Source organism: Sinohyriopsis cumingii, chromosome 8, assembly GCF_028554795.1.
Source record: "Sinohyriopsis cumingii isolate HCF-2022 chromosome 8, ASM2855479v2, whole genome shotgun sequence".
Taxonomy (NCBI): Eukaryota; Metazoa; Mollusca; class Bivalvia; order Unionida; family Unionidae; genus Sinohyriopsis; species Sinohyriopsis cumingii.
Genome location: NC_142968.1, coordinates 81165094 through 81237182, shown reverse-complemented (window position 1 = coordinate 81237182; position 72089 = coordinate 81165094). Strand labels below are relative to the sequence as shown.

General features: G+C 34.4%; 2 protein-coding genes and 1 long non-coding RNA gene across 6 annotated transcripts; 1 reads left to right on the top strand and 2 right to left on the bottom strand.

Moving 5' to 3' along the window:
* Positions 1-11852: 11852 nt before the first annotated feature.
* Positions 11853-39705, bottom strand: LOC149793973 (uncharacterized). Of its 2 annotated transcripts, XM_089967909.1 has the most exons (9): positions 39405-39705; positions 37296-37349; positions 36732-36785; positions 36384-36479; positions 31873-31903; positions 28071-28198; positions 27219-27255; positions 15384-15509; positions 11853-13715 (listed from the first exon to the last, which is right to left on the bottom strand). In XM_089967909.1, the coding sequence occupies exons 1-8, from the start codon at positions 39679-39681 to the stop codon at positions 15428-15430; spliced, it is 759 nt and encodes a 252-aa protein (XP_089824035.1). In that variant the 5' UTR covers positions 39682-39705; the 3' UTR covers positions 11853-13715; positions 15384-15427. The 2 variants fall into 2 exon arrangements, with proteins under 2 accessions (XP_089824035.1, XP_089824034.1); XM_089967908.1 differs by having other exon boundaries at positions 11853-15509.
* On the bottom strand, positions 18359-27186 carry LOC149793974 (uncharacterized). 2 transcript variants are annotated; one of them, XR_016422915.1, is made up of 5 exons: positions 26155-27186; positions 25139-25310; positions 22651-22698; positions 20273-20548; positions 18359-18562 (listed from the first exon to the last, which is right to left on the bottom strand). It is a non-coding gene; the product is annotated as an uncharacterized LOC149793974 (long non-coding RNA). The 2 variants fall into 2 exon arrangements; XR_016422914.1 differs by lacking the exon at positions 18359-18562 and having other exon boundaries at positions 18650-20548.
* Positions 39706-44548: 4843 nt separating the features above from the next.
* On the top strand, positions 44549-61573 carry LOC149793972 (uncharacterized). Of its 2 annotated transcripts, XR_016422913.1 has the most exons (7): positions 44549-47432; positions 49509-49820; positions 52411-52719; positions 54776-54829; positions 55081-55176; positions 55645-56342; positions 57405-61572. XR_016422913.1 is itself a non-coding variant. In XM_089967907.1 (6 exons), the coding sequence occupies exons 1-6, from the start codon at positions 47372-47374 to the stop codon at positions 56190-56192; spliced, it is 1380 nt and encodes a 459-aa protein (XP_089824033.1). In that variant the 5' UTR covers positions 44549-47371; the 3' UTR covers positions 56193-61573. The 2 variants fall into 2 exon arrangements, 1 of the variants encoding a protein (XP_089824033.1); XM_089967907.1 differs by having other exon boundaries at positions 55645-61573.
* The last annotated feature ends 10516 nt before the right edge of the window (positions 61574-72089 follow it).

Sequence of the window (72089 nt, the reverse complement as noted above, 5' to 3'; positions counted from 1 at the left end):
TTAGGGTATGAACAGCTTGATAAAGCCCTTTCCATCCATTGTTTCGTACGTACGTACGTTGGTTCATCTTTATGTTTGTCCATGTGATCGTCTTGAGCTAATTAGTTGGATTGCACAAAGACGGCCAACGAAAATGATCGTGAAACAAATAAGGTGGATTCACCGTTAGATTGTAAGAACTATGCTCTGTAAATGCTTAAAATGAGGTAAACTTTGATGGTGTCGCAGCCAGATTTCTGTCCAACAAACCCCTCGCCTACCTTCTTGCTTCTCCTAAACAAAATACCACAAAAAAAGAAATATACTTAGTACTGGAATGTATATCGTTCTCACTTCACATTCCTTTTGTTTTGGTACCAACCACTTCTATAATTTCTAGGTGTATTGAGATGGTATAAAAGTATATCTTGCTATTCTTTCTCTATTTATAGAACTTAGGGAAAATTTATTAGAATTTTTCATTGGAGTCTCTCTCTCTCTTTCTTTCTCTCTGTCTCTCACACACACACATAGACACACATCTTTGATTACCCTTACTGACATCAGCATACGGATTAGTGATTTGTGGTAGAAGCTTTTAATTTCATTCGAACGTTCGAACCTATTATAATATCTTTAGTCTGAATGAAATACAAATATGATTCTATTTGTATCTGATAAATCGTATAGGGGCTAGTCTTCTTTGCTACTTCATTTTGTCTGGCGCAATATTCGATATAGTAGTACGGAGGTCAAGTTACCTAACTAATTCATAACCCCTATTTAACCTGACTAGCATATTTCATTGTTCATTGGTTCATCGAAGACGAATCTTAAATCTGTTTCGCTGCATCATGACAATGTTTTGCCATCCATTCCATTTGGTTATGCAGTCCCTATGAAGGATATCCATGAAAGCATGAAACAATGTTTGAGGTGCATAAACTATGACCAACATCATTGGCAGCTTTGTGGTGATATGAAGGTTCTTTCTGTCTTGGTAGGTCGCCGGATTGAATACACAAAGTACTGCTGTTTTCTCTGCAAATGGGATAGTCGTACGAGAAATTCCTACTACATCAAGATCGATTGACCATTTTGACAGTCTTTGTAGCCTGGGATGAAAGGTATTCACCATCCACCAATTGATGAATCCAGGAAGATTGTGTTACCACCCTTGCACATCCAGCTGGGCCTGATGAAGAACTTTGTAAAGGCCATAGACAAAACACAAGCAGCTTTAATTTGCCCCCGTGGAAACTTTCCAAGGTTAAGTGAAGCTAAGATAAAGTAAGCTGTCTTTGTTGGTCCTCAGTTTCATGAAGTTCTTTGAGATGATTCATATGACCTTGCACTGAGTGGCAAGGAAAAGATGGCATAGAAAGCTTTCCAGCTAGTGGCAACTAATTTTTGGTAAGTATATATTGAACAGCCTTCATCAAGTCCAGTCCTCTTAGGGACAGTTACTTAGTCATATGATGACAGTCCGGTTGTGATAACTGGATTCGTTACATTTTTGCAGGAAAATGTCCCAAAGAGGAAAAAATACCTTGTTAAGATTAATTGAACATATATCGGGCTATACTATGATATTTGTTTGCACATTCATTTCAATGTCCTTATTTCAAATGATATGATGATATGAAATCATTTAGGTGCAAATGATTTAGTAGTAAATAGGACAGCCTTTAGTGTACATTTATGGACTTTTGAGAACGCCTTTTATTTCATTCCCATTTAATCTTATGTGGCTGATCTGGTGATCTGTGATTTAATATCGCACAATTTTCCAATCATCCACTTAGCCTTAACTACTTTTTTGACTTAAAATATTCAATAATAGGCACTTATAAATCTCGGAAATGATTTACTGATGTACATTTTAACTTATAAGACTATCACGTTTGTAATTTTAAGTGATACAGTCATTTTGGGTGATAATGGTCGCTTTTTACGCTGGGAATAATGAGAGATTACCGTTAAGTATCGACCAGCTGTGAATGTGCATTTCATGGTATCTATTTCTTACAACATATGCTTAAATTATCATTTTAAGTTCAATGCGTGAATAATTCATGTATTAAATGATTTTGAAATTATTGTATATGAATTAGCTTTCCACCTGAGAAAATAAGGAAAACTCCACTTGCTAGTGACTGGAAATTAAACCCAGGCGCCACATACATTTTATAAAATTAGGAGCTACAGAGTAAATCAATAACTGCAATGCAGCCAGACTAATGACGCAACTGCACGGTACATATATAGGCTTAGCCACTTCTACGAACGTGAGGGTTATTCGATATATTTCAAAACACGCCAAGTGTCTAATTAATTTGTTTGCAAAGGATACATTACATATTTGTTTAAAGAATGTGAAAATTAAAAGGTTTTTTAAATACATTCACATGGTAACATTCACATAACCATGAATGTATTCGTCAATATATTGCAGGAAAGAGACCCATAGAGGAATAACTATCTTGGTAAGATTCATTAAACATGTATCAGAATACACTGGACAACAAATTTTTACAAAAGTCATGTTACTGAAATAAAATTAGTCAATTCTTATCAATTTTTATGTGCTGAACACGAATATGACAGTCAAATTGCAAAATTGGCTCTAGTTTTTTTGTAATCTGCAAGAAATTAATGTTTACATAACGAAATGCATTCCAATAGTAAAAGGTCAACAGTAATAGCCTACCTATAAAAAATCAAGTCATTGACTACATCTTAGATTTCTTCGCCTGTTTCTTGTACAGCTGTTCGGGAGCATCTCTGAGGAGTGTCCAGCAGTAGTCAGCCAGCATTGTAGTGGACCATTTTCCCTGGTATCTTTGTTCCATTGTTGCGATATCTTGATGAAAACGTTCGCCGTGTTCATCACTAACAATACCACAGTTGCTAGGAAAGAAATCCAAATGGGAATGAAGGAAGTGAATCTTCAGAGACATATTGCAGCCAAGTTTCTTATACTTCATCAACATGTCTTCTACTAGTTCCTTATAGTTTTCTGCCCTAACATTTCCGAGGAAGTTTGTAGAAACTAGGCGAAAAGCATTCCATGCTTGTTTCGCGTCACCTTCCAGCAAGTTGTTGAACCGGTCATCTTTGAAAAGCTCTCGAATCTGAGGACCCACAAAAACTCCCTCTTTAATCTTTGCTTCGCTGAGTCGAGGGAATTTTTCATGCAGGTATCGGAATGCTGGCAAAGTCCGGTCAATGGCTTTCACGAAGTTCTTCATCAAACCTAGTTTGATGTGAAGGGGTGGTAGCAAGATTTTCTGAGCCTCAACCAGAGCTGGGTGTTGGATATTCTTCTCTCCAATGGCTACATTCTGCCTGTGAGTCCATTCCTTCCTCATGTAGTGCATTTCCCTTGCTCGGCTATCCCACTCGCATAAGAAACACATGTATTTTGTATATCCTTGCTGCAGTCCCATTAAAAGGGCAACTACCTTCAAATCACCACAGAGGTGCCAGCTGTACTTGTTATACTCAATGGAATTCAGTAGCTGCCTTAAGTTATCGTATGTCTCTTTCATGTGGACAGCATACGCTACTGGAATAGATGGAAGAATGTTTCCATTGTGCAAAAGCACAGCCTTGAGACTCAGTTTCGAAGAGTCCACATAGAAGAGTTCGATATGCAGTAATTGTGACATCTTCTTCTAGAAGATTCCATTGTTGGAGTCTTGATCCTAGCAATTCTGCCTTGTTCTTTGATAAGTCCAAATCACGAATCAGGTCATTTAGTTCTTCCTGTGTTATTCTGTGTGGGGTTGATGATGCACCACAGTGAAAATCTGGATCACTGCATGCTGATGGACCAGGAGAAGAACAGGTCGACTCACCTTTGTCTTCGTCAGATGAATCAAGAGAATATTCTGCTGGAGGTTCTGGAATAGGAAGTCCCTCACCATGTGGAACTGGTCTCAATGCAGACGGAATGTTTGGGTAGACTATTCTCGACTTCTTTCGCTTCGTTATTCCGCCGGAAAGAGGAGGAACCAAGCAGAAGTAACAGTCATTTAGGTGGTTGCTTGGCTCTCTCCACACCATTGGGACTGCAAACGGCATTGATGACCTTTTGCAATTCAACCACTGTGAAAGCTGTGTTGTACATGTAGCACAGCATATATGCGGAGCCCAAGGCTTGTCTTGGTCACCAACCTTGCATCCGAAGTAAAGATGATATGCCTTCTTCACTTGAGAATTGATACTTTTCTTCTGGTTGGCAAATGTCACTTCCCCACAAATATAGCAAAAATTGTCCGCGGTATTAACACACTTTCGAGGCATTACTGTTCTTTATTGTACGTAAATGGATAAAATAATAAGTTTTATGTAACAGTAGCTTGAACTGTCTCGCACAACGTCTAAAATATTTTAAATGCTGAACCTATCTGATTGGGCTTTATATAGTACACTGCTTACGTCAGCTTCAGCAGCCGCCTGGCATTAGTATAATAGGCCTACACATGTATAGTACACTGCTGACGTCAACTTACTTCAGCAGCCGCATGGCATTAGTATTGCATTGCATCAGAAAATGATGCAATCAACTGTGGATGATGTGAGCATGATGGTATTATGCAATGTTACATCATTATTCCGGATGTTGCTGCAGTCCTACTGGAGAAATTTACACAGTGAAACATAGAAAATGAGGTATATGAATATCTTCAAAACGAGAGCCAATACAAATTTTTCACGGTTATATTCGTGTTCGGCACACCAAAATACTACAGATTAGGGCCTTTTCAAGTCAGTAATGATTTCACTGTTGACCAGTGATATCAGAACTTCCAATAGGCCTATTTATCAAAGGTAAAGAAAAATATGAAATCACTTGGTAAGATTAATGAACAAATATATCGGAATATATCATGATGATATCTGTCTGTGTAAGCAGTACATTTTTTGGGTATCAAATTATACGCCCGATATTAAAACGCTTGGGTGGAGATATCTGACGGATACAAATTTAAACACTTTGAGAAAGCCTATGATATAACTGATAAGAAACTTATGGTATAATCCGATTATTTGTGGCACGAGAACGAAGCTACTAAAATGTTATAAGCAATATACATTATTTCTTGTAGAAAAACTTCGAGTTTATTATGTGATGTCTTTCAGTGTCTAGCAGGTTGCTGAACAGGGCTATATGTTGCTACACCTGATCCTTTATCACTTTTTTCTAAATGACATCTAAAGTACACTTTCTGAGGGTAGCAATGTTATTGATATAGAAAATATGCTTTAGCTGTTTATACTGGCTGATACAGCAATTGAAATACAAGTGGTTTAGCTAGGCGTACCGAATACTGGGACTATTTGAAACTTAAGGTAAATCTTGATAAAACGGAGGTAATGTTTGTCAGCAAGGACAGATACTTCAGGTCAGCTCGTATTATACGAAATTGGTAGTTTTATTTTGATCAACATGAGTTTGGAACACATGTTAAACGATATAGATTTTTAAAACTTTGAGCACTAAACGACTTCTCATTTTGTTTTATGCCTCAAACGTGTGTGGTGTTAGTGAAGTCCATGATGCAGAAAGAGTGCATGATAATATTTGCAAGTATGTTTTATAATTAGGTAGATCAAGTCCTAACTGGGAATTTGACTTTGTGTCTTGTAAATATATATGTCAGATCTATCACATATATTCGCACAAAATTTTACTGTCCGGCTTGCAAGTTACAATAAATTAAAAATTGTTTAGATTTAAATGGTGTGCATTAGGACTAGAAGTCTTAATCAGAAGTCAGACGCTTCTAATATATGATTTTCTATTATGATACTGTTGTCAAATCGTAAATACCAGCCTTAATAGGAATCCAAGTAGTGCTCCCTTATGGAGGTATCATAAAAGAAAGTTTACTATTTTCATATTCCAATTTCAAGATTGAAATCAACTGACATAGAGTTGAATTTTATTTGTTAAATAGGACGTATAACTGGTACCTTGTTGTGTTTTCTTTGATCAATGTTAGTTCTGGTCAAAGGTAAGAATGTGCACAGTTCTAACAATGCTGTCAAAAATAATAATGTTGACGAAATGGTATGTGAGGAACGCGAAAACAATACGATTGAAGTCAGCGCATACATAGAAGCTACTGGTAAATGTAACTCTCTTTTCACTTATACAAAATTATATAGAACTAATTCCTACTTGTCTGTATTCATGAATTCGCAAATTGCATAAACATAGCTCTTCCCTGCTAAGATATTTTCGTAATACATTCTGGTCCGTTTAATATAGAATATAATAGTGACAATTCAGCTAAGTAAAAAGCAAGAAAACAATACAAAGAAGAAAAAAAAAAAACAAAAAGAAAACGAAAATCAAACAAAAACAAAAACATAAAGCAAAAACAAACAACAAAACGATCCGAATTATTAAGGTACTAATAGATAGTTTAGACTTTAACTTGGTCATGATATTACACCTAATGGGATTACCGAAAACTATACAATGTAATCTATATCTTAATTAACAACGTTTCAATAGAAAGTTAGATCAATAATGCATTTATGTATTGAGTACCCACTGATACGGATGTTGGATCTTTCTTTCCATAATGCACACACAGACTAGTACTATTTTGAAGTTTCATCGACACGCGATTGACACTCTTGTCAACATTATTTAATCTACTGTCTTAAACTTAATTATACATGTCCCGATTCTTTTGAATACTATCCACGCTATGTTTTGAGTCAAGAAAAAATAATTCGTTTTATATGGCGTTTAAATACATATCAATATGATGGCATCTGCATATCTATACGCCATATGAAACAAGTTCTTTCCACGGTCTTGGCAAAATACAAGCACGTAAGTGTGTGCATGAATTGCAGTTTTGTTGTTCCTTATTACATGTTCTGTTTGATATTTGTTAACCCATTAGGGTTTTATACTCTATGACAAATTTGCACATTTTGAAAGACGAATTTTGAATGCAAAATCCGTTAGAAAAAGTGCTCAGTAACCTATGATACTTTTTATATTTGAATGGAGTTGACAATGCTATAAATGGTTTTTTTTTCCTGTTCATGATGTTAAAATATGTTCTGATATTGTGTGCTATATAATATTATTATATTCATCTGATAATCTAACTCGTGTTAAAATAATCTTTGACAACATACAGTTTGAACACATATAGTATGATGTTTTGTTTAAATGATGACGACAAGCAAGAGCAGATAATCCCCAGTAACACCTGCAAAATGTTATATGAGACGTGAATGGTGATAATTCGGAACATAGACTAATTTACTACCTGTATATCTTGCTTCTAAGAACACTTCTGAAGAGAAAATATTCTTATTTTATATATATTGGACATAATGAGGTGTTCAATCTGCAATGCTAAGTAAGAGCTGAATTATAACAAACTTAATTTCTTCAGTGGTTTTGGAGACAAGTTCTAAAAATGACGAAAGATAACTACATGACATATTTAATAAACGATCGTTGTAAAGATATTGCAGAAACATCGATAAAAATGAATGTTATATCTGAGAAAAAACAAAGACTTATCAGCTCTGAAATTAGCAGGCTTACATGATAAAGATATGCCTAGTTTAAAAACGAACAAAACATATTCTAATTAGAGCACCATCAACATTGCATATGTTGCTCTCGATCCGAAATCCTAGAATAAATATTAACTGTATCAACACATCTTTTTTAACTAGTACTTTCATCGAAATTATTTTGGTGAGAATAGACGTGAAGGTATTTATCATCTGGAAAATTTAGTCGTCGAAACAGGGGATCTACACGACTGATTTGAGGGTATCTTTTAACTAATAACGTGGGATGGTCACACCTTGAATTATCTGATTTCAGGAAATATACACTCGGTCTCGTTTGAAATTTCTGCTTGTACCAAAATTATGTCTTTACCACTTTGTTCTTTGGCTGTGTCCATTTTCTAACGATCTACCATAATAGTTTTCATTCTGGTGTATCAATTTTCTATGCATCAGCTCCAGACAACACGATGGCGTTGTCCTTAATTTGATGATACTTGTTTCAGTAGACTGGATGTGACCCACTACAAAAATTGCGTTTTCGGATGCCTGAGGGAGTTGTAACGTCGACGATATTAAGCGTGGCTTTCTACCGGTCTTGTCAAACTTGTCTTTGGATTGTTCGACGTCCTGAATTTAGTTTGATATCTTGGAAGAAGCTAATTCTAGATGTGTATACCATATTTGATACGAAGAGGAAATTTCAAACTCTCGTGCTATATGAACGGTTTCAAACTATCAGGGGCTATCGAACGACCTTTTTCTAAGCCAATTATGAAACTCTATGCCTTCATGAGGTAGATGGTGTTGTATGAGTACTATTTTGTCAACACTTCTCTCAGAGTATAGGAAACAAAGAACTTCATCGTTTTTAAGCTCATAGTTGCTGCTTGGAAGTCGTGATCTTTTCATGACAACTTCAATTTGATTTGACATGGGTATATTATCCCCGTAGATATATAGATCCTCACTTTACCAAAGAGAAAACATTCATTTCAATCTGTGAAGATGAATAATACACATCATATCACAATTCTGTTGAAATATTTACTGAAAATCATTCGAAAGTACGCTTCCAAAATAACTTCTGGATAAACTCCAGACTATTTCGCTTGAGATAAAAGTAAAGATAGTAGTTATGTATGTTGAGAGAAAGACAACGTCATGTCCAGAACGACAAATGAAAAGATGTTATAATGAAGGACTAGAAGCACGAGGAAAAGAAAATGGCATTGGTCTTCAGAGTGTCCCAAGGGAATGGAATAGGAGAAATTGGTGAAATTGCAGAAGCAAATAAAACGGAAGATGAACCATTACAGTGAAGAAATTGAAATAATAAAACAAGATACCAAAAGATCAAGTTTATGACTGCCTTAGTTTGCTATTTGAGCATTGATAAGGCATTCAAATACGGTTATTATGTAATTTGTTTTGCTTGATTTGAGATTCAGTTGAGTATAATATCTTTCCTAAAAGAACTGGGCGGCCACGAAAACGATGGTTGAATTAATAACAACAATTGTAACTGCCTTAAACCTTTATCACGCGTTTTAGTCGCTTTCGTTGATGCAGTCATGGAAGTTTTAATTTCTTGCTTTGTGAAGGTCTCTTTATATTTGGTTATATTTCTGGCATGTGTTTTTATGTAGTTAAACTATCCTGTTACAAATTGACAACTTTGTTTGCACTCTTTCTTTTCTGTTTTCTATTCAAATGTGTCATCTCATCTTGTTTGCTTTTTATTTTCCTCTTTCTCTTACTTTTGAAGAAATGTATGTTTTTTGTTTTGGAGTTGTGAAAAGTGTCTAACTCTTCGTCTTGGTACAAGCACCAATGTTTTTGAAAGATACAAATAGCCAAAAATATCCCACTTTAGGTCATTCTCTTGTCGAGTAATACTCACTACATTAGCAGCAGTGGGAGGTATCCAGTACAGGCGGAGATAGATAGATAGATAGATAGATAGATAGATTAGATAGATAGATTATATAGATAGATAGATAGATAGATAGGGATGTTGAAGGTTGCCCTCTTTTGCTGATTGGAAGATAGAATACAGGCCTTGACTGAATCTTGAAGACGCAATTTGATTGGTGTAACGTCCAAATCATATTTGATCCGCCCGTACAGGTTTCCATCATGTGTCAGCTAGTCTCGAAAGAAACCAGTATTTGGACTAACGCAGAATAATCGACTATCATTTTAAGCATCCTGATTAATCCTGACTGGCCAAGGTCGAAGCAACCACATATAAGCGCACTTGATGATTCTGACTACCTTATGCATGAAAAGGCATGATGGACCATTACTAAGATTACATACATGGTTATCGGCAAGAGAGGTAGGTACTTTAAAAGGCAAGGGTGCCTCAAGCAAGTATTGGTTTATGTACCTGCACTGTAATACATACATAGGAAGCACAATTGTATTAACTTTAATCACCTTAGAGTCAACGGATTCAAAAGTTTATAAATCCGAACAGGAGTCAAACAGTTTATTAAGCCAAACGGGAGTCAAAAGTGTATAGAGCCGAACGGGAAAGTAACATTAGGCCAAGAATTTGAAATGTATGTAGCAACCATTTAAAATTATGTATATGTCTACTAACAAACTGAAATACAATATTACATCATACGTGTCGCAGGTAGAGTCGGATGTGTTTTGGCTGGAAATACAATATATTCGAGTTTGTTAGGCCTCTATTTAATTTGAATATATGTTTATTATGCATGTAATTTTCTGGCCGATAACAAGAATTGTAATGATAGAAACACACTTATTTTTTTTAGTAAGACGATGAACGATGAAAGTGGTATCAACGTTCTTACATAACTGATATTGTTGCAACAGTGTGGGTTAATATCCACCCAGAAAAAATCACACAGAGTACAAGAGCAACTAAATATCGTTTTATTTCCTCCGTGAATCACGCTACTGTTTGAAAGTGATAAAATAAAGGTTCTTAAATATACCGTCTCTTGGGAACATTCAAAGTCATGAAAGAGAAACCTCCACACTATAAATTAATTCTCTTCAATGATACTTACATCGTATTTATGAGATGAGATACGAGGTTACAAGGACTGGATTTCTATACTGTGTTAAGCTAATAGAGTACACATTTTCTTGATAAATTTCAATTTGGGTTCATGGCAGAACATATACAGAGCAGTTTAAATTCTTGCAACTGCTAACCCATCCCTGCAAGTCATTCTAAGGTTGGTTTTATCATGTGGAACTTGTTATTGACAGCACGATACCTTGATGACTTCCACGTACTAAATACGTTTAAAATTAGTGTAAGTTGTTTTAAAATCAGATGGTTGTAGATTTAGGGGTACTTCAGTTGCGATATTTTATTACTGTCAATATCGATATGGCGTGGTAACCAACATTGTACTTTATCATATACGCATTTTGTTTCTCTGTTAACTTTACATTGTCAGAATCGTGCTGTAGTTTTCCATACAACACAGCTTCATACTGCACGACACGAGTTATCTAAAACTGACATTGTGTATCAGGAAAACTACTTTGTAAACAAGCAATGTCTGCTCATGCAGTTGAGTCTTTAGCTTTTGATTTTTTAGATTTGTTTATGGATGATCTAAACAAGCTGTTTCGTCCGTTTTAAAGTAGAGATGATAAAGTTAACGATGTGAACGAGTTCACTAAGTCAAAAATCAAACTTTCAAACAAGCAAACGAATGAACGTGATATTCACATATGAAAATGATAGTCACAGTAATTGAAAGTACAATTCTGATAATTTAAACAGTTATTTAGGAACACTATTCGTAACTTGTCTCATATAGAATCTTTCAGGCTATGACCAGTGCTCTCTCGGTTCTACAAAATAGCATACAAAACCATACTGAGGCTAAATGCTATAGCATATTTATCAGAGACGTGCCATTTTAAAAGTTACCTAAAGCAATAAATTCGAGAAAAATGCAACTGAAGGTTTTGGTAGGAAACAAAGGCCAAGTAGATTTAATTCAGTTCGCTAGATAGACTGTCACATACAAGCTGCTTTGCTATTATCATAGGAAAATGAAGAATCCCTCCCGATCAAGAAATTCAGACCGAAGGAAGAAAGTGACAACGAGGAAGAACCCCTGTCATTAAGAATTGATTCCAATCTACAGTAAAGTCTATTTTTATAGTAAAACATTATCGCACAATGTTAATAAAAATAGTACGTTGAGCACACTATGTTCGTCACTGTACTAACACCGTTACGGAAATGATGTAACAAAGGATCCCAAACAAAGGCAGCTATTGAGATGCCATATAACTTCTAACAAACAGTAATTGGATAAATAAAACATTTATTTCATTATATTATAAACAATACAAATCACATTTTTTTATATACTAGAGATCAATAATCATGTTTGTTAAAAGAAACCATACAAAATAGCAAACAAAACAATTAAGCTGCTGAACCGAAGCAAAGGAATCCTACTCGCCAATTACAATCTTTCTTTCACTACTTGCACCTTTTCGCTTCAGGAGTTAAAAAAGTATTAATGAACCTTGCATTAGAGGATGAGGATAAATATGTCTTTTTGAGGTTTGTTTTGTTTAGAGTTAGAGCTAAGCGAGAGTACTCATCAAGGTCCACATTTAAATCTAAGCCAGTTTACCAATAAAAGTTCACAGTTAAAGCTAAAAATCTAAAAGGTCAGTTAAATTGCTACATTTATGGACACTGCGTTTGAAGGTGTGCCCACACGTTCATGTAAACTAATACCAAAACCAGAGATGTAAAAATTAATTAATCGCACGCTATTAATCTTTCCTCCTCTTTCACAAATAGACATAAAAATACGAAATCTTAAAACAGAGTAATTAAAGATGTACAAGAAAATCATTACGAGAGGAACTCTGCTATTTACATACACAAATAAAAAAGTAATTGTACAATCAACTAAATCATACAATGCAACAATGTTAAAACCATGTCTCAAAAGAAAGCAAATAAGAAAATGAAACACATGATGAAAAATGAAAACTAATATGTGTTCTTGCTTGACATAAGTAAGATTCAAAAGAATGTATTTGTGCTGAATTTTCAAGTGACTGTTACATGACGTTTAAAAATACTGATGAAGTTTCCGCAGTTTTAACTTCTTCAGAACACATTCCTGCTCTATATAGCAAGAGACGTACATGGTAAATTTATGTTGGTGTCTCTAATAATCATGCATCCTTCGCGATTTATATAACATTTTGTACGTATCATTTTAGAACTAATTCCTCTTCTTTGAATGTGAAACATTATCATATTGTTTCCTTACCATTTATTAAAGATATATTCTACTATTTCAAACTAATTGTCTGATATCCAGGAAGAAAATGTTTCTGGATAAAAGTTATTTTTTAGTAATCACTGACTCAGCAGTTCTGGTAAGAATTCAGAACACTTATTTATTTCCTGCAAACATAGTAAATGCTTATAGCAAATAGACTTTTGTATACCTGATAATAAGCTAACATAATGTGGGCAGATGAACCTTTCTGAATTCTTCTTAATACTAGAACAATACTTTAGATTTTGCATAAGCAGACATTCTTGCAAGCATCATTGTTTACATTAAATTAAATGAACGTTTTGTAAATGTGATAGCCTAGTTTACAGCATAATTACTAGTTTTCGAGGTGCTCCGAGTGGCCAAGTGGTCTAAAGCGTTCGCCGTTACGGATCACTGCCATCTCACCTCTGTCTGCGCCGGTTCGAGTGTCAGATTCAGCCAATGTAGATATGTGAGAAAGCATGCCAGTAGCTTCTCGTGGGTCAGTGGTTCTTTCCGGGGTTTTCCCGGGTTCTTCCTCCACCATTAATTCTGGCCGCCATATATAGCCTATCGTGTGCTGAAAAATGGCGTTAAACCCCATAACAACAACAACAACAACTAGTTTTTGAAATATCAAAAGCAAAATGTCGTGTAAACCTGTTACTTTTGAGATGTCCATGAAGCGGGTTTCTAGCAGAAGCTACCAGAAACTTCAGTCTTTAACCCGGATGACACATGTTGAAAACGAGTCAACGTGTTGTAGATTCACATATAAAATCTATCTTGAATTCGAAAGCACTGGTAATCTTCATTTTCTCTTTGAAAATTCGAACAAAGTTTCACATCGATTCATAGCACGCTTTCTTCTTTATATTTCTGGAAATATTAAGAAATATGATTGAAACAAAGTGTTATATTTACATAAAACGGCATTGATGAAAGTGATTTTATTAAAATGGTACTTTTAAATTTCGATGTTGGAACTACTTGGTACTTTGGCAAGTAAATGGTCACTATTATCATAACATTTGATGGGATAAATATTTTTAAGGTATTCATTCATTCAAGGTGAGACATATTAAAATGGTAGGTTGTTAACTGTGTCACATCGTGCTGGAATACTACACTCACCATTCAGGACTTAAAAATACAGCGCTTTGATCAAATCATGTTTATAAGCATTTAAACTTGCAAGTCAACAGTTAACTCGTGAAACATTTATGACGAATGAATCCTGCAAAGAGGGTTATACAATAAACATTTGTACTTTTTGTATGTAATATGGACAAATGCACATGTTTGAGAAAGGTCTAATCCGGCTAAGAAGAACTCGAGCGGAGCGCTGTAATTGATTTCTTATTATTTGAAGTTCTTATCGAACAAAACCGGTAAAAAGGTAAAATAAATATGCGATACATACACGCCGCTGTATAGTTTTCTTCCGGTAAGGTGGAAATAAATAATTTCATATGACGTAGGGATACACAATGACCTTTAGATAGAAACGTATTCGCCATCTCAAACGAGTTCTTTTCTTTGACTCAGAAGAGTGCACGTTTGGGATTTTGTAATTAATGATACACATTCCTCTTTCGTTTTGGAAATAGTTTAGCAAGATAGTGTGGATGAACTTCAACGCGATAGATATATAAGTATATATCTACAAGTTCTGCTCAGAGACTTTGAGAATATTGAAATGAAAAAGAATAGTTCCAGTGAGGTGGGCATTATAAAAAACACTGATTAAACTATCCTATCGAAATTTAGATTAAATGGCTATGTCCATTAAAATGAGCAGAGTGTATGAAAGCATTTTAGCATTACAAATCTGTTCTGAGCAAATCACAAGTAACTGAATATAGGTGAGTACGAATAGACTCTATAGGATTTCCAGGACCACTTTTCCAAACGATTGTGACAACATTTGATTATCGTATATCAATTTAAATATTCCAATTTAGTTCGTTATAATTCCTCTCTTTGTATTAAAACTGTATGGCACAAGGTATGATTCACGGTTTTTGTACTTATCTTAAAGTCCTCATAGGCCAGGTTAAGAACTTAAATAGTTAAGAATCTCCACTATTTAGATATTAAATGCATACTTCAGTACGTCTGGCGCGGCTAGCCGAATTATATAACTATTTTCTTTTCAAAGCTCCAAAATCATACACCAGTTCATCACATTTTAAATATTTATCTGTCCTTTGAAGTATGAAAGACTAGAAAGGAAAATGCTGTTCTGATAAAAAGGTTTAAGACAGGATGACGTCGATTATCCAAATCTTCATTCAAGCACAAGGCCCAGCAAACTACTTCTAATAATAGAAAACACCACAATGAAATTCCAGATATCGTCTGTCATATTGCATCCTTAATATATCTGTACCATCGGCTAGTCATTTATTATACGACTATCTACATGAAAATATGTCATAAAAAAGGAAAATTGAGAGATAGGTCTAAGTAATTGTTTTTCTTGATAGATTTTATGAAAAATACTGGCTATGTTTTAATATTATGGACTCGAACACTTCAGTTTACCGATTCAGTCATATAGTAGATCTATTGCATATTTCAATGATGTGCTATGGATTTAAAGAAGTGTAAAGCGTGTTTCCTTGATTGTCGTAGTAATGAAGCTTTTCGTAGACGTTGCTACAGTACGCACTGAAAAGAAAGGTAACGCCATTAAAAGAAACTACAGTAAATCCATATATCTCTTTCTCAGTATATACAAATAAGAGGATTTTATTTGCGTGCACAGAAGTATAAAGTTTGAATAACTAAATGTTAAAGGCACAATAGTGCAGAGTGTTTGTAATTTTGTGAATGTTACAGATCATGTAACTAGTGAATAAGCTGAAATAATTCAAAATAACTAGAGTTTGAGAAGATTAAATTGGGCAATTGATACATAAACGAGAGAAAATGAATTTTTGTGGGGGCCCGCTTTAATTGAAACTTGTAGGTCACGAGCTGTTACGGAAGCCTCACGTGACCACAAAAACGTATACGTCATCTTCGTCCAGTGGGCGGGTTATGAGTCACGTGGTTGTAATTTAAATATCTACTATAAACAAAAATGGCGGATACACGTGAGAGTCAAAAACGTAAAGGTCGCCCGCGCTTGTCGCTTTCCGAGAAGAAACGTCGAAACACTGTCTGAGAAACCGAACGGGACTTATCAAGGATTCGTCTTGGCGACCAGTTTGTTCGATGGAGAGCATTGATGTAAGAGTTAGGACTAGCATCAGGCACTGAAATGGCGAAGTTGTTGTTGGACAGGTAAGCCAATGTCTCTGTTATATGGTGATACACATTAGTTTCCCCAGAATCAAGTGACTGTGATGTCTATGTATAAGTGTTCTCCATTTTTCACTATCTTGTTCCTACTGTATGTTTGAAACCACACTGTTTTATTAATACAATGTTTGCACAAGGACTTGCTTTGTGATATGCCAAAAATAGATGTGATCGGCTGATCACTATTTCACTCGGTTACTGCATTGTGTGTATTGTATGTTGGGGTGGAATATATTATTTATTTTTTATAACAGCTTGCTCATAAAGGTCATTTTGTACACCTGTCAATTATCTTCGTGAGACAGGTGTTTTTTAAAAAAATTCGGCTAGGGAACTTAGATACATTTACAAGAGTTATCATTATTTATGTCATATCTATCCACCCCTCTCTCTCTCTCTCACACACACACACACACACCTTGGGTTAATGCGACATGCACATTACTTGCATAAAAGTTTAATAACCTTATCATGTAAACGTGATTGAACAAATAGTAAGATTTTATTGTATATCTTTCAACTACTAGTAAATCTATTATAAAGCACTGTATTGACTACAGTTACAAAAGGATCTCTAGTCATGATAGGAAAGGATATTGTAGTGCTACCAGAATATATGGCTGGCAGATTGTTATCAGTTAAAGTTTTGAGCTGCAGTCAAGTTAGTTTTATTAATGTGAATTTTTTAGATCTATTATTATGTATTCTTGCTTAAATGAAGTATTTCAGTTCTAAGTGTTTAACACAGTGCACAAAGAAACAGATTTAAAGCATAACTTATAATACAAATGAATATTTAATTCATATTTTAAATTACAAAGAATATAGCAAAAGATGAACCCAAGCATACAGAACCGATGGCCAGTACATTCTCATCCTTCACATCAACACCTGGCCAAGTGCTTTTGCAACATACTGAGAGAATGAAGACGCCTTCAGTATCTAAAGTATTTGCTATTGAATCAGGAAGGTAAAAATGACAAATTTCTTGCAGATTTTTTTGTGCGTGGGTGGGGGTTGTCTTACAATTGTCATTCTGCTGAAAACAATGATGTAACAAATGCAATGCTGATAAAGGACATTATTATAACTGCCAGCAGGTTGAGTTCCCACTTCATGCTTTTCTTAGTTTGAGTTATAAAAAAGCCTTGAGTTTCGCTTTCTCAGAAGTGGGGTTAGGTATTTCAACTGTGCCACTTGATGCATAGAAAAAGGCATAATTTGAACTGTATTGTTTTGGTTATGCAAAAATGTTCCGGTATACTGCATCTTTTCCCCCACTCAGTACTTAGAGGACCAGTGACTGTATATTGAAATTGTGTCTACATGCCTCATATGCTTTCTTTATGCCGTTTCCCATTTATACATGTATCTATGTCCCACATGCAGTTCTTGCTAACACCCTCTTCCCATCTATCCACTTAGCTCATGATGAATGCACATAAGACATATTTAATTTAAAAGCAAAATACTGAGATAACAGTTGAAGTTTGTTTTTGGAAACCACTGGCAGTTCGTTAGAACTTTATTCATTAGGAATGGTGATAAAACTTATTTAGGATTTAATTTACAATACTGTAAATTCTTTTTAAATTTCATTTTTTATTCTTGGGAATTAAATGACTTGTTGGTTTTCACTCTTTACTGTTCTAAAACTTTTGAAATTAAAAAGCTGTTACTGTTTTGATGATTGCTCTTCATGCATTTTTAACTTTATTTTATCTACCTACTTTTCAAGGTTGCCAAACAAATGGATAATATGGCTTTATTACAATGGTCCCAAGACATGAACCAGTTTTGGTTTTTCATGCAAGACTGCTAGCAGCTATGGACAATTTTTTGTGAGTTTTCAGTCCTTTTATTTGAAACATATATGTAAACATTTGCTATTGTATACTTTTGTATGAAACCAAAATTACAGTGCATAATCCTTATCTTCTGATTTCTTTTAATGTATTTTTATCCATATATATTCATCACCAAATTTTCTAGGTATGTAGTTTATTAAAAGTAATTTATTTGAAATGTCATAGTAATGTGGAATATTGAAGGAACAATGATCTGAGGAAAATTTGAATCCTGCTACGCTATTAGCCAGTTCTACAATGTAGCTTTCACTTTATGATATAAATCAAGTTGTCTTATCAGTATGTGGTCACCATGACAAAAGAGACCAGTTTTAGGTGCTAAAGGTATTGATTGTGACATTCTTTCAGAGTATCTTGAGGAGTGTCCTAAATCATATCACCAATACACATGAGTAGATCCTCTCACATGGCCAAGGCATTAATAAATGTCTTCATGAACCTTACCTGGAGAATGAAGAGCTGTCAAAGCCTTGGCTTGATGAAGATGATCCCAAGAAGAAAGCCAAAGTGCTGAAAACCTCGGCACAGGTGCTCTTGGACAAAAGGTTCCTAAACAGTGGAGTATTACTTAAATTTCAGGTATTCCATTTCAGGATTGCAACAATTGCATGGTATTTAAAAGAAAAATGTTAAGACCACTTTAAATATTTTTATTCTCCACTAAATAATAAATTACTGTATATATTTACCATTTGAAGATCTGAATAAGTTAGAATTCATAAGATGTTTGCACATGATACATGTATAGTGACTCTCCTTCTCAAGTCTTTGGTAATTTCAGGTATAATACATGCACATCAGGTATAAACAATTCCATGACTCTCTATCAATAAACACTTTAGTAAAGATTTTATGTATGCAAAAATTACCAACAGTAATGATTATTTAATATATTAATCTGTTAGCAGATTACAAATAACACATGTTACAAGATACATGTTTTTGATAATTGCAAAAGCACTGCTGAGCTTGAAGTTTCTCATAAGCAGATCATGATGTACAGTGCCAAAAGATTTTCATACATCCCTCCTGTGTACAGGATTAGGAATGAGCTAGCTACTTTGGATCACAATATACATAGTGGCTGAGGTGTAATGAGAAACAAAGAAAGGGAGATAGTGTAAACTTGTTTCACTACAGGGCATTAGAAATAATTTTAAATATTGATTGTGCATTATGATCCCTGCATGGAGATCAGACGAATGGAGTATTATTCACATGTACAAGTCATGAAAACTTTGTATTAGATACAAGTCATTTTGCAACAATCGGCACACATTTATATTTGTGGTAAGGAATCTAAATATTTTCATGCATACAGATCTTGTAATTAGTATTGTTACCATTCTAGTGAATATTTATTTTTTATTTGAGCAATGCAAGTCTAGTAATTAGATCCAGTGACATGTATATCGCTTTCCCAGGGGACTGACACACTTTATTAAGGATATATGGACGTTTGGGGTAGATGCTGTCATCATGATGATTACTAGCTAATACCTGTTCATGAAAACATGTTGCTTTCTGAAGGAATGGGCAAAAATGCATGCAGTCTCACATAGTATTTTGTGGATAGAACAAATAAGAATTAAAACAAACCCTCAACAGCTCCTTCTTAGGAACTGATCATGAGGCTCTAATATTGGGGAAAAGTTAATATGGGTTAGCATGGGGATGCTTGTCACACATGTTAAGAAAATAAAATTTTCTTTAAAACAGGCATTGATGTTACAGCAAAAAAAGTGGCAGATGGTCCGTCTACCCTTGCAAGGAAAAGAAAACATCCCCACATCAGGGAGCTTATAAAGAAAGCCCTCATCTGTCAACTTGAAGGAAAGCAGGGTATGCAGAGGAGAAGAGAACTAAAGGAAGATGATCCCAGGAGAATTTGTAGAAACCTGGCACCTCAAGAACCACCATCAACTCTAGTTTTGGTGTGGTGAAGGAGATCTCTCGATTTTAGTTATGTAAAATATAAAACAGTGTCTGATATATGGAGGTGTCAGCTAAGGCAGGTTACACTTTATATAATATCCTGAAATATCAGTCGTTGAAAATAAAATAATGTATAATAGTGTATCTGCAGTTGCTGAAAACATTTTATATTGATTATTTATGATCGTGCCCACATTGTTTATAGGCATAAATAGACTGGTGTTAAAAAAATCTGAAAGCATTATTGTTTGATGCAATATTATGTGCATTTATAAGAAAACAATGAATAAAATCAATTGTATTCATTTATATACAAACTCATACATGCAAGAAAGGGTTTAAGTTCACGCAAGCCTAGAGGGGATGAAGCCAGTGTATTGTCCATCGGGATATTTGTCGTGTATCTGCCAGAAACAGCAAGAGGGAATTACATGTCTGTCCAGACCCCAACCTTCCATGTTGCCGTAGTATGAACTGTCTATAGGTGGCATGACTGTTTGCACTCATCAAGTCAACTGTATCATTGAGGACAAGAACATTTCGTCTGTACATCCTGGACAAGGCATATACAGCCTCATCAAGGATTAGATCTTGAAAAATCTGAAAAATTATTCCAATTGTAGTATGCTTTTTCTAAAATGTAAAAAAATATATTTTAAGAAATAATAGGAGCATGCGCTTATTCAAATGTTATTCATCTTCGATCAGCAAATTCCACTGTGAAATACACGTGGATCAAAACTGCACATGGTTTTTATTTTGACATGAACACTGAGAGTTCCATTGCAATGACAGCTAAAAGTTTTTGGGGAGCATTTCTAGAAGTCAGAGACTCCTACATTGGGATCAAATAGGAATGGCTGATTGCAGCTTAGATTTGTTTAGTATAGTGAGGTACCCACATTGAAATCAGGTAATGAAAAGAATCTACTCAATGAGTATCATTTGTAAATTAAAACAAAGTCCTTATCATTTGCATATGTATGCATGTCTGCTTTTGGACGGCTTACAATTTTAAAATTCTTTCACAGTGGTTGCAAAGAAATAACATTTACAACAATCATGTATGTACATCAATTATCAATCTTTGAGAGTCCACCTTGGAAATGGAATTCATTGTTAATGTTGTATTGTAAGAGTAATTATCAATGTTTTAATTCTGTTTGTAAATTGATGTAGTATTTTGATTTTATTGGTACAAAGTGCAAGTTGTACATTCATAGGCATGTGCTACACATATCCTGTATACAGAAAGAGGTTTTCTGTAATGTAGCCAACATACCTGTCATGTTATTCATACCTTTGTGATATACATTTTGTACATACAAATTTTAAGCTTTGGCAATAACACGCTTAAGGAATATATAAAAGTTATTGAAAGAATTAAAGAAATTTCAAAATTGCCATTGAATCGAGTAAATTTGTTATACAGAAATCATTTGCAGTAATCACCAGTTCAAAGGTGGAAACATTGAATGCCAAGCAGACTGGGCAATTAAAATTCTTACCCAAAAATGTTAGATCAGATATGAAGACAAAAAATGTTTCTTGCAAGCCTTCATGTCAGTCTTAATTCTGGATAAATAAAACAATTTAGGATTATTAAGTCCTTATGTTTATCATGATATTGCATATATAGTAATAACTTAACATCTTTTGGGGCTTTAGAAATACACATTAAGGCATGCATCATATTTAAAACAGAAGAATAAAAGTGTAGTATTTATTTCACAAGACTTAAACGGCTATATGAATTCTGTACATACCTAATTTTATTTAAAAAACAACTGCAATCTAGTCAGATCTAATTGCTGAACTCCAAAATAAGATTGCATAGACTTTTTGTTCCCATTTTGTATTTTTTAAAAATAAAACTAATAAATGTATTACTTAAATTGGTTTATTAATTAAATTGAAAAAAGAGCAAGTTGACCTTAATAGTATTGAATGTTTGTTGTATGCCACTAGCGTAGATCACTAATACCTATATATGAAATGATTTTAGCTAATCTACCTTTAGGCCCTCATAGAAATGAATTTATCTATTTTAAGTGTATCTCTGAAGCCGCTGTATATATTGGTTTGGAAGAAGGAAATAGAGTTGGCATTTCTAAAGTCAACTGGAATACTATTCCAGACCAAAGTTCCAGAGTACTGGAAACATTTTTTGAATAATTCCTTATTTGGTTTGGCAATTTTATTCTGTTTGGTAGACATGGATCACAGTTGTGGAGTATTACCAGGTAGCCTATACTGGAATAGTGATTGTAAATATTCCGGAGCACTATTATTGGATATCATGTACATTACTTTGGCTTTTCTTAACCGGATTCAGTCTTTAATAGGTAATAATTTTAACTTACCAGCTAAACTTTTCCTTGCTTACTTTCTGGATTGATATAGCCTGAATGCACTTGTTTTAAGATGTGCCAGCTTTGCTATGATGTTATCATTTGAATTACTCCACACTGTGTTACAGTAGTCTAAATAGGGTTGTATGTAACTGTTATAAAATAGTTTTCTGTACCTTATCCTACTGAAAAGCCATAAGCTTGAATTAACTTTTTTACTGACAAGATCAGTCCATGATAGGTTATTATCTACCAAAACATCCTTCCATGTCAGACATAGTTCATCACTACCAAGATTTGTTCTTTTTGCCAAGTTGAGATAAGTAATATTTTAGTTCTTCCAGTACTTACCACTATGCCATTGCATGTGCACCAGTTGTCCAGTTTGTTTAGGGCATCCTGTAAATAAATTTATAGTTTGTGCTTGTGTTTTGGATGTCTGACAATGTTGTGTCATCTGCATAGAGATCTGACATCTGTAGATGAAATTGAGTCCCTTAGTAAAAAGTGGTACGCCATTAATAAATAGTATCAATAGTAATGGACCTAAAATTGAACCTTGTGGTACTCCATATCTAATTGTTCCAGGTTCCTACAGAACATTATTTGTATAAACATGTTGTGTTCTCTCACTTAACTTTGAAGTAAACTATCTAATTGTGCTTCATCACATCGGTTGATTTTCAGTTTCTTAAAAGAATTTCATGTACACCAACCCTTAAACTTTCCTGAAATCTACAAATAGAGATCCTATTATTAAACTTTGATCAAGTGGTTGAAGACATTTATCAGTTAGAGAGATCAAGTCAGTCTCACATGAATGTTTCTGTCTAAAGCCTGACTGAATAGGGTGTAACAGCAACTGTTTCGTTAAAAATGACATGAACGAGTCATGGACATATTTTTCAATCAATTTTGACAAGTTTTGGTTGTATTGAAATTGGCTGGTAGTTATCAGCATATTCTTAGAACCAGATTTGTGCATAGGCATTACTTTTGCAGTTTTCCATATTTTGGGGACAGATGAGGTTGCAATATTTAAATTGATTATGAATGTTATGCTATCTGAAATAGCTGAGGCAGAAGTTTTAATGAGTGGTGGACCAATCTGATCAAGTCCTGTAGCTTTCTTGATATCAAGTTTACTGAGACATTTTTAGCAGTTTTTTTTATACCTGTGGGATAGAGAAACATCCCACCTTAGGCATTTTTCAGTTCATTATAGTTGTTTTCTATCACTGGTTCTTTTAACATAGTGGTAATGTTAGTGAAAAAAAAATCACTCAAAATATTTGCAATGTCAGTGTCATCAATGGCTTTTGTGTCATTTACCAGAAGTGAGCGAATTTTCTTTGTCTGATCTTTGTGTTACCCCAATGAGTTCACTGAAGACTTTCCAAATGGAGGTTGTGTTGCTCTTTGTGTTTTCAAGCATTGATTGATAATCAGTTGTCTTTTTAGCCTTTTCAATCATACTTGTTATGTTATTTCCCCATACTTGATATTGTGCATGGTTTCCCATAGCCTTCAATTGGTCTCGTGTCTTCATAGTATCTAGAATTTCAGTAGTAAATCAGTTAAGTTGGATTTCATACTTTACTCAATGTACATTTAGTGGTGCATGCTTAGAGACTACATTCATAAATCAGTCCAAACTTTTAGAGCTTCACATATGTCATCAAAATTTTGGATAATATTCAATGGAACTTTATATAGGTCATCTTGAAATTGTTATTTACTTCAATTTTGGAAAGATCTGTAAGTGATAGTTTTGTGTGTATTGTTCCTATTTATGTTGCATTTAACCTTTCTTGTCAAAAAAGTAGGATAGTGGTCACTAAGACCAACATTTGGTACATTAACATAAGCCACATTGTTTGGTAGGATGGTATAAATGTGATCAATAAGAGAGCTTGATATTTCTGTTACACTTATGGGCTCATTTACGAGCTGGACTAGGCCTAATGATTCAAACAATTCCATCCAGTTACTCCTTATTTGAGTATTGAGTAGGTCCTTACTTACACTGCTGAGTATATATGTTTCTTTCTCCTGTGCATGAACATTTTCTATTTGTTTCAGAGAGTTATCATTCCAAATTGCTTTGGAGGAAGGTGACCTATAAATGAAACCAACTAGGAATGATTCTGCATTATTTTGAGAAATTTCCACCCAAATACTCTCAATTTCATGTGACCCCAAGTCAGGTCGCCTTTCTGCATTTACATCTTGTAATGTATACAAGACCCCCCACCCTCAGCTGTCTCCCTGTCCTTGCATAATGGTTTATTGTAGCCTTGGCTGTGAACTAGATTATCATTAAGGCTAGCATTTAATTTGGTTTCAGTGGGTCCTAAAACATGCATACTATTTTCCTTAGAAGACAACATTACCTTAATCTGTTCTATTTTTTCCACTATACCTTGTACATTTAAGTGACCCATGTTAAAACCTTTTGTATTTAGTTTCATATCAATTATATGTATTTCATCGTGCAATGGGGTCCTCTATGAGATTGTTTCCATAATACTTTTACCATTTTGGTATTATATAAGGTGGCCATATAAATGAGGTGGCCTCTGTATTTTCTATGGTATCTGTGCATAGTCTTCCTTTATCAAATCATATTGGGGTGGGGTGTTGAGTAGCAACAAAAAGTAAAGCAGTTTAAACATACATTGTTTGGTAAAATAACTAATCCTTTAATACAAGTATGCGTTTTCTAAGTTGTGCAAAACACTACTGACATATATATTAGAGTCTTTGCCAACTTACTTAGTACCAAACATTTTTCAATATCTATCAATACTAGTTTTGCAAGATATAAATAAACAATTACCCGCATTCTTGTCTGCCTTGTCTGAAGTATGTGTAGAGCTTGGTCAGCTCAGGTTTTAGGCTGCACAGCATGTCTTTCTCCTCTCCCCCATCTGGTTTTTCAACTTCTTGTTCCATGCCTCATCCTCCCTCTTCCTTTTAAAGGTCGCTCCAGAATTGAGCTTGAAAGTGAGCTGATTTAAGTATATCTAATGAATTTCAATATGTAAATGTATTTCATAATTTGACAACTAATATATTCATGATTACTTATTAAACCTATAGGAATATAGTGCTAACTTTGGATCAGAAATTAATACATGAGAGGTTGTGATTTGATAGAAGTTTTTTTGGGCTGGATCAGGTCAAGTGCTGGGTGGGGTGGGGATCCAAAATTTAAAATGGGCCCCTACTTTCCTCGAATGGGCGCCAAAACAAAGTCTATGTGTCTATTTACTCAGTGTGCACAATACCCAATAAACATGTTCAAGAATAAAGCTGTGGTCAAACTTTAGCTGACAAGAGACTGTACGTTTGTGTGTGTACTTTTTTATGATCTGGCCCCGAGTTTTGAACCTAGATTCCATATTCTAGTAGCAGATTTTTTAAAAAAAAAAAAAAATCTTGTGTATGTAAAGTATTAACTTGGAGAAATTCTTTTCCGCTTTGTTTGAAACGTCAGAAAGATGGGTGTTAGGGGTCCACTGGTGACAATCTGGTTAGAATTTATAAATTGATTAATGAAATTACTCAATTTTGAGCATTTTTAAATATCCTTGATGCTTATAATTTATAAAATTGAGTGGTGGGGACGTGAGGGAGTACGAATTCTACTGGGCAAGAAATAGAGTGAGTACCTGTGGGTTTTTGCAATACTGTACAGAGCACGTCGATTTAAATTATTCTCGTACCACAAAAACTTTGAAATATAACTATAAAAGTAGTTCTACATACATTTCATTGTTTCCTCTCAAAATTAAAATTAGAAAGGAAAAGGATAAGAAGAAAAGAACGAGATCAGAAGAAGATCGTACTCACCGTTGTTGACATTTTGGGCGGTCTCGTAGCGTGGTTGTGTTTTACGTCATCATCTTCAGTGTTTACAATGTGGCCTATAATTATGCAAATTTCGGTCACCGGAATTATTTGTGTTATTCATTGGGGATCTGCCGATCACTGCCGAGCGGGATTTCAACATGGAGACGATATATTCGTTATTCTACGTACGAAGATTTCAGAGAGCTCGTATTTGATAACGAGAACCCCTGCGTACTTGATATTACCCTAGAAATGCCTTTTAAATAGTATTTAATCAGTTGATATACATAAATGTCCCAACATTTTTGCAAGAAAATTCACCGTCAGCTGCACTATTGTGCCTTTAACTCTTGCTTTGTTCATCAAAAATAATCTATTAAAGCATGAATATGATGATGATTTATATAAATTTGTTTATGCCACGGTTAGATAGAATAAACCTTTGTCAAATTATGCCATGATCCAAAGGAAAACCTAAATAAAGGAACACACAGGAGCAGTCTTTGAATCTCCGAATTATTTCATCATTTAAATATAGCAGATGAATGGATAATCAATTTGGAAATGACCCCCATCAGAAAAAGAAGAAAGATTCTGCAAATATCGCAATGATATTGTAAAACACTCTAACGTATATGCAGATATGTCATTGAAGAATTAACAGAAATGATCTTTATTTCTCTTTTTAAGATTACGAAACAGTAGAATAGTATTTTACCTAATATTTAATTTAAATATATATTTTCTGACTCATTTTGATACTGTATACTATTGCAATTGCACGCAGCAAGTGAAACTACTTATAATATTATAATTGTATCTTCTTGTCAGGAAGTTGCTATTGCAAAAGAAAACCAATCAATAATTAAACTTATATTAATGAACAGATAAAGTCAATGTCGACCCGTCAATTGTTTTGCATTATATAGATCAAATTAGTTGATAAACAGACTAATGCACCATCATTTATTGAAATCATTGATTAAACGGGTCATTAATCCATTTAAAAGCCAACCATTTATCTTTCTGTCTTTCTATTTAACTATTTATCTAAGCAGATTTACCCGGGATTGTGGTATTCTATGTTTTCTGTTACGATGCCTGTAAATAATAATAATAATAATAATAATAATAATAATAATAATAATAATAATAATATTGCTATTAATAATAAAATTAATAATATTACTATTAATGCTAATAAATATATACAAACATAAACATGAAATAATAAACATGAAATAATAATAGTGATAATAATAATAATATCAATATTAATAATAAAAACATAATACTACTGTAAATATTACTATTAATAATAAACTTAATCATAATACTATTAATGCTAATGAATATATACAAACATAAACATTAAATAATGATAATAATAAAAATAATAATATAATAATGAAATGACAAGTAAAACAATAATGATGATTGAAAGAATAAGATAACAACTGAATTTCGTTTGAAGAAATTTCGTAAGAATGTTATTTAACATGATGAGTAGTAATCCAGAGTCGCTGGTACAGAAAGTTTTCGAAACCATTTAGTATGTATGAGTGCAGAAATTATATGTTCAACATTTGTCTGTAGTTTTCTAAGATGCGTGAAAAACACATACGCTGTAAGAGTTGACCCTGACCTTTAAAATTAATATGCCTTTTACTGAGAACAGAGAATATATTTACATCGTACTAAATAAGTGAATTTAGAAATTATTTAAGGAGATTACCCATCTAGCTATATCTATAACTATATGTATGTATGTATGTATGTATGTATGTATGTATGTATGTATGTATGTATGTATGTATGTATGTATGTATTTATGCATGTATGTATGTATGTATGTATCTATGTATGTATGTATGTATACTATCTTTAAAGATTGAGAGAGGGAGAGATATAATTACATATGGGTTCTAAATACGCAGCCAATTCAGTCCTGTTGTTATGCGGTTCTTCATATTGTTGCTCTTCTGGAGCATTGCTTTGGACACATCGATTAGAAGAGGGATCCATCGTCAGATCTGGATCAGGGCTGATATCGATCAAAGGATATGGAAAGCATTATAAATGAGTTTCATTTAGAACATATAACTGTCTTTTTGTTATATTTCTATTTATGCATATTTTAATTCAATGTTATGCGCCATATTAGTTGATTTCAGAGATGAAATTAGAATCTGAAAATATTATAAGCAGTACTAAAAGTCTTGATATGATTGGAATTTTCGATTTAAAAAACGACTTATTAGTAGAAAATCAGATTTTAAAAGCAGCGGACTACTGATTAAGTTTGTAAGTCCCAATTATCCCCATCTAATACCAAATGTGCCATTTATCATAACTTATAACTTTGATCTTAATATGTGATGCAACGAGGTGGATTTCTATGAAGAAGCGTACTTTATTTCAGTAATAATAGCCACGGAAAAATACATACATACAAACATATTAGAAAAGCAAAAGAAATACGAGATGTGTATCACGACGACAAACAACGTAAGTGTAAGAAATTAAAGTTTTACAATAGTTATACCATGCCTCACCAAACATATAACTTAGTAAAACTGGCTACTATTTTGAGTCCATTCGCGAAGCTACAACCTGTATCTTCATGCGAGAAACAATTTTAAGAGAGATTTGGGAATCGTGTATTTTATATTTCAAAGTATTCCGGCTATAATTTGACAGATCTGTCAATATATGCGTATTTTATAGAGTTATGTTCTACTTATAATCGAACAAAGATGACCGAACTTGATTTGTCTACGTTTTACATATATTTACAAAATCTGACATGCACTTTTTCGACTCGCCGTAGGCGTCAATATAGTGCCAGATATTAGATGCATAAGACACAATGGGCTACATTTAAGGAAAAGTAATTTTTTTTTGAATATTTAAGAACGCGTTTTCAAATGTTTCACAGCACAAATTGTCTTGTATGCTTGTTTTGCTAATACATTGCTGCCATTTGTCCCACAATGTACTTTATGAGAAGGCAACCATATAAAAGGACGACCATATGCTAAGAACTAACATACAATGTATTGTTGGCCAATACGGATTTTCATAATCTCTTGAAATATTCAAACTTGAAAAAATCAGTTTAAGCAAGGTTTACCATGAGTTTACAATGGTCAAAATACTGGAGACGTTTGTCTAATAACGTTGCATTTCAACTGTTGTGTCATCGAATAACCCAAGATAATCCGAGAAAAGTACTAAAAGGTTCTTCAACACATTTTTATATCAATAATGATAGAATGTACTCTTTGAGGCTTTATAAGTTCGGACTTATGATATCATATCCTGCTTATATTACTCCTGTTTCATTATCTGATTTCATATCATATATTGTGTTTCCTATCTCTTTTTTAGTAATATTTGTATGAAAAGGATCACATGCTGTATTATTCAAAGAGTCTGACTAGGCTGATTAAATGCACTCTGAAATCTGTTGTTCGGCAATGACGTCATCTTGATCTAACTAAATGTCAAATCCTGTAGAATCTTTGATTAATTTAAAAGAGCAGTAATTAGCCAATTTTGTTCTTTCATACTGAACTCCATTTTCTGCAGCTAACTTCATGTAAAGTCTTCTAATGATGTGATAAATTTAAAACTTGTACGTAGACCTGTTAAACCAAAACTTTCATCGGGCCTTCACTGCCATTCGTTCTGCATGTTTACATTCCGTTTCAAATCATGTCTGTTCTGTACTCTCTATGCACCTGATAGAGAAGAATCCTGTACAAATCTTTTCATACCATTTCTGACAGCTGTTGCGTTAATAATTTGTACTAAATAGTTAAATCAACAAGCTGACTTATTACAAAATGTTCTTTGTTCCATTCTGTACTATTCATTGACTATTCAAAGTCCAATGAACTACAAAGGTATCAAAGATAATATCAATGTTGTTTGGATTCCCTTTATCCACGTTTGACTTACTTGGAGGTAGCTTGTTAGAGACACAATTAATATTCTGAAGTATCTGAAAAGGTTTATCACAGTGTATGTGGACATTTTTCAGTATTGTATAAACATAAAAAGTCTCACATATAAAAATGCACATCATGATACAAAGAGTAAGAAATTGCCGTGCTGTTTTCACCTAGAGACGAATTCTCGTCTTTCTTTTGAGTGTGCAGGTGTATATCATATTAAACATAGCATGACATGATATGGTATATTGATATTTACAGAGTTAAGATTTAGGCAAAAAACATGGCTATATTTACTACGCAAAGTTTCAGTTTTTAATTAATCTGTAATAAACGTTTTAACAAAGCATGTTATTATCACATAATTCATATCATTATGTGGCCCAGGTCTTATACATGAACATGTTTTGTACTTTAAAATACTAAACTGATTAAACCCTGTGTGCATGTCTTGTGACATCCAAGGAAGTTGTCCTATGTAATACAATTATAAATCATACTTGTGTATTCAGTGAGTGTTTTCATCCAACTCTTTCGCTAGTCCTGATATATTCTATGTGAGATAGTTACATTCTGGTGGTTCTACATCAATAACAGGACTATCTTCTAAACTGATACCAATATTTGTTCCACTTAGTTTATGGTGTACTGGGTCTATGCAGAAAATGGAATTATACCGTTTATGTTTCATCACAGAAATACACTGTACCTTTTACGACAAGTTTGTAATATTGCAAATATGCCATCTTGCTCCCTTTTGAACTGTTTTTAAACATGAGATTCTGCTTTTGCTAGTGTTTCTAACTGTCTTCAGAAAATATTCAGAGATGCCAAGCTGTAAAAACTGACAATTTCTCCATTCTCAGTTGATTCTATTTCTTCTGTGTCCTTTACTTCTTTTTTTTTACTTAACCTTTCCTATGATCTTTGTTTTGTCCTTGCTAGCCTCGGCAAGAACTGTGAATTTAACTGAATCCTTTCCAATCAAACGTTTGTATCATCCATCTTTACTATACGTGCGAATTTGTATATTAGTTTCCTCCCATGGATCTCTACTTGTTTCTCGTAGTTCTGCAAAAGTTACATTGTACATGTATGAGCTCCGTACCCCTTTGTTTTCTCTTCATTTAGTACTGATAATTTTGTCCTGTGTTACCACTTTGGCAGCAAAAGATTCCAAAATTAAAGTTAGATTATTTTATTTCCGCCAAAATATGAAAGCTTACTTTTCCGTTTGATTTTAAAATCAGAAATTATATCAAGATAAATAAGGTGATAGTTATATGTCTGATTTAGCAAATAATTTGTTGCACGAAATTTGCAAGCCGTAAGAACAAGAAAGTATTATTTATGATGACGTTCAAGTTTGAAGTTTGCTTTTCGAGTTAATTCATGGTTGTATCATTATACAATTTGTTTGAAACTGATAATATTTCATTCCTATAATCCTATTCAGATACACAAATGCTCGAATTATAATAATCTATGATTCTATATTCGTGACATTGTTTGAGTGCCTTTCTCTGTGTGCCTGCTTTTGTATCCTTTCTTCTCGTTAAAGAGAAGTGTAGCTTTGTCGGAATAACAATCATTTACATCGCGGTTATTTATTTCTTTTATAAGTTGCTTAAATAAATTCCTGTTTCTATCGAAGGCCTCTAACATCCTAAAGCTTAAATTCATATTATTCTTATCTTTTGATGAACATGTAGTTTAGTACGAATCGTGATATAATCCGAAATATTTTTTAAATTAATCTTACCTGGTGATTTCTCGCTGTTTCGTCTCTGTTCCTGCAATATATGAACGAATATATAGAATACATCTCAGTGAGTATTCGTCTGCAATTTATTGACGAATGCATTGATGACTACCGGATTGTTATCTTGTGCCTGAGTAATTGTCTTGAATATATTGTCAAATACATGGATGACTACCGGATTGTTACCGGATAATTAAATAATTAAGAATAAGCGAAATGACGTTTTAATGAAAACTGTGCATCATTTTCTAATCTAAAAGTTTTTAAAGTGTATTTTAGTAAAAGTGTAATTATTATTAAAATCGAATTCTTAATCAATCTGAACATGTTTGGAGTAGGAATATAGCATTGAGGTCCTCTCGTTTAAAGAGCGCCAGATCAATGTAAGGTATGATAAATCATGCAAATGTTTTATGTATAAGAGCTAATAATACAAATTATTCAAATTTCCGAAAAGATATAACCTATCATGTATTGGCGTGCCTTAAGGACCATCAGTTGTTCAAGTAAACCACCATAATGTGATTGCATATTGCCTATATTGCTAATTTAATAATTCGACCGTTAATTTAGATAACGTAATTCAAATCACTATTAATTCGTCAACCTTTGTGTCAGCTATCCAAGAGATACCTCTGCGTATTGCATTTTTCAATGCCCAATCAGTAGGACCACCGGAAAAGTGCACAGAAATAGTTAATTTTATCAACGACCAGAATATCGACGTTATTATTTTGACAGAAACATGGCTTAAAACATCAGGCGATGAACCCAAGTTCGTGGATCTAACACCCATAGGTTACTCCATCAAGTCATTCCCCGTAACTCTCGCGGAGGTGGAATTGCTGTCATCACAAAGAACTCCATAATCAAACGTCTTAACCACACCACAACATTCAGTTTTGACCACACATCGTTTGAACTAGTCCAAACCACGCTCACACTCGAGCAAAGGTCAGTCCATTTTTCTGCCTAAACCGTCCTCCTCCTAGTAGAAACAACAAGCTGACTGAATCACTATTTTTGGAGCAGTTTCCGAATCTCATGGAGTATGGAAATGTGACAGGTGGCAACCTGATTATTCTTGGAGATATCAACTTTCACTATGATTGTCCCGTAAACCCAAACACATAAAAACTCTTTGATTCCATTCATGTTTCTCAACCTCAAACAGTCAGTTAACCAACCCACCATTAAACATGGTCACATTTCAGACTGGATTCTTCATAGACCTGGTGATAACATTCTACGGTCATCCCTGGTATTCCATGAACTTGCATCAGATCACCTCTGCATTATATGCCATCTTGACGTATCAGTCCCTAACCCTCCACCTTTATCTGCTACTAAGAGGAACCTCCGTATGATAAATAGAACAAAACTAATGCATGACATCCAAGCAAACCTAACAACTTGCTTATCTCCTACAGCAGAAAACTCGAAAACTGCCTGCGTTCATTGCTCGACAAACATGCCCAAACTACCAAGTGCAGAGTATCAATTCAAAATTGTTCTCCATGGTATAGCAGTGTTAGGGACCAGCTTCTCACTGTTAAAAGAGACCGCCATAAAGCTGCATGGCTTCGCCTTTCCCACAGACTCACTATTCATAAGCAAATCTATGAAGCCGCCAAAAAGAATGTCACAAATATAGTCCATGCAGCGAAATCAGCCCACTACACAACTAAGATCAATGAAAGTTCAGGCTGCAAAAAGCTCTTCGAGATTACTAACAAGCTAATGTCAAGGAACAAATCTACACCACTTCCAACTACCTTCTCTCCACTCGACCTTCCGGATATATTTGCAAATTTCTTCCGTAACAAAATACAAACTATTAGAGATAAGCTTGACACCACAATTTCAATGGACTCGTCGTCACCATACAGTTTGAACTAGTCCAAACCACGCTCACACTCGAGCAAAGTTGGGATACCGAATTTTAGCGGCAACCATTAGCAGCATTTGAACCTGTCTCTATGGATTTCGTACGTACAGTCCTGATGAAGAGTGCACCAAAGTCATGTGAACTTGATCCAATTCCAGCATTATTTCTGCTTGAGTGCTAAGATCCAGTATTGCCTTCACTAACTGATGTTATTAATACCTCTCTCTCTCTCATCAGGGTAATTCCAATCATTTTTTAAAACTGCCATTGTAAAGCCTCTGCTGAAGAAACCAACACTAGTCTATACCGAGTTAAAGAACTACCGCCCAGTTTCTAATATCCCATTCATATCAAAAATCATAGAAAAGGTTGTTCTATCCAAGCTTGAATCTCATCTGAATTCAAACAATCTTTTTATCAATATACAATCTGCATATCGCACTTGCCACAGTAGTGAAACTACTCTTCTAAAAGTAGTTAATGACATTATCTCTGCTTTGGATAGCGGAACTATTAGTCCTCACCCTCCTTGATTTGACACAATAGACCATGATATATTACTTCACCGTCTCCAGCATGTATTTGGCATTCATGATACAGCCTTACTGTGGTTCAAGTCATACTTGGTCAACAGGACAAAAATTGTGTCTGCAAATGGAATACAATCCAGCCCAGTTGATCTATGTTGTGGTGTTCCACGGGGTCTGATCTTGGACCTGTTCTCTTCATTCAATAAACTCAACCGCTCTCAAGTGTCATAGATCATCATCCAGTGTCTCACCAATTGTATGCTGATGACACCCAAATATACACATCTAGCCACGCAACTGAAGTTGATGCTACCATTCAAGGTGTAGAGCGAGTATTTCTGATATGAAATCATGGATGACATGTAACAAGCTGCAGGTGAATGCTGGTAAAACTGAGGCCATTCTGATCACAATAAAAAGACTTTCTCATTCACATCCTTTACCTCCAACAATAAATATCAGCAACACCAACATTAAATCCACACAATCAGTACGAAACCTAGGTGTTACTCTGGACAGTACTTTCACATTGCACCAACATGCCATGAACATACGCAAGGCTGCATATCTTGAGCTGAGACGCATCCGTTCGCACATATCTAAAACACTCGTATGTTCATTAGTACTTTCTAGACTGGACTATTGTAATTGAATTCTGTCTGGTTCATCTCAATATCTACTCCAGAAACTTCAAACAGTTCAAAACACAGCTGATCGGATCATACTTAGAGTAATACGATCAGAGCACACTTCCCCGCTGCTCTGTACCCTATACTGGCTATTCATTCGATCCAGAATCAAACACAAAATTTGTTCTCTGTGCTACGCTTCACTGATGGACTCCAGTCCAACATACCTGTCCGACCTCACCCATGTGTACACACCAGCAATATACTTACGCTCCTCTTCTGAAAATCGTATACTCATTAGTCCCACTATGAAAAAAGTCATATGGACAGCGTTCTTTTGCATACCAGGGCCCAGCAACGTTGACTGAATTGAACACTGAACATAGACACAAAGACACAGTGATGCCATTCAAGAGTGCTCTCAAAACTCACTTATTCCGACTGCAAGAACAAACTTAAAGACCTAATATTGTTTCCTAACTTAAATATGTTCACTATGTTTTTATGTTTTCTAATTTCATGCTGTTTGTTTGTGTAATCATATCATTATATATGTTTTGTATCTAACAGGTGTTGTCTAACATTGTAAAGCGTTTAGAGCTTCTAAACATTAGGCGCTACACAAAGTCCTCATTATTCTTTTTCTTCTTCTTCTTATTATTATTATTATTATATTGACTCGTATAATTCAGGTTTTAGATCAATATCCCTGCTGTCAAGAGAAACTGATGTGAATATAACAGGGGTCGTTTCCTCTTAAAGTACAAACACTTAAATGGGACACGTAGTCAGTATTTGTTAATACATTTTATAATCTCGAAGCCTCCACACGGCAATGATAACCAGGCAAGCGAGGGCAAGTACGACCACTACTGAAGAGACCAGAAGCCATATTGACTTCCCGACAAGGGAATAAATGTGTTCTGGAATTGCAAACAGACAGTCACAGATAGATGAAAGATAACCAGCTTGCCAAACCCAACTACCTACCTACCTACATACATAAACGCATTCAAACAACTATATATATATATATATATATATATATATATATATATATATATATATATATATATATATATATATATATATATATATATATATATATATATATATATATATATATATATATATATATATATATATATATATATATATATATATATATATATATATATATATATATATATATATATATATATATATATATATATATATATATACAGATAGGTAGGTAGATAGATATATGACCGCTAACAACCAGTGAATTAATCAAGCATAACTTGATTCTAATCCTGCCTCTACTGGCTCTTAAAACAGCCCAAATGTGGGTTTCAAATGAAACATTTTAGTCCAAGATATCAGTCGCCTCTGATGTTCATCCACAAAATACACCAGAGGATATTTACTTATTTTTCCACTTAAGATACAAACACGTTTGAAAGACAATGTCTGACACTTTACCTTTTCTTTGTCGAATCATGCACACGACAATGATAGACAGGAAAGCAGCCACAAATAGACCCACTACTGAAGTGATCAAATGCCAGAATAGCATCCCTGCAAGGGAATAAAGGTGTTTGTTTGATAGAAGAGAAATATATAGGTATAATTCAAATAATTCCTAATATCACAAAATATCTACAGATGATGTTTGAGGTGAGGAGACGATACATTATGATATTTGAAGATAAAAACAAATACTTTTATTTTTTTAAATATCTAATAAACGGCCTTTTATTTATTTATTGTATGTGTTAGCTAGAATAAATGATTCAGTTCCTTCAATTATTATTGTCTATGTGTACTTACCATTTTCTTTATAAGATCTCGGGGTATCTGTAATTTGCGGACATGATGTGTTCTCTTTGAATGAAAAAGAAACGAAAACAAATAGAACACGGTATGATTCAGAAAGTTTCATACCGATTCATAACACCTGCAGTATAAACGCTATTAATAATTCCGCTGGCTAGATTGTGTCGTACACTGCATTGAACTACACGATTAAAAGTTTTAATACTAACATTAATTGTGGAAGCAATGTGTTTTGTTAATATGGGGATCTTTATGCAGTGACCATAATATTGACTGAATTTCGTAGCATGCCATCAAACATCAAACACGGTGTAACTTTTGGTACTATCCAGATTGATTCATTCACCGCTTTGAAACAAAACGGCAGTTAAATTACAAAGAGAATTGTGGGAGAAAAGTGATATGGGGTGATGTGGCGATACATTATGATATTTGAAGATAAAAACAAATACATTTTTTCTTAAATTTCTAATAAACGGCCTTTTATTTATTTATTGTATGTGCTAGCTAGAATAAATGATTCAGTTCCTTCAATTGTTATTGTCTATGTGTACTTACCATTTTCTTTATAAGATCTCGGGGTATCTGTAATTTGCGGACATGATGTGTTCTCTTTGAATGAAAAAGAAACGAAAACAAATAGAACACGGTATGATTCAGAAAAACTCTTGATCAATTCTAACTCAGACCGATATTACTTTTTATGGGACGATAAACTATAATCTCAAAGCTTTCCAATTCACAAGTCATCCATTACAGTCTACTGTTAAGATTTTATATAATTAATTTCATGTGTGAAGAAGTAATGAATCTTTATTATAATTGTCTGTTCAGCAATATTACGTAACGTATTCCTAACGCATTCACAAAATTGTGTCATACATAGAATCCAATCAAATAAAGGTCAGTAATTATCTAAGAGAACAACGAGGACGCACAAATGTTCATAAATGTCCGAATATTTAGATAATGGCCTTAAAATAAACTAAGTTTCATACCGATTCATAACACCTGCAGTATATAATAATTCCGCTGGCTAGATTGTGTCGTACACTGAATTGAACTACAGGACTATTAAGTTATAATACCAATATTAATTGTGGAAGCAATGTGTTTTGTTAATATGGGGATCTTTATGCAGTGACCATAATATTGATTGAATTTCATAGCAAGCTATCAAACACGGTGTAACTTGTGGTAGAATCGAGATTGATTCATTCACCGCTTTGAAACAAAACGTCAGTTAAATTGCAAAGAGAATTGTGGGAGAAAAGTGATTTGACGACATGTTTATCTTCAAATGATGAACGTAATATTTACAAATCTCAAGGCAATTAGTCAAAAATTAGATACGCTATCGAGTGACAGACAGAAGAACGGACCTACGGACCTGAGGAATTCTGTATACTCCAATTGCGGGAGGTAAACAAGTGACTGCTTTTCTTCAGGTATAATTTTGCCCAAGTGTTATTGAAATGATTAGGTGGAAACACATAAACCATTCGCGGACAAATTATATGTTAGACTAGGCAGTAATCTTTCTTACAAATACAACTATTTTAAAAACTGATTTATGGATGATTATTTCTTTCATCAATTTGAGGTTGAGTGCTCGACTAGCCAACAACCAAATGGAGAAGAATGCAAAGGGATATACACTTTATCTATGATAAAAGGAATATGATATACCACGATGTATAAATTATGTTTGTGCCAACCATTCAATAACCTGAAGAGAAATATAATTTTAAAAAATTCATTAAATGTTATCAACGTGTTTACATTGATACATCACCTGTCGCGTTTAGATAATCTAGAAAATGTCATGTATTGCATTTCAGAAAAATATATAACGGCATAATAGTTGTAATAAACCATCGTTCATCTGAGTTGAGAGATAGGGATTATCATTACTGACGCGACCATTAAGGCAATTTTAATGATACAAACGGCACAAAAATTTAATCATTCTCATTTGTGACAATTTTGTCTCAGATTGAGGCTATTTCTTCAGGATTAGCTGAGTTTCTGTATGATGAACCTTTTGCACATGCCAAAGCGTATGAAGGCCTCATGTCCATGTATTTAAGAAAATCTCCTAGTACACAGCCAAAAGAAATCGAAGGAAAAAGAAAAAGACCTCAAAATTGAAGAAAGTTCTGATTCACTTGTGCAATCGGTAAAAATGTAGTTAATATACATATATAACTCAAAAATGAAAATTAAATAAATTAAATAACAAACATAATCTCTCGATCAAAGAAACAACAAATTTCATGTTAAAGCTTGCATGATGACTCAGTCATTAAGCTCGCTGATTTTACAATAAGCAGATCATGAGCTCGAGGCCTGACGTTATTTATGTCCCAATAACCTAAAGGAATGCTTGGGCTTAGATTTTAGACCAGCGTCACCCAGTTAGTTGACTAACAGTGGACTCCCGTCCCATTTAGTGGAAACTGGTGCTCTTGTTACCATGAAGACTGGAATAAGTTTCAATTTAATTAGAGGCTGAGAAATTTTAAATTCTAATGTATTCGCGTAGGCATGCAAAGATCATCAGCTTGCATGAAAACATATTTTTACCAACAGCATTTCTTTGTACGTTTCATTTTGAAAATTCAGTAATGGCCAACATTCCTTCAATGAATTCGCATAATCATTTACCTCGAACGTCCACAAATATCGAATCCAAAAGAAACCCCTTGTCGTCCCAGGCAGTATATATGCCCTTCTCGTGAAACGTTAATTCTCGAATGGTGAGCCATAAGTTCCATTCATTTAATACACAGCTTTCAATGCGATCCCGTGTTTCATGGGGTTTTACATCATAACTACAGTTCATCTGTGCCACATCGTAGATCGTTAAAATACTGTCAACGGTTGGTCCGCAAACTTTAATCGAAGATGTATTTGTGTAATTATACATGAACGAGAGCATCATCGTTTCATTTTTTCGTGCAGTTAATCTACGTCCTGGAAAAGAGTGCAATACACTGGTAAGCATAATAAAAAAAATATCAAAGAAATTTGAAACATGTATTTGATAAAAAGTATCAGAACAATTAAAATATCAGCTTGCTTATCTGTCCTTAATACTGTAGATGTTGCAAGTATTTTGTCCGGAACATTAGTTTTCGTTCGCAGACATGATGGAACCATCATGTATTTCGATTGCAGGGAGGGAGGTAGCCTCGTCTATAGGTAGTACTGCATAAAAAACGATCAAATCAAATGGCCGTGGTCTCGAATTCCGTCTTAGCCGCTACTGTTTGCATTTTTGAGCTAAGCACTGAATAATGTTGATGTCTGCGGCCGTTCAAGCTATATAATTTACTAACATTCGTTGGGCAGTTAAAGTTACTCGATTCAATCGACTCAGCTGTAAATAGATATCATTATCTGATGGGCATCTAACCTTGCTAAATCATATTTTCCCAGGTGTAAATGGATACCATCATTCTCTGAGAAATTAACCTTGCCGAATCCAGTAGTTCCAGGTTAAAACTTGCATCCACAGAGTGTGTCCCTGTTAGATTCAGTGGTACCAGCTATAAACGCTAGATATCATTATCTGTTGGGCAACTAACCTTACTGTACCATTTCATCCTTACTAATAATGGATACAATCATCTTCGGTATGATTAATCTCTATGATTCCATCCGTTGGCGGTATCCACTGTACGTTTAAACTTGCAGGATTCGGTCATCCCAGCTTTAAATTTATACCATCATATATTGGGAATTACCCGGCTGTACCTTGTTGACCTAGCTGTAAATGGACTCAGGTAGCAATTATTATTTACGGTTCAGCACCTACGATTGAATAACCAGTCTATTTTGTCTCTCTGAATTTGGTGGTAACATCCTTGCTATCAAGTTAAAGGGAATGAATGATTTATTCTTTAGAATATGAGGATTGCCGTATGATTGTCCATGGATGTTTCGGCGACATTGCTCATTGTGTAATGAGACACTGATACTGATGAGCGAGCAGTGGCAGTGGCAGTTAATTTATTTCATAATGGCACTGAAAATAATGTCTTTATGATGTCACGTGTACCAGTCTCCTGAATTTATTAAAACACACCGTGTAAGCAATTTTTATTAGACAATGGATCCAAAAACAAAAGAAGTAAATGCAATAGCAAATTTAATATGAAAAACGCACTTTTGGCATGAAGAGAAAACACTTTCTACCTTGCCCTGCAGCGACAAATTGTCATGTTTGAGGTAACCCATCCCCACGAAAGAAAGAAAGAAATAAACAAAAAAGAGCACAACAAAGCATAAGAAATTCCTAAAGATCTGTGTTGTATATTAATTTTATGGAACATTAAATTCTGATTTTGCGTCCATTTGGCTCCCAACATTTATCTATTGGAATCTTTTTTACTTCCTAAAGTTATTTATTCATTTATTTGAAATGCAGAGCTGGTATAAAATAAATTATCATACTCACCAGTTACATTTTTCTTTTACTAAATACCATTTTTAAATTTTTAAAATCAGTGTGTGAAGACTCAAAGGAGAAATTTGCCCTAAATGATAATGTGGGATAACCAAATATTGCTCGGCTTGATGTTGTTATTTTTGAGCAGATCAAGAGAAAAAGGAAATCAGATATGGAAGGGTTCATTAATATGTATGAAAGATCTTAATCTACATCAGGTTATTATCACATTTGTCTATGCAGAAATACGTTTAAATTATTTTAATAATTTTACTGTCTTGCTGCATTAAATACCTTTGTTGGTGTTGTTTCCTAATAGTCACGCATATTTAGGTGTAAATACAGGTTTTGCCTGGTTGTGTCGATATGATTGGTCACACGCACACACACACACAGAGGCACACACACACACACACACACACAAAAAAAAAAAAAAACTTACCAAGCAAGTAAGGATCATACTTTCATCAAGATATTACAAAAGATGTTATTTACATCAGGTACATCTCTTTATAAAAATACAGAAATGTCAGCTGGTTCAGTCCCTGAGTCAAACACACCAGTCGTAGTTGTGCATTGTCCAAACATTCCATCAGCTATACGTCCAGTACCCTAAGGAGAAGAACTGCCGGTTCCTGTTGCACCAGAGTCATTCTCACTTGAATCAGACGACGATGAGGAGAGGATAACATTTCTAGTCGTGAAACAGCAATGTCACATGACCAATATTTTCTCTCATCCTCCTCCTCAGAACTACACCTCATACCACAAGGTGAACTGAATCACCTTGTCAGGGATTTGGAACTAGCCAAGAGTAAGGCAGATCTGTTGGGCTCCAGACTACAGCATTGGAATCGCCTGGCAGGTGATGTTAGGGTTTCCAATTTCCGTGAGCGTCAGAAGGATTTTTCCCAATTCTTCTTCATGGAAGGTGATCTTATAGCCTGCAACAACATCATCGACGGTGTGATGGCAGCACTCAACATCGTTCATGATCCAGAGTAGTGAAGACTGTTCATTCCTTACGTTAGAAGCATACTCAAAGTATATGACTATAACATATTACATCCTAAATCAAAGACAGAATTGAATTATACAGAATAAATTAAATTTACCAACGTTCCCCCTTCGAAACAGCAACCCAAACTCCACCACCTACCATACACCCCAGACAATAAGCAAGAAACCAAAACTCATTACCTACGTCTGCTGTCCTGATGCTAAGACTACATTTGTAACAAAATATAGTTTTAGAAAACCTCACATTCACTAACAGTCTGCATATTTTGCCTCTCATTCCCTCCCAGAAAACATCGAAGGGAGACTAAAGATCATACCGCAAGCGCAGATGGTAACTACATTATGCACTATGGACCAAGATCGGGAATATCTACGATGAATTTTAGGAGTATCGGCCGTTACAGACAGGTGGAGAGTATCACAATATTCTCCACTAAAATTTCGGTATGTTGGCTTATCTGAATCATCATACCTTGTTTTAGATCAGTATACTTTTAGTCGTGTGTTCCGTTTTCAAAATTTATTTTTATGTTTACAGACAGTGACGTATGAATTTTCCTACCATTCAACATCTTTCTGCAGTGCAATTTTGAAAAAATATATGACTGAGTGAAATTTTATATTGTACAAACAATTCATGCATTAACAAATAATGTAATAAAATTATAAAGCTTATCCATTATGGTTTTATAACCAATATGACAACAAGATTCGTTATCATCAAATGTATAATTTTCATAAGCTTTACTGCAGACAACCATGTCAAATTTATTTCAATATTAAATACAAGAGGATGCAAAAGGTTTGAATATTTGTGTACCATTACAAAAACCTTTCTTCACGATTTACAAACTAGATTGGGAAGTCGTGGTCATCAATCATTAGGAGTTGCGAATTGGTATTTCAGAAGACAGATTAATTGGTGTTTGGTGGTATTTATCTGCAAATCTGCATATCTACCCAACATGGTGCTAGGGAAATGTACATGCAACATGAATGTTTGATTATCTTTGCAAGCCTACTTCTGTTGTTATTAAGAGAAAGTGAACGTTGTTGTTGTTTGGCTTAACGCCATTTGTTAGCACAAGATAGGCTATATATGGCGGCCAGTATAAATTGTGGAGAAAGAACCCGGGAAAACCCGGAAAGAACCACCGACCCATGAAAAGCTTACTTCTGCTGTTTTAACAAATATCCACATTACTTGAATCCAAGACTCAAGCCCACGCAGACAGAGCAGAGAAACTGAAAATAATACATGTGTGTAAGAAGAATACTTGCTTTTCTTTCCATCAATGAGACTGTAATATGCATTCCTTTTCTTACTTCCAATCCTAGAACCTTACTTTCATCACTGTCAGAACTGAAGCGTGATTCAAGGAGTCTGTGAAAAGACATTATCTGACTTTAGTACTATTTCAAGTTTTCTTTCTAGGTCGATTTAGATCCCACTGCTGCTGCAATATTAGGGATGTGCCTGGGTTTAGTTCTTGCTTATCGTCTTACTACAAAAACGTTAGTGCCCTTTAATCATTACATTTATTGAAATAAGACAGAGAACCCTACACATGACAAACAGATTCTTTATAGATAGAGGGCCGACAAGCTCAAACCTATTATATGTAACGACGAAATACATTTAACATGTACCAAATAAACAGATTCCTACTGCGAAACGCATGACGCAATATTGCGTTTGAGTAAGGCAGGAAACTGGAGCATAATATTATACTATTTCAACATTCGTTTAGACATGGCGGATGAATGTTCATTTTTCCCCTTGGCTTTATAAAGATTTGACCTTATTTAAAACAGGACTTCCGATTAGTTAATCAGTGACATGCTCTACAACTGTTGTGCTTGACTCAGAGACTGCACGCGCGGACATTTATTCTTTTTAATTTCTGTATCTTTACAAGAGAAGTATCTGAAGGAAATAACATTTTAGTAACATCTTGATGTAAGTATGATCCTTACTTAACGGGGAGTGTGTGTGTGTGTGTGTGTGTGTGTGTGTGTGTGTGTGTGTGTGTTTGTGTTGCAGAATAGAAACCGAGTCGGTTTTGGACTAAGTGAATAACACAAACACAATGTGTGAAAGATGGAAATTTATGAAATGAATTAACAAAGAAAAATATATGGTGTATAAATACAATGATTCTCTCACGTTCTCAACATACGACTGATCCAATCACTCTATAAAAACATTCACACATTGAAAATAAACCAAAAATATGAATTCATTATGAAATACAGATCCAAGAAACGTCATGGACTACAGATACGTTTCAAATAATATTTCAAATAATATTATACACTGTAAGAGACATTCAAATAATCTCACGTATGGAGTACGATTAAGATTCAAATAATCTAAAGGTATTCAAATGTGTTTCAAATAATGTTATGCAATGTAAGAGAGATTCACATAATCTCTTGAAATACATGAACATAAAAATGTACCCAATTGAAACAACAGTTGGACCAAAGATATGCATCTTGACCATTGTACAGTCGTACGATTCATACGCTGATGAACCGCACAGTTTCACAGAGTCCTTGTGTTGGCACCCTTCACGGATCCACCACATGTACAGTCATAGGTATACACACGTACAGACAGCATACAGCACCGTACATACATATCGACAGCACGCAGCCCTAAATATTCTTGAAACTCCAGACAGCACTAAACAGCTTTAGTCAGCTCTAGTCATAGTCAGCTACAATAAAACCAAACTGGTCATAATAATAATGGGTTCTGAAAACTCTCTAGATATATGCTAATACATTAAACTCTAATAGCAACTTGTAATTCAAAGTTCACGACGTTTCAAATCTGCGTTGTAATAAATGCATCATTACACGATATGACAGTACAAACTGAATAAGCTTCGCATATCATTTTTAATGTCCCTTGTCGCAAGCAATTTCCGGCGAGGTACATGTTAGTACAGTCGCTTACCTGGAAAAACACTTATTCACCCTAGAAAATAGTCAAATAGTTCAAAGGCAAAACCAAGTTATTTTTTGTGCCTAATTCTGTGACAGTGTGTGTGTGTGTGTGAGTGTGTGTGTGTGTGTGTGTGTGTGTGTGTGTGTGTGTGTGTGTGTGCGAGAGTGTGTGTCCCATTATATCGACACCACTTGTATTTACATACAAATATGCATGATTGTTAGTAATAGGTACGGAAAACAATGGTATTTAATGCTGTGAGACAGAAAAAGATTAAAATAATTTCAAGACTTTTCGACATGTGAAAAATGTGGTAATAACCTGAGGTAGATTAAATTGTTCATACCTATTAATAAACCCTTCGTATCTGATTTCCTTTTCCTTCGTCTGCTCAAAAATAACATCAAACCTTGCAATAATTGATTATACCACTTTATCATTTACGCCAATTTCACCTTTGCTTTTTCGCACCCTCATATTAAAAATGGTATGTAGTAAAAGAAACCTTTAAATTTATGAGTACGATAATTTATTTTCTACAGCTGTGCATTTCAAATAAATAAATAAATAACTTTAGCAAGTAAATAAGATTCCAATAGATAAATGAGGTGAGCCAAACGAACGGAAAACCAGAATATAACGTTCCATAAAATTAATTAAATTGACAGCTTTAAGAATTTCTTTTCCTTTGTTGTGCTATTTTATTTTGTTTCCTTCTTTCGTTCATGGGGAGTGGAGGTATCCTCAAACATGACAATTTGTCGCGGCAGGGCAAGGTCGAAATGTCTTTTCTCTTCACGCCAAAAGGGCGAATTTCATATTAAGTTTGCTATTTCAGTTCTTTTGGTTTTGGTTCCATTGACTAATAAAGATTGTTTTCACAGTGTTTGTTTCAGAAGACTTGTACACGTGACATCTTAAAAACATTATTTTCAGTGACATTATGCAATCATTAACTTCTACAACAATATTTTACGTATAGTCAGCATTGGGTTTCAATTCCATTTACTGATGCTATTTGCTCATCCCATTCAGCCAGTCCATCCCTCCTTGGAGTATGAACATCTTGATAAAGTCCTTTCCATCTATTGTTTCGTTCGTACTTACGTAGGTTCATCTTTATGTTTGTCCGTGTGAGCATTCTAGATAATTAGCTGGATTGCACAAAGACGTCACACAAAAATGAAAGTGTAACAAATAAAACTCCTTCCCCGTTCGATTGGAAGAACTATGACCTTTAAATGCTTAAAAGGAAGCAAAATTTGATGGTGTCGCAGACCCTCACCCCACCCCGCGGGCTGGTTCATTTCTGGATTTCTATCCAACAAACCACTAGTCTACCTTCTTTTACATCCCAACCCACGTTCCACCCGAAAATAATAAATACACTTAGTATTGGAAGGTATCTCGTTCTCACTTCACATTCCTTTTCTACTGATACCACCCAGTTATATAATTTCTAAGTGTATTGCGATGGCATTAAAGTATATCTTCGTTCTCTATGTATAGAACTAAAGGAAAATATACTAACATTTTTCATTCGAATGGTTCTCTATTTATATCTCTCTCTCACACACGCACACACACAGAGACACACACACATCTTTCATTACCCTTGCTAACGTCAGTATACGGATTAGTGAATTGCGGTAGAATATTTTAATTTTCATTCGAACGTTTGAGCCTTTTCGAAATAGTTTTAGTCTGAATGAAATACAAATATGATTCTATTAGTATCGGATAAATCGTATAGGGACTAGTCTGGTTTGCAACTTCTCTTTATCTTGCGCAATATTTGCTATAGTAGTACTGAGGTCACGTTACCTAACTAAATCATATCCCCTATTAAACCTGACTGGTATACTTCAAAATGTAAAACTTCTGTCACAACATTTACTAAAGTTGCGTTTTGTTGCGTTAAACCGACATTCTATCTACATTGTTTCCTTCCCTCCAGAAACATGTTGATCAACACTCCTTCCTCAAATTTTCATTTGTTATTGTTATGCTGGGATGTGGAGTTGGACTGTCGTTACGGTTTTTGGTGTTTTCAATTCATAAGACAATGATTTAGAGATTGTTTAAAATATTTTCCTTAATAACTGTAAGATTGACTACAGTATCAAAACACTGACTGCCTTTTATATTTTTCAATACGTCTTTACCGTTCGAAAACTTTGTGGAGGCAGAGCAAGTTTCGAAATAATGGCGACCTTAACCAAGATATGCCTTTTCATCGTGTTGTCTGGAATCGATAATACAAATGGTAAGTCAAAGTAGTAATGTTTAGCAAAGAAACATTTAAATTCAGAATGTTTTCAGATAAAGTCGTCACATTAGCTGCTGAATTAAGTGTTGACGACATGGAATTTTTTATATCTGACACGGGCATCATAATACAGATGAATAGGTTATTTACTGTTAATAATGAGCAGCAAAAGGTAGTGTAGAATTGGTTAATTATCTAAATAATTAACTCTAATCGACTATTCAATTACAGTGGTGTTTCTCTGCTATTCATGATTTCAGACCTGATTTTTATGTTTTTCGTCGATAAAAAGTATTAATTTATCATACTAAGATAATGTCATATATGTATTTGAAAGTACTATGTTTGTACTACTATTTCTAAAGTACACAAGCATAATTAAAATTGAGACATTTTTCTTATATCTGAATATTATTTTCTCACTTGTGACATGATTTAAAATGATCACATTTAATATTTTAAGAATTAGTTTTCAGAATGTACTGCATTGATAAAAAAATGATTAGGAACCTATTGTAATGTTTATAAGGACGCTGAAAACCACAAGATACCATACTTGGGGGGATGGGTGCTCTATGCACCACAAGAAAAGTACCGTTTTGTTTCCCAAGATGCGCGCTTGTGTGTGTGTGTGTGTGTGTGTGTGTGTGTGTGTGTGTGTGTGTGGCTCCAAGCAAGATTGTGAAATCAGGGATTTTTAGTAATTTCTGAACTGTTCTTACTTATATATATATATTTGTTTGTTTGTTTGTGTGTGCGTTTATTCCATTTAAAGCCTTGTATTACTATTGTTTTCAATGATACGATATACTAAACAATAATAATAATATCAATAATAAAATATAATTTCATGCATTCGTTGACACACACACTAAAATTTCAATGGTAATAGATATGTGTTTTATATAATACTTAATCACATCGAGATATCTCTTGTGAATGTGTGAAATTTATCAATTTAAATTCAATATGCCTTACACACGTACTGACATGCATTTAAATCTTACAATTTAATGCCAATTCTAAGTTTCAAATTTAACAATGTTTCTACCTGGATTTTTTTTCTCCATAAGATACCTATCAAGATAAAGAAATAACGAATCGCTCATTAATTCAATGAAAATACTTCCTCCTTTGAGATCACACTGAACTAAAAATAAATACTTTAAACAAAGACTCGTACAATCTTGACCTAAAATATTGGTGTCATATATAGCATTTTATCGTGTTGTCATACACTATATACTATAGTGTTCTTATATAATAAATAATGTAGTATTTAAATTAAAATCCTATCAAGTTAGTACAAGCACACCATTATATAAACTCTTTAAATGCCATACAGATAAAGCAACACAATAATGTTATAATTGCAAGGTGTTTCTGGATTCACGTTTTCATCCCATCGTATTCTTAATACTAATAGTAGCATTAGTAATAATGGTAGTAGCAGTCAATGAAATATGTGGGACTGAAGAAATTAAAATACTAGATATTCCCGAGGTCATCGATGCTCTTTTGAAATGCCGATCTTTATTCACACACGTTTCTGGTAAAGTTTAATAACTTGTACATGGAAATATATGTAATTTTGAACAAAAGATTTCAAATTTAATATGATAGGCAAACTGTAGCTGATTTCAATTTACTTTTTAGAAAATTGAAATCATATACAGTTAAAATATCGGTTTAAAGGTCATCAATTTCAACAAAACAATTAGTTTTATAATGTTACTGTAACAAATGTATGAAGTACGATCCACACTCAGCTGTGATCATTAGTACAAGCGATTATAATTGTTTACTCTCGCTGAATGTAACCAATCAAAAAATAGTAAAGTATGGGATACATTGCATTTGAAATCACCTACAGGCTCTGTGGACAATAGCTTGCGTGTACGTAATAAGAAAGTAAACGATATTCATTTCAATGAAGACAAAATTAATGTATGTATTTAGATAACTTTTCGAATATGAATATCTACATATACATATCATTTGGCATCGAAAATTTAGATATCCAGCAATGACTCGAATAATAATATATGCAATCACCAATTTTTATATACGTAGCTTTTACACCGGAGATATTTACTCAAGAAGATAATGCAACGGTGCGCATCAATAAAACCTCAACAGATGGAAACAAGACGTTGGAAATCACCTTCTCTGGTTACACCAGCAATCTACATTACACTAATGTGATGGCATACAACCCATGGATTACATCTATTTCCACAAACTATACTGGTCGAATACAAATGATAACCTCGAGCCAAGATAATTTCAGTTTCCTGCTACTGAATGTCACTTTTATTGATAGTGGAAATTTTACAGTCTGCGAAAATTCCCAAGAGAAAGGAAAAACAAGTATTCTTGTTACACGTATGTATTCTTTTCACCTTCTGTTAATAATTAAAGAAATCAATTTGTCAAGATTCATATATGCCAGCATACATGTTACATGTACATTTCTATAACAGACGGACAGATAAATACAAACATCTATTAAATGAAAATCTGCCTTCATAAATACTACCATACAACTCATCATGACTAATCACAATTAATCCTCAATCTTGCCTGTAATTCGTGTAAAAAAGGAATGAGTCCTCCAGAATGACAAAGTGGAGGGCACCAAAGTAGCTTTCTCTTTGTCACTGTGGTTATGACAACCTTTTGACAGAATTTTATAACTTGATTAAACTGAATTTTACACAGCATGATATATGTTTTAATGTTGTTTTTAGTTCTCATATCCAGCTATTTGTTAAATAAATTCTAAAAGGATTCTGACATCAGTTTTCGTAAAAGGAAAGAAGACTAACACGTCCTTAAACTTACATGTATTCTCAAAACATAACCCCTGAATAAAGTATCATGATCTAAAAGAAAATATATTGGTACCGATTAGTCTTTGTTCCATGCCCTACCGTAGATTATTGTGGTACAATCAGCATGTTCATCTGTCAATTACCACTCAAGCTCTTCAGCAGGGCTGTGGATATTGGAACACAGTGTGTCCATGTGATTGCAATCTGCAAGTGGGGTCTGGATTTTGGGTCTAACCCGTAGGGTCTCTGGGAAGAGTTAAAGGTGCAATATAACACATTTTAGTTACATCGACCAGAACAAGTTATATATATCGCGAATTTTGGTTTCCCGCGCTGTGTTATTCATGGAGGTGGAGGGATAATACATAACAACATTTAACTTTTCATAAGGGAGACATGCAAATAGCTCAGGCTTCAGTTTTAAAAATACCTTAAAAATCTCTTTACGAATTTTCTAAATTTGTTGTGCAGTAATCGGTGACTTAGCATCAAAACAAGTCACTGATTAATACATGATCCGTAGCTAGAAAATGTTATCGCTCAGAGGTCATTTTTTGAAAATAAGTTTTAAAAACGAATTTGAAAACTGTTTTAACCAATACATGTGATTTTGAAAGCCATGGATTCTTTTAATGTGTGCAATAAAATTATATGTTTAACTAAATATCTTTGTTAAGAAAGTTAACAATGCAATTAATTCACTTGCTTCTGAATATAAATTGTATCTTAATGGTGTGAAGGTCCCAAATCAATTTGGTTCACTCCACTGATGTTGTAAAACAGGTCATATACAGGTGGTATAGAATACGTCTACAATTAGCAAACCCCAGCATCGCTTTTATCTACATCTGTGGGTTAGAGGTGAAGGTTAGAAACAATAAGACCTGAATTTCTGCCAGGCTTCAGGCAGTGAAGCAAATAAAGAGTGTTTTATTAGCGTCATTTCGATTCAGATCACAATTATTTTTCCTATATGGTCTCTACATATATTTCCTAGGAATGAACTTTTCAATGTGTCTAAATCCTAATAAATGATATCTTAAACTCAGCTAACTTCAAATATGAAATCGTTTTTGGTGTCTGGATTCTTATAAAAGTTCGGTGCAATTGGTCACAGATTTAGCTCGCTCATCAGTATCAGTGTCTCATTACACAATGAGCAATGTAGCCGAAACATCCATGGACAATCATACGGCAATCCTCATATTCTAAAGAATAAATCATTCATTCCCTTTAACTTGATAGCAAGGATGTTACCACCAAATTCAGAGAGACAAAATAGACTGGTTATTCAATCGTAGGTGCTGAACCGTAAATAATAATTGCTACCTGAGTCCATTTACAGCTAGGTCAACAAGGTACAGCCGGGTAATTCCCAATATATGATGGTATAAATTTAAAGCTGGGATGACCGAATCCTGCAAGTTTAAACGTACAGTGGATACCGCCAACGGATGGAATCATAGAGATTAATCATACCGAAGATGATTGTATCCATTATTAGTAAGGATGAAATGGTACAGTAAGGTTAGTTGCCCAACAGATAATGATATCTAGCGTTTATAGCTGGTACCACTGAATCTAACAGGGACACACTCTGTGGATGCAAGTTTTAACCTGGAACTACTGGATTCGGCAAGGTTAATTTCTCAGAGAATGATGGTATCCATTTACACCTGGGAAAATATGATTTAGCAAGGTTAGATGCCCATCAGATAATGATATCTATTTACAGCTGAGTCGATTGAATCGAGTAACTTTAACTGCCCAACGAATGTTAGTAAATTATATAGCTTGAACGGCCGCAGACATCAACATTATTCAGTGCTTAGCTCAAAAATGCAAACAGTAGCGGCTAAGACGGAATTCGAGACCACGGCCATTTGATTTGATCGTTTTTTATGCAGTACTACCTATAGACGAGGCTACCTCCCTCCCTGCAATCGAAATACATGATGGTTCCATCATGTCTGCGAACGAAAACTAATGTTCCGGACAAAATACTTGCAACATCTACAGTATTAAGGACAGATAAGCAAGCTGATATTTTAATTGTTCTGATACTTTTTATCAAATACATGTTTCAAATTTCTTTGATATTTTTTTTATTATGCTTACCAGTGTATTGCACTCTTTTCCAGGACGTAGATTAACTGCACGAAAAAATGAAACGATGATGCTCTCGTTCATGTATAATTACACAAATACATCTTCGATTAAAGTTTGCGGACGAACCGTTGACAGTATTTTAACGATCTACGATGTGGCACAGATGAACTGTAGTTATGATGTAAAACCCCATGAAACACGGGATCGCATTGAAAGCTGTGTATTAAATGAATGGAACTTATGGCTCACCATTCGAGAATTAACGTTTCACGAGAAGGGCATATATACTGCCTGGGACGACAAGGGGTTTCTTTTGGATTCGATATTTGTGGACGTTCGAGGTAAATGATTATGCGAATTCATTGAAGGAATGTTGGCCATTACTGAATTTTCAAAATGAAACGTACAAAGAAATGCTGTTGGTAAAAATATGTTTTCATGCAAGCTGATGATCTTTGCATGCCTACGCGAATACATTAGAATTTAAAATTTCTCAGCCTCTAATTAAATTGAAACTTATTCCAGTCTTCATGGTAACAAGAGCACCAGTTTCCACTAAATGGGACGGGAGTCCACTGTTAGTCAACTAACTGGGTGACGCTGGTCTAAAATCTAAGCCCAAGCATTCCTTTAGGTTATTGGGACATAAATAACGTCAGGCCTCGAGCTCATGATCTGCTTGTTGTAAAATCAGCGAGCTTAATGACTGAGTCATCATGCAAGCTTTAACATGAAATTTGTTGTTTCTTTGATCGAGAGATTATGTTTGTTATTTAATTTATTTAATTTTCATTTTTGAGTTATATATGTATATTAACTACATTTTTACCGATTGCACAAGTGAATCAGAACTTTCTTCAATTTTGAGGTCTTTTTCTTTTTCCTTCGATTTCTTTTGGCTGTGTACTAGGAGATTTTCTTAAATACATGGACATGAGGCCTTCATACGCTTTGGCATGTGCAAAAGGTTCATCATACAGAAACTCAGCTAATCCTGAAGAAATAGCCTCAATCTGAGACAAAATTGTCACAAATGAGAATGATTAAATTTTTGTGCCGTTTGTATTATTAAAATTGCCTTAATGGTCGCGTCAGTAATGATAATCCCTATCTCTCAACTCAGATGAACGATGGTTTATTACAACTATTATGCCGTTATATATTTTTCTGAAATGCAATACATGACATTTTCTAGATTATCTAAACGCGACAGGTGATGTATCAATGTAAACACGTTAATAACATTTAATGAATTTTTTAAAATTATATTTCTCTTCAGGTTATTGAATGGTTGGCGCAAACATAATTTATACATCGTGGTATATCATATTCCTTTTATCATAGATAAAGTGTATATCCCTTTGCATTCTTCTCCATTTGGTTGTTGGCTAGTCGAGCACTCAACCTCAAATTGATGAAAGAAATAATCATCCATAAATCAGTTTTTAAAATAGTTGTATTTGTAAGAAAGATTACTGCCTAGTCTAACATATAATTTGTCCGCGAATGGTTTATGTGTTTCCACCTAATCATTTCAATAACACTTGGGCAAAATTATACCTGAAGAAAAGCAGTCACTTGTTTACCTCCCGCAATTGGAGTATACAGAATTCCTCAGGTCCGTAGGTCCGTTCTTCTGTCTGTCACTCGATAGCGTATCTAATTTTTGACTAATTGCCTTGAGATTTGTAAATATTACGTTCATCATTTGAAGATAAACATGTCGTCAAATCACTTTTCTCCCACAATTCTCTTTGCAATTTAACTGACGTTTTGTTTCAAAGCGGTGAATGAATCAATCTCGATTCTACCACAAGTTACACCGTGTTTGATAGCTTGCTATGAAATTCAATCAATATTATGGTCACTGCATAAAGATCCCCATATTAACAAAACACATTGCTTCCACAATTAATATTGGTATTATAACTTAATAGTCCTGTAGTTCAATTCAGTGTACGACACAATCTAGCCAGCGGAATTATTATATACTGCAGGTGTTATGAATCGGTATGAAACTTAGTTTATTTTAAGGCCATTATCTAAATATTCGGACATTTATGAACATTTGTGCGTCCTCGTTGTTCTCTTAGATAATTACTGACCTTTATTTGATTGGATTCTATGTATGACACAATTTTGTGAATGCGTTAGGAATACGTTACGTAATATTGCTGAACAGACAATTATAATAAAGATTCATTACTTCTTCACACATGAAATTAATTATATAAAATCTTAACAGTAGACTGTAATGGATGACTTGTGAATTGGAAAATTTTTGAGATTATAGTTTATCGTCCCATAAAAAGTAATATCGGTCTGAGTTAGAATTGATCAAGAGTTTTTCTGAATCATACCGTGTTCTATTTGTTTTCGTTTCTTTTTCATTCAAAGAGAACACATCATGTCCGCAAATTACAGATACCCCGAGATCTTATAAAGAAAATGGTAAGTACACATAGACAATACCAATTGAAGGAACTGAATCATTTATTCTAGCTAGCACATACAATAAATAAATAAAAGGCCGTTTATTAGAAATTTAAGAAAAAATGTATTTGTTTTTATCTTCAAATATCATAATGTATCGCCACATCACCCCAAATATCATCTGTAAATATTTTGTGATATTAGGAATTTTTCTGAATTATACTTATATATTTATCTTCTATCAAACAAGCACCTTTATTCCCTTGCAGGGATGACATTATGGCATTTCGTCACTCCAGTAGTGGCTATATTTGTGGCTGCTTTCCTGGCTATCATTGTCGTGTGGACAATTCGACAAAGAAAAGGTAGTAGCAGTCATTGACCATGGATGCCATTGAAGCGTTTGTACCTTGAGAGGAAAAAATATAATTTAATATTCCCTGAGTTCGTTGTCATGCCCCTATGGCAAAGAATCTGGAGCGCTAACCATTTAGACAGTGGTTTCTGACTTCTATTAGAAAAAACAAGAACATTTATGAACATATTAGCACAGTAATAAATCAATAAAGTATTTACACATATATATTCAAATGTTGATTGCGAAAAATAATACAGATTTGTAAAACTGAATAATAACGAAGACGGCGCTCATTAAAAACAATTATTGATTGGTCTGATGTTAATACATAACATTATATTTTTTTTAACATCTTTACAACCGAAAGTTTGCGCAGAAATTACCAAATTACTTTTTTTTTTAAATTAGCAAGGTATTCGTTTGATAATTTTATACATGAAATCCAATATAACTTCTTCTCTTTCATAATATTTAGCACCAAAGACCACGACTAATAATCCCACACAAAGGAATGAAAGACAAAATGCTGCCAACAGATCTCGTAACGGGTCTCAGATTTTAGAGGAAGCGACTTCTCCTGAAGAATATAGAAAGTTTTCGACACAAATTGACAATGAAGATGATCCCTCTGATTTGATAAATAATAGAGGCCATGGCAAAGACAAACTAAACGAGAAATATAATTACACACAAGGGTTAGACTCTACAAAATCAGCGACGAAAACTACCAGCAAATTGCAGATACATTCCAATATACTGTCGACTAAAAACCTACCAACTCCTGATGAGTACAATCATGTGCATACATTTGTTCAACTGAAAACTGAACGTCGATTGGATGAACCATGTTTCAGTTCTACCGAAGGTACTGCGGGACCTTCATTTGAATATGATTATGCGGTTCAGTGCACTCCTATGACATCACAAGCACGTGCACAGGATCCCGCTGAAACCAAGAAAAACATGGGACAAGTAATGATTGCCGATTCTATTCTGCGGCATAATAAAGTGCACAAGAAGTAGTCATCAAGAGTCGAACCATCAACTTTATACGCAATGATCAACAGAAAGAGAACTATGGAGACTCCTTGCGTGGATTCCAGTTCTGAGTATGGAAGCCGTGACTTTACTAGCGAATTAACTCCTCCAGGATCCTCCCAGTTAGATGAACTGGTATTTGTACTTGTGTGTTTTAACCCCTTTCATTTTATTAAGCAAACGAGAAGTATATTTTTATAATGTGTCGGTTTCTTAACATATGATTTTACATGTATCATTTATTAATTTCATGACAGATAAGAATTAGGTACGTAAGTGAAATATATTTAGCCCTTCCGGATTTTCGGCTTCCATCAGACCGTGTATCGTGTGACTGTCACTCTAGTTTTATTATCGACTCTTCAAGCGTCGCTGGAACACGTATACGTAGTCCTGATGGTTTTCTGTTTGGCATAAAGTGCGTATTATCAGGCTATACGCCCAAATTAGCCATTTGCATATCTTCAAATATTTCTCGACCACATTAAGCCAAATTTGACAGGAAACATATAGTGGTACACTAGTTTTAATATTCCGTGACGTTACCAAAACTCTACAAACAACTCTTCGTTAAATGCCCTAAGAAAATATCTCACCAAAACCTGAAAGCATTTTAGCACAAATGAAGCGCAACCTCAGTCCAACATTTTTTCCGTCACAGATTTCGCTAAATAAGATCAGTTTATTAAAGCATTTTATATTTCAACAAATGATGCAAAACCAACATTCCAAATGTTCCAACATTACTAAACCTATTAACATGTTTAGCGCCAAAAGCAGGCTTTTACCAAGATGAATACAGACCATTCATTTCTTAAGTACTTTTAGTATGCTACACATAATGTAGATCTACATTCATAAATATGGTGGACAACGCTAGGACAAAAGTGAAGGAAAAAATATCACGTATTTATTTTATTTAGACCAAATTTGACTGAAACCATCCCGGACGACCTGTGCATCAGCTCTTCATTATAGCATAAAGTCGATATCATGAATAAAAGCGATCTCATGCAAAATTTCATCTCTTTTCTACTTCCTATATGCACAAACCAAGATACCCGTTGTAATTATTTTCTCTTTAGTGAGAATTTAAACAAGATATTTGGTAAATGGTACAAAACTTTAGAGACGCGCTACAATATTTTCAATGTTTATTGTTTATTTATCTCTTTTGATTTCTCATGTTTTCTTCAGCAGACTTAAAACATCGCATAGTGTGAATTATGAACTGGCTGGAAATGTTTGTGACGATTCATCTGCCATGGAAAGAGAACGTAAGAAAAATCTGTCATATGGTGTCTTAAACTGAGATCTGAGAGTTGAAGTCAGCGTCCAACTGTCGAAGAGGAGCCTGGATAGGACTTTCATGAATGACGATTATTACGATTCCTTTTCTAGGTCATAATTGCTTGAAAAGACTGCCTTAGAAGCAAAATCACGCAGATAGTCTAGTTTGTTTGTTTAGTTTTTTGGCGAATACTGATATTTCGGTCTAAGAATTGAAATGATTACAATCAATGACGTGGATATTTTGAAAACGCAACTCATGTTACACAGATTGTACTTCTAGGATGAGTTCAGATTACTGATTGATTATTTTTGAACAAGATACTGACTAATTTTCTTTGAAAAAAAAACTAAATTCAACAATTAGAAACTAAAGCTGAAAGGATGATATACAGGAAGACTTATTGGCTTTCTCTTCGGACATCATAAATATCGACATACTCTGCTCACATCTGATTTTTGTTGTTTATACCTGAGTATATTATTAGTGAATTCTGCCCACTTCATCCTAACTTTCCTACTTTCCTCCGAATAGCAGTATACTTGGTGTCCCTCGATTAAATAATCTTTTTTTATAAGCAATGTGGGCGTAAGTTTAAAAATGCAGTAAACTTACTTGATTGATATATAAATAATCTTATACTCTCACACGATCTTAAACATACAAGAATGTTCCTTGATATTGACATATATTATCATAGTATTTTTCTCCATAATATCACGAGTGTATAATAATGCAACACATTTTTCAGAGTATGCTAGTTCTGTTTGTTTTGTTTTTATGGTTTTTAACAGCACTTTCACTACAGCATTGACTATGTCATGCCGAGGAAATGGGAGTTAAATGGCTTTCCCAGTGACACATCGAAGGAGCCTGCGCAGGCTGGCCTAGGAGAGCATCGAACTCGCGACATTTTGATTCCGCTGCTGATTTTGACGATTGCCTATGTATAGTTCAATTGAATATTACATCTTCACGTAATAAGTTACATCATATTAAAAATGAATTAGGATAATTTCAGGTTACCTCGTTAACCGAAATGCAACTTGATTTATTTGTGACTGTTGATTACTTAATTCTGTTTGAATTGATTCATATTTGTACAATGATGACTTGACTTTGACTGACTTGATCCATTTTCGTCTGTTGATAACTTAGTTTAGTCTGGCCTGGTTCATATGTGTTTACTGATTTAATTTTAGGGTCACAGGTGGCTCAATGGTCTAAACCTCTCGCCTTTACCGATCACTGCAACTTCACCTCTGTTCGCGTGGGTTCCAATCTCGAGTTTGACCAAAGTAGGAATGTGAAAAAGCTTGCCAGTAGCTTCCAGTAGGTCGACGTGTCTCACCGGGGTTTTCCCGTGTTATGCCTGCACTAATTATACTGGCGGCCATATCGTGTACTGGAAAATGGCTTTAAACCTATCACAACAACTTAATTTTGTCTGGTTTCATAGCTGTGTCTATTGATGACAAAGTTGTCTAGCTACATTTTTTGAGCCAATTGATTCATTAATTTTGTCTGGCGTCATCCATAAGTGGGTCATGGTGATTTTATTATATCTTACTTGATTCAAAAGTGGCTAATGATCAACGCATTTTATGTCTTAATCTGTGTCTACTGATGACTTAAATTTCTATTCATTTTAGTCTTTTAATGACTTAATTATGTCTGGTTTGATTGATGTTTTTATTGATGACTTAATAACAGTAATGTCCGGATATAACACAGCCGATTAGACTTGATAGGAACACCTATGAAGCAGAAATCGTGATCTAGATCTCTGAAAACATTCTCCATCCTAGTCGTTCTGATCTTATATTTGGAAATAATGGATTATGTATTAAATTGAAGATTTAAAACCGCTCTTTCCCTCTCATAAATATGCATTGATCTCCTTCCCAAAACACGCATTTTTTGTATATTGTTTAAGTACAATCACTCGTTGTGTGTGTACATGAAAACGTCGTTATTTTAGACGAATTAAATAAGGACCTAATACTAAATACTTCGATTTGTACAGCAAGTGGTTATGGCAAAACAAACTATGTTGTAAGACATGTATTCCAATATGTGTACTTTTTATAAATCTATCCGGGAACAATGTTTCCCAAGAATCATTCATTTAAGGGACTGGAGTGATCCTACCAAGCACAAACCAATAAGATTCTTAAATTGAATAGGGAAACTTACACAAAGGGTCATAGTCAAATGCTTATAATGTAATTACTTCTATCAAAACGTTGCTCGGTATAGGTGCCAGTCATGATTCCTATCTTGTCATTTGATTGCTCGTCATCAAGAGCTTATCGATATTTATCAAACAATGTATGCAGCTTGCAACTATCCTAACATATGGCAACGGTATTGTATGATATCTCCAATGCATTTGACTGGGTTTGGCAATGTTGTTTTTTTGCAAATGAAGAACATAAGAAATTAGACATCCGCTTTCGGAACGGTTTCTAAGAGGGCCAAAGGAGAGAATCTGACACGCCAAATATTGATATACAGCCAGCCAGCCTTTCACAAATTCTGCTGACTGAATAAGAACAAAATTGTAATGTGGCCCCTCATGCCAGTAGGTTAGGTACCCCTGGTTTAGATGCTACTTTTCTGATAGAAAAACGTGTGTGCGGCGAAACATATATTATTCTGAATTTAACCCAGTTCAAGGAGGTATTCCACAAGTGTCAGTTTTAAGACCGTTGTGTTTTGTCTTTATTTAAACAATATTGCTGATAGTATACTTGTTCTTGCGAGATTATTTTCAGGCAATATCTTATAGCTGCAAGCGTCAATAATAATGAAAAAATTGAAACGCCAATCTTGAAATTCTCAACAAAAGGTCTGGTGTACACAATAGCTAGAAAAGTTTAATCCCAACAATACAGATGCATTGGTGTTTACTATAAAAGTTGTCAGTTTATCTCTCTAAGCTATTTATTGAGAATAAAATTCATAGCTTTATATGCTGCCCTGATGTGGTGTGATTTTTGTAGTGATGGAAACTGGATGTCCTCACAAAGACAAGCTCTATGCACGTCTGTATCTAACACGATTAAATCAATTTTGAAACTAAACTTCATGATTAACCAAGCACCCTTTAGAAAATAATATACCCGTCATTTATACCTTCCTCTGTAGAGTATGCAGATGTTCCCTGTGGTGCTTTTCTCAAGGAAGATTCAGACATATTAAAATTCTCCAGTCCGAGGCACCACACATTATTACTGGACTTAACGGAAGAACCACAATTGAAAACTCTTATGGAGAAACTAGTATGTCAAACCTTTGTGAAAGACGAAAATTCCATATATTATATAACTTGTACAAAATTAAACATTTCAATACCAATTTTATCTTTATTATCTATTACCATCTCTAAATGCCTAGCGCCTTATAACCAATGAATACATTTTATTTCGACATTACATATTTGAGATTAACTTTAAAATATCTAAGTCTTTTATTATTTCGACCTTATCTTTGTGGAACAGCCTTCTTAAAAATTTAAGACCTCTCCCATCCATTTTTGAATTAAGATTACTTATCACTTGGAAAACATGCAAACTACCAATATAATATGTACATAATGAACTCTTGTCTCCTGCATGCAAGAATTAGAAATAAGTGTTGTACTCTAATTAACTAATCCAATAATCCGCATATAAGACGCCCTTGAACTGTACCTCCTCAGAATGTAACCGTTATGGAGATCGTTCGAGGAACGCTTTTATAAGTTGTAGTCACCTAATTTCCCTACATGATAGTCATACTACTTCAAAGTTCATCGCATCGACAGTATGATAAAAATGTGCAGTATTTAAAGCTATTTAATATTTTATTAACGCAACAGGACAATTTTTCTTTCTGATTTTCGTCAAATGTTTGTAAATGATAACTGACAAAACCTATGTAAATAGTATTATTTGTACCATGTATGTTATTATCTGTTCTCTCTTTCTCTTTCTCTCTCTTTCTCTCTCTCTCTCTCTCTCTCTCTCTCTCGCGCGCGCGCGCGCGCTTTACGTTAAATATTTTTATCTTGGGGGAAGTTTTGTACCTTTGTTGGAGAATTTGCTTCTCAACCCTAATTTCTTCAGTAATAAAGTAATACAGTGAGAACATGTGTTCTAGATCTTGCTTTGCCAGCCCTCAGTGATTTATGCTTAATATGATTTTAGTGGCGTCTACCACGACCTGTTTTTGTCGTCACATTTTCATTCGCATAGTTTCACTAAGACTCGCCCTGTTATTTTTATTCTCCAGTGTAAATTTGCACAAATTAGACAGACATATAATGGTGTAATGCCCTTACTCTAGGTTTATAACTTTATGGAAATGGATCTTCTTTTTGTTCATACATTTTAAAATATTTGTAAACTATATGCACATTCATGTTTCATCTTTATGGAGGAAGCGAAAGATAGCCATACACACAGACACATGCACACACATCAAAACAACCGGAGGAACTTTTTGTGTGGCTTACAACGTGTAAATAACAGATTGTACGATATAGTACATTTAAAGTGTATATACCTTTTCAAAACTTCAATTGTCCATTGCACTGAATTATTAATCAATCTAGATTAAATCGTATTTAGTGTGAAAATTTGCTTCTCATATGTAAAAGTATGTATGCATTCATCTTTTCATATTACCTTAAGATGTATGTATTTTACTGGTCCATCAAAATCTTAGTTAAGTCTCTGACGACATGTGGGCCTATATTGTACGGTATTTCCGTTGGTATCTTAAAGGAGAGTAATGCATCAGCCTTGAATATCAAAATCACACAGTGAAAATATACAAACTCCTACATCGTAAAGAAAGAAAGCAGTCAATGCCCAAACTTGTATTGTTCTTTTTTGTTTCTTTTACCGAGTGTTTATATCACCAGGCGTGTATTTGAATTATATTTTAGTACAAATCAATATATTATAACATTACTTATAGCCGTTGCGTTTTTATGCGACAAAGTCAAGGCTGCTCGTTTGCAAATGATCTTCATGAAGATATTATCTATCTATCTATCTATCTATCTATCTATCTATCTATCTATCTGTCTGTCTGTCTGTCTGTCTGTCTGTCTATCTATCTATCTATCTATGTATCTATCTATCTATCTATCTATCTATCTATCTCTATCTCTATCTCTCTCTTTCCGATGAAACGCTTTGGCCTCGGATGCTGCCATTGGTGTGAGCACCAATGGCAACTAGAGGTAACCTACAATTGACCAGCGTCCCATGAAGCTGACATACAGCTATGAAAATTTCCACTAAAATGTTATGAATGAAACCTACAATACATGTGCAAATTATGCACGCTCCCACTACACGCAAAATTTAAGTTCAAACGAATCCAAAACTACATTATAAAGATAAACTAAAATACTTAGTCACTCTACAATTTGATCAGGTCATCTGACTATATATTCGATTTCGTTTTGCTCTGTAAATAGTTTGTTGTGGCAATCGTGCTAATAGGGCTATGTCTTACAGACTGAAGAATATACTGACCTAGGGATGACGAAATTACGTACCTCAATTTAATGGATGGAAATGATATAACCAAGATGCCACCAATGCGATCAATGTGGGATAATGTGAACATAGCAGCACATGAAAATGAATGCTAATTGATTCCAATATTCACAATAATATATTGTTCTAGAATATAATTATTGTCAAACAATAACACTGAAAATAAACCAGTCGCCGTGATATAGTTGCCAATCTACTGAAACTGTTACAAAATGGAAGCGAAAGTTGTCTTTATTAAACAATGAACTTCAAACAAAAGCTGGAAGCAAAATAGCACATTTATCATAAACAAGCGCGTTATCTTTCATATTATAAACAATACACCACACTTCTCTTTTATGCTCTTCACCAATAAATTATCGTGTCGGACGATTGCAAAAGTCTATAAACCTATCAAATTTTTTGGACGAATTACATGCAATACAACTTGCTGGTATTTCTTAAGTTTCTTCCTTTGCATTTATGGATCAGTTTTCATATTTCTAACGAAACTATACTTACTTCTTTCAAATGCAGAGTTAGAAAAAATACATTATCCTAATTACCAAATTTAATTACCACCACAACCCCGTTCATATTTGCACATCGTGAAAATATACAAGAAATGAGAGAGAATATTGCATGATGTTACGTAACAAATGAAAAACAAAATGTGTTAATTGTATTGGTGGATGTAACCTCTGCCTATTTAAGTCAAAACGACTTCCAAGACTCAACCGGTTCTTTGTCATGGTAGGCTCATAATTCCTTTATCATCTCTCACTGAATTTGTTTTTTAAATAAATATTTGTTCTTCGAAACAAGAATACGTTTCAAACAAATTAATTACGTATTTCTAATCGGCTGATGTAGTTGCTGGAGACTAACACACCAGACCCTTCCCACTAAGTTGTAAACATCACTTGAGAAAAAAATGAAAATGCTGCTAACGCATCTACTGTAGAGATCAAGATAAAATTCCTTCAAAGCAGTTTTGTTTAACTTTGATGTACCTTTTTACATTGCCTCATATCTGAGGAATTCTCGGTTTCATTTTTTTTCTCAAGAATTTAAGATCTCCTATAAGAAAACATTCACAACTAAAGTTATTTTGTCATCCTTTCTGACGTATTTATCTCTTTTGAAAAATCAGAGTGTTATTAGACACGTTGTCAAACAGGTTTGATTAAATAATGCAACCAAAGCGTTGACGAAAATTCGTTCGTCATATCACATATAAACATAAAAATGGGTGTTGTACATTAGCAAGCAATTGATAGCATCTCAAATTTGCTTGTTAAATACGATACAAAAATTGAAATTATTACATATTCTCAATTATTATTATTTTATCAATCGTGTATGCTCAAACGAATTACATAAATGAAGTAAATTATTCATAAATAGTGTTTTCCTTGGAAAAGCCGTATATGAACGTTAAAAAGAGATTATACTGCCAGCTAGAAATGATATTGCATAAAACTTAATTGGTATTTATGCAATAATTTCACGAAATAGTTATATAATTATTTTTTAAGGAAAGAAACATTGCTTTTGGTGACGTAATGATAATCATATACACAGATGAAACCACACAATTACCTACATTACTAATTTCATCCGAAAGGGTTCTGATGAGAATCTCGGAACATATGGATAAAGTGTGAATGTACAGAAGGAGAGAAAAGACAGCATCAGATAAATATGTCCCTGGTGTAAGTAGTAGCAGTACAAATAGGAGCAAATCACAATGAAATCCAGCTGATTCCAACCGTCACAAAAAAAACAATTTTAGAATATAATTATCACAAAATAACCATCAAAACAATACGCACACCGTGTTTTACAGATATCCATATAGAGTGGAAGTGAAATCTAACTGCAGCAAACAATACATCTTAGACCAAAGCAAAAGTGTCTAGGGTGTCTACAATATAAAACATGTCAATTAACATTTTGTGTATCAAGTATTATTTAGAATACACATGAATGTAATTCATCTGCATTACTCCATCGGTTATTATCTTAACGTAACATCAACCCAGCTTGTACACAAATGTAATTAAATCTCCTTGATTGAAAGTGAAGCTTAAAATCAGTTTATTCACAACATGAGCCGGAACTGAAATGTATGTATGCAAGCTTCTGCCGAATAAATGTTAAAATCGTACCTTTTATGATACGAGTGTGAAACTTGGCAGGAAACTGTTAGATAGCTATGATCAAAATAGTATATCGTTCCAATTCCACTACTGCTTACTTCTACTTAACCCCTGTACAGTGTGTAAGATGAGTAGTTTTTGGGCATTCTATGTAAATTATTTTTCATTACACTGTACAGTAGAATCTATTGAAAACATTGATACATAGCCACATTAAGGTGTACAGTGCGTGAAAGTTCACCGTTCTCACCTCCTGTATTACAAGCCTAACAATCTTCCTGAGCTATTTTCAGCAGGGCGAAGATACATGAAGGTTTTTGTTTTGTTCTAGACATGGAAGAGTCAGGTGACACCACTGTGCAGTACATAGAGTGGATTTCTTGACCTTTGTGATATTTAGGAAAATTGTCGTTCCTGCTACTAAACATAAATATTTTCTACCCCAACACATGCCGGTCTTCAGATCATGGCCTCCTCCTTTTCTACAGATGTCTTTTGTTTTGCTTCGTTTTGTTTTTAAATCACTGCTCGAGGCGGCAAATTCAGGATATTTATATGATCATAGGCTACGAATTTCGTTGTCTTTTAAAAATGCCCATTCTAGAGAACTCATTAAAATAAAAGACAGGATTGAAACAAATGTAGTTTCTGCTCTTGGTAAAAATGCTTATAAAATCTGCTGATGGAACAAGCATCTGGTTGGTGATTATCCCTTATATACTACCATGCCGCCACCAAGGTATATCGCTTGGGAGCGTGTAATACGAATACAATGAGGTATCCGAAACTCTGGTATATTGGAATTAATGGGAATCGCGAACGAACCATGGCCAGGTATGCAATAATTTTACCCGGATAAACGTGCCAGTCTTTAACGAAAACCTGCGTCGGATTTATATCATTAATCGGTTCAATGTCAATTTCAGCTAATCCCAGGTTAAAGCATTATACTGCGAAACGACAAACTAGTTATTCACGGGACGGCCTCTAAACGATTGTGGTGGTATATTAGGCTAGATGTGATACAACGATGCTAGTGCGAATAATCTAAAACATGCCTTTCTAGCGGCTTCGTTGAAACCATCAGGGCCTTATGCGATTACTCCAATGTCCTCAGTGTCAGCTTTGCATGTAGGTAAGTCGTTGTGGAATCTTTCTGCTCTTGCAAGTGTTCAATAGCCTTGGCTGTCCCAACAATAGTGCCGACTTTTTTCACGTCGCATATTTTTCACTTATTTCTCATTTCCGCGTTTGGGTCTAATTAGCGGTGCAATCGTCTGTTTAAACGCCTCTGAGGGATCATCTGCATGACTTGTAATATATTTTTGACTCGTTTGCGGTCAGCCTTAACATTACCGATCAATTCCATGTATTCGTGTGAAGGTTTACGGCATTTTTTGCCATACTTACTATGGTAAAACCAGAAGTTTTTTATTTTACCTAAGTTTATTCTGGCTGTTGTATTGTATTCTCAGACACATTGATGTGAGACACGTTTGCGTCCAGACCCGCATGATACATATACCTTGTGAGTCCACTCAAGTCAATACTGAGGAAAATATAAGGCTCCCGGGTAACCTGCACAAGCATATTCCGAACTTTATCCCACGAGTGGTCAGTGGCACACCAAGTCCAATGAATGTTTGCAAGACCACGCAAATTCACTTGCACGAAATTTTATCAATGTTACAATTCTCCTGAATCACTGTAGGTAAATATGAGTATCGCTGAGTCACATATATCACGCCTATGTTTGTGTGTCGGCGTCGGTAAGGTATTCTCGCTGCGTTATCTTGGTGTTCAAGATTTATCATTCGCACTGTAGGTCGCCAAGCGCAGGATCTTCATCAATTATAAAATGAAATCGATGGTAGAAGCTTAGCTTCTTGGCAACGAGCACGTCTCATAAATCACGTGTCTTATGCGTTTGAAAACTCGTACTGTAAATCCAACTCGAGATCTAAAAGGTGAAATAATAGATCTGCGATCGCTGAAACTTACGTCCAATCTGGAGCAAAGCAATTCGCGTTTGTCAAACTTTCAAAGGCGTAGAATAAGTTGCAGACGGTGACATCACAAAAGTGTTAATAAACCAAACAGAAGAAAAAACGGAGCAAACACATAGTGCCAATATATCCCCAGATAAAATTATTGCGGACCCGTGATCTCTTAGTGGTCGCATGGGCCACTTAGTGGTGAACAAAGTGCATTTGTTGGATGTGAAAGCATAATATAACAAACAAGAATGAAAACGTTTAACTTCCTATCTAACTTTGTCCGCAATATCCAATAGTCCGCGAGCTTATTGTACGGGTTAAGCTGCTGTTCAAACGTTAGTGAGCAAGGCATAAGTCAACCACGTGCATGCTCGAACATAGTTAGCAAAAAAAGTGTAGTGGCAAATTTATCTACCTGTGATAAGAAAGATTTTCCAAGCACGGTTTTATGCGAGAACGCCAAATGAAGTGTATCAGGCTGTTATTTTATTTCTGCACATAATTGGGTACTGGAATACACTTAAGAGTTCGCGTTAGCCATCGTACATGTTATCAGCAGATACAAGGACGGCGAGTCTTCGACGTCTACAGATTCAACAAGTAATAGATGGGCAAACACGTAGTTATATACGTTCACCATTAACATTTCTACAGCCGTTATAGATGGACCCGAACGAAGAATTTCTTTGAGCTGTTTCTGTATTGTTGACAAAACAAAATGTGCTTGTTCGTCTTGGGTATTCATTGCGGAAGGATTTAACTGTACAGTTGCAGAAAGATTATTCGGAGACCAGTATACACAGCAATTTTATTAAATTGTACAGGACGATCTCTCGAGTGCTTATAACGGCTTCGATCATTAATATCAGAGTTTAATAATTAAATCACACTTGCGATTGATTAACAACCGCTGAGGCGATCCGGCAGAAGACTGTCATCATTACCCATAAACCATTTTCACTCCCATCTGTGTTAGACCCACTCGGCAACAATCTGATACAGTATATTTTTGCACAGATGAAGGTAAAAGACGAATAACGTCGATCCGGTATTCTGAATTAATGCATTATCAATCTCAGGCCTGGTGTTATTCCAGGGCAGCCAGTACGCTATCATCTGGCGTCAGCAAACGAACAAGGAACAAAGACACTAGCATTTGAACGAAAGAAATTTCATGTTTTTAGCCGAAGATAAATAACTAGCAACAAAATTTATTATGAAAACATAAGTTCATTCGTTATTGCCTTTTATGTTTGTGCCTGATCCAGAACATTCAGGTCCATAGGTTGAGACCTCAGGTTTTTATTGTCAACTATAAACAAATACCATTTGTGCGCAAAACCACATATTCTTAAATAGCATTTTATGTACTCTTATCTATAAATTTTCCCACAGATTTATTCTTAGTACTGCTAAACAGCGAATAAGCCTTCACATACTCGATGGTGTCAAATTAGTTTACGAGAGACGTCTCGCCCATGGCCACAATAAAAAGCCTATGTTGTTACGTGTAGTAATAAAGAGTCGTCATCTATACAAAGCATTTTTACATTCTACTTCAGATTTATCTTGTCGTGCAATATTACATGCACCAGATGCGTTAAATTATATAAACTTTATCAGCTTTTGCTTTGTTTCTTCAACTGTGGACGGTAATAATGAGTGCGCCACAGAAGATCTTACATCGGCATCATTCATTAGTTGGAAGAAAGCGTTTCAAAAACTCATTTGAAACATCACAGTGCAGATTTGTATTCCATTTTATATACGGCGGTATCGACTAAAGTTAATGAAATAGCAGCACACAGTGAATATATATATATATATATATATATATATATATATATATATATATATATATATATATATATATATATATATATATATATATATATATATATATATATATATATATATATATATATATATATATATATATATATATATATATATATATATAAATGTCGCAAATACACTATATCATTTCGCTTAGTTTTTAGGTTGGTCACAAGCTTGACGCATTATGTGAACATGAGTCCGGAATCATGTAGAATTCCACACTGATCTAGAGACAATTATCACCAGGGGCACCACCAACGCTTCCGTGAAAAGTGGATAATCATTATGGACTTGTTAAAGTTCATTCGGGTACTTAAAAACAACTTCAGATCCTGCTTGTGTTCACATGTACATTTTGTACTATGTACTGGCTTTTGTCCACGATTATGTGCTATGCATATTCAATTTGCATTGTGCAATTGATTTTTGTCCATAATTGACGGTAGGAGTTTGGCCTACTTGCCTAATACCTTTTTTTTCTTGCAAACAATGTTACATATTTATCTATGATTTTAGATTATATTTTAAGGTCATTATTAATCGGCTGTAAATATGTTTTACAAATGTTGCTGAATCATTATTTTAGGATTACTGTGTATTCATTCAAAGATGTTTTGTATTATATCATTATGATACATCACCTCTGTTAATATATCGCCTTATTCCATTGTATATCAGCACTTTTATGATCTGAATTCATTCGAGACACCACGGGAATATTATATACATTTGGACGGGTGATATAACTTTTAGAACTATTTGGGATTTAATTCACAATACTGTAAGTTCTTTTGAAAATTTCAATTTGTTTTCTATGAAAATAAATTATTTGTATAATTTCACAAAACGCGTTGGTTTTCGCTCTTTTCATTTACTGAGTATAAGACGATAGAGTCATAAACAGATACACGTTTGTGAATGTCTTCATCCGCAGGATTGATTTACTGAAGTTCGCATATTGGCATTAGATGCATCATCTACACCATACAAGTTTTTGAGGTAAAGATACATGGTATAACTGTTTGGGATAGCGTGGTTGTGTCATCCAACCGCGAATTGTTGGTTCTAGAATAGCAATAACTCGCCACTGCAATCTCGACACGGATTATACGTTCTACAAGTCGATGCTGGTCACTATCAGTGAGACACATCAAATCTACCTTGTTTTATACTAAAATGAATTAAAAGGAATTCCTGGTGACGAGAAGTAGTATCGATGATTGAGCCTGTAAACGTGCGTGACTTTATCAAGAAAAGTCTCGAAGACATACTCGAGCAGTAGCACGTCTGTTTTCAAGTAAAGATCGCAAAGGTCAACCATCATTTTATGAAAAAATGCGGTCCATGTATTTAGAATCCTAGGGTCCGTGATGCCTATATTTGTAATCGTACGTGTTCAATACAAATGATACAGATGCAATGAAGGTTCATTGAATTATTTAAAGAATCCACGCATGGATATACTCCTTTCGGAAGGAGTAAGGCTGACCTCAAGTCGGTCTGGACTGTACGGGTAACTTCTCTAGTAATGTGATGCTTTATTAAATGCACCGTCGTAATGACAAGTTATCTTGAATCTCTCCTCATGTTTCGCTGAAAGGTTGTTCATGGGTTTGTCCAAGCGTTAACGTCATCTATTTGTCCATATTATTGGGAATGTTGCATTATTAAATGGTCATAATACACACATGTTATGAAGCATTACGGGTATTCGTGATTTTACTTGGATATATTCGCAACTGTGGATTACAAGAACTACGTGCAGATCCTCTGATCGCACCTGTGATATGACGGTGAACACAAACGTTTCAAAATCCAAATTGACAAGTATATAGTACCAATTATGATAACAAATAAGGTTGTGTTGGTCCGAAATAAACGAAACTACTTATAAGTGTTTTGAACTTACACTCTTGCAAGTGACATTCCAATAGTAGTGAGAATGAGAATCAGTAAATTATATCAAACAACAATTCGTTCCTAACACTGGTCGAAATGGTCACGTGAGATGGCACATATTCCACACTCAAGACCCGTGGGCATTCCAGTTGTGAATTAATAAAAACTGTAAACAGTTCTGCTCATGTATGCTTTCGAATGGAAAATGAATAGGTGCCGTCTATCTCGACCATTGCACCATATTTGCCAGTAATAATCTGCCGTTACAGGCTAAAAATAAGGTTACCTTTGTATCTTAGAGGGGATTTGGTACCTATATCAGAGATCATGATCCTCAATTGGATCTTAAATGTCCTTTATTTGTGTCAACAACAGCACATTGACTAACCATAAGAAAAGATATTCATTTCAAATTTGATTTCCTTTATTATTAAATGCAACACAATTTAATGAAGCTTCATTTAAAGTTTTCACGTTATACCAGTGCGACGTTACGAAACTGTGGAGTGCTGCCACACTGATTAATCTACATTCCATTGTTACTTTCAGTTTCCCAGGATCCCTAACTCCTAAAATGTTTTTTTCAAAGCTATTCTCTTCATGCAATGTGCTTGATTTGATTTACTAATAGTCGCAAAGCTAAGTGGTATCCCTATATATAGTCCAAATATTGCCAGATGAACAAAGTGTACACAAGAAACCGGAGTGCTGTTATTGTCTTACATAATTTGATAAAACAATAAAAACTTCGAGCAGTCAATACATGTAATTAAAATAAGCAAAATCCATTAACATATTATAAGTATATTATATCTGAAAGCTTTTAAAAATGATATTTGAATTTGTATTAAAGCGCCTTTAAAAATGTTACTATGTGACATTTGTAAATGAAACTGAAATGAAATAATAAACAATAATATTGTCGTATAAGGCTAACACATCTAATGGCTGTAGACACAACGAACTACCGAACTGAAATACAGTATTGACCATGCTCAGAATCCGTTGTCTTTAACAGTATTACATTGCGAATATTTAAACTGCACGTATATTCTCAAGAAGATTAACTCAGACCCCTCGATCGAATATCTCAAAACTCTGTACTAAACGGATATAAACTTACTCCAGATCCAATGTGTTTATACATGTTTTTCATAAGG

Bases quoted from the DNA above. Each gene is read 5' to 3' on its own strand.
- LOC149793973 (XM_089967908.1), bottom strand. From the start codon at position 39,681: ATGATGCTCTCGTTCATGTATAATTACACAAATACATCTTCGATTAAA. The intron at 37,350-39,404 runs GTAAATGATTAT...TTTCATTCAAAG, and splicing joins GATATTTGTGGACGTTCGAG to AGAACACATCATGTCCGCAA. The intron at 28,199-31,872 runs GTAAGATTAATT...GATCGATATCAG, and splicing joins AAACAGCGAGAAATCACCAG to CCCTGATCCAGATCTGACGA.
- LOC149793972 (XM_089967907.1), top strand. From the start codon at position 47,372: ATGGCGACCTTAACCAAGATATGCCTTTTCATCGTGTTGTCTGGAATC. The intron at 54,830-55,080 runs GTAAGTACACAT...ATTCCCTTGCAG, and splicing joins GAGATCTTATAAAGAAAATG to GGATGACATTATGGCATTTC. The intron at 55,177-55,644 runs GTAGTAGCAGTC...CATAATATTTAG, and splicing joins GACAATTCGACAAAGAAAAG to CACCAAAGACCACGACTAAT.